Consider the following 72,089-nt stretch of genomic DNA (forward strand, 5'->3'; position numbering starts at 1 on the left):
AGGCGCGCCTTTCATTCTGTTGTATCACAGACCCCAGCCCTCGAGATTAGATGAGAACAACATAACCAGAGTCCTCAGCAAACCTGCCGTCTGAGGGGCCTCGTCACCTGCCCTCGCTGGGCCACACGCCTTGTCAGCACGAGGCCGCGGGCCCCGGCGGGTGGCTGCTGAATGGCTGCAGCCAGCGGGGGGACGGTGAGGCCGGGGCCACCTGCCGGCTAGGGTGGACGGAAGGAACCGTCTGCCGTTTCCCTCTGGGCAGCCGACGTTCTCACCTTTCTGCTTACAAAACCTGATAGAACAAAAAAGGTACTTTAGGAAAAGAATGAGCATCTTTTCCTCAATACAGTCTCCCGCCTGGAAACATACACCTGCGAGACATAACCGCGTCGTTCGGACGACACATTTACTTCCCGATCCTCGAGCAGGAAATACTCAGACCGCAGTTTGACTGCCACCCTGGGTTTTCTCAGGGCTGCGAGCATTCCTGTGAGGCGAAGACGCGGCAGCTCTGGGGGAAGAGGCGGCATCGGCCGGGCCCCTCGGGGCTCCAACGTGCAGAGGCTTGGGCGCCATCCACGTGCTCTTCTGCCCAACCTCACGGGAAAGGAGACACCGAACGTGACACCATTTACCTTCTCAGCCCCACCAATCACAAAGCCACACCCCGTCGGGGGTGCAGGCTGCCCCCAAAGCCGGAACCGGCCTTGCCCGTCCGAGAGGCCTGTCTGCCACCAAAGTCCTCTGGCCACACGCACGCCGACCCCGGCGGGAGGGACACTGCAGGGCGGTGGCGAGAGAAGGGACGTGCTGGCCATTACAGCCCAGACGCCAGAGCAGCCAAGACAGTTGAACGTGGTCCCCTCTTCCGTCCTCCCCTCTCTAAGGGGTCTGTGAGGCGCCCGGGCCGCAAGACTGCAGGACTGGCCCCACGCCTGGCGCACTTTCAGTCAACGGTGAAAGTGCTTTGTGTCTTAGTGAAATGCAAAATGTCGCCCACTTAAATCTAGACTCCAACTCGGAAACTGCTGGGAAGCTTTACGTTCAGTTCTTAAAATCCAAAGAGAGAGAGAGGGAGAGACGGGCGAGGGGAGGGAGGGAGGGAGGGAAAAGAAGGATGGTGCGGGGGCCGGCGGGAGCTCTAACACAGCCACACCAGAGGGCACCTTCCACAGTGAGGACGCCTTCTCTCCTGCACCGTCCAGGACGGAAGCCACGGGCCACGTGGCTTCCGAGCACCTGAGCTGTGGCCAGTGCAACTGAGGAAGTGAATCTTAGTTCATTTATATTTAAATAGACACGTGCGGCTCGGAGGGACCATGCTGAACACAGTGGGGCTCCACAGTAGAAAGCCCAATTTAACAGGATTCACAACTTACAGCTTAACTCCGGAACTAAAACGCGGATCTCAACAATTGGGCTTCAGGAAATCTTACTTTTGTTTTCTAAGTTTCAACAGAGGTGAATAAACAAGTGTGATTTTCTCTCACGTGACTCATTTTTGATCAACAACTTGATTTTTAGGTAATAAAGAGAGTATATTGTTTTGCTCTTGTGTTTTAGCCCACTGACATTCTGTGCTTGAATCTCCCCTCAGAGGAAGGAGTCACAAGGCCAGCTGATGATGGTCACCACAGGAGACTTCCAAACTCTCTTTCACAGCAAATACTCTGCTCTATAAATCTAGGGTAATTGCTTCCTCTTTTTGGTATTTCCTCTTTGCTTTTTTCCTTTTTCTCTAATGTAGTAGTTACATTCTAAAACAAAAAGTATGCTTCAGAAAAACTCTTCAATCCTAATATATGTCTTGATCAAACCAAACCACATCAAAGCAAACTGTTGGCTAATGGTAAGTGTGTGTGCATACACACGTATGTGACACGTATGCGTGTGTGGGCAGATGTATAATGGAGAGAAGTGCCATAGAAACGGTTTTATTTCTTGAAGTCTGAACACACAACGTACAAAACCTGCCTGACACAGAGCATGACTGTGACGAAATGAGATTCTCCAAGTGATACCTGCTCTTTCACAGCAGACTGTTTCTCCCCGTGATCATCGTCCCAGAATAAAGCTGGAGGGCCCCCAGCTTTAAATGGGGGTGCCTCCTTCCACTCCCGTAACTACACTTCAGGGCAGACTGCTGTTTGCTGGGCCGTTTCTTCCACTGTGCAACTTCAGGATCATTCACTCCCACCCCCGATTTTAAGCTACGTGGAGTCCAGGGGAGTCAGGCGGCCTGGGTGCATCTTCATCCTCGCGAGGCAGCTTCCACGGAGGCGTCCGTCACTTCAGCCAGATCCATTTGTCCCCCACGTCCTTGTTGTACCCAGGGCTGTACCTGCGGCCCGGCAGCTGCGGGAGGGAAAGCCGTGGTCACCAGCAGTTTACAACGTACGTCCGTCCCCCCAGCTCACCTAACGGCTTCCTCCACTCCATCCTTCCCCTCCCCGCGCCGGCGGGGCCTGCTTCAGGCAGTCCCGCTGTAAGGGTGAGAGGTCCCTCAAAATGAAGCACAACACGACCCTGCCCTTGGGAGCTTACATGCTGCTGGGGGTGCTACACACGCCGGTGGCCAATCCAAGTGTCCGTGCTGCTGTCGGGAGGGTGGCCATGGAGCCTCGGGCAGAAGTGGCACTGACCTAGGGGAGCCACAGCTTTGGGGGGGGGGAGGGCGGGAGGGGAGATGTCTCAGCCCCTCTCTCTGCCCCACGTGCCCGTCTCCTACCAGCACCTCCTGCCATGGGTCCCACCACAAATCAGGGGCAGGGGTCCCAGGGGCGCAGGGCACACACAGGGTGGACCTGGAGGGGCACAAAGGCTCCCTCACATAGCCAGGAGGGCTCCCAGGGGAAGGGAGCCTCCGGCGAGGGCGAGGGGTCCACAGGCTGGGATGGAGCGTCACGGGGTCGGCCTCCACCGTGGAGCGTGGAAGCCTGGCTCTGAAGGCGAGGCTAGAAGGAGTCTTGCGTAGGCCAGGCAGGGAACAGGCAAGCACAATGAGATTCATCCAGTTACACAGTGGGGACAAAATACGGAGTTTTCTTTTTCCCACCTTCCAGTTAATGTGGTCCAACAGTAGATATGTACACACTACATACTACACACGAAAATCTTCCACACTTTGCCCTTAAGAACAAGTGCTAAAGCAGTTTAAAAAACAAATCAGCCTCTCCTTGATTCTCATCAGCAGAGGGCATTCATTACCAGCCACACCGAGGTGGAGGCAGAGGCTGCAGTGCAAGGAGGCGGGGTCACAGTCACACCCGAGGCCAGACACAGCCCTGCCTGGACACTCCCCGCGGCCACACTACCCATCCCGGCCCTGAGCCTGCGCCCCCTCTGGCAGGTGCACAGGCCTGCAGTGGGCGTGAACGGCTGCAGGACGCTGAGAGAAGCGGGGACCTGTAAGTGGGGAGGACAGAAGTGCAGGCTGACCGCAGCTTCCTGCCCTGGGAGCCTCTGTGCACGAGGTTTCGTCCAGGTGCCAGGAGCATCCTGGGTATACAACAGGGCAAACAAGAAAACACCCGGCTCCCCCCCAGGAGTCATCCTCTTGGGCGGAGACTGGGAAGGGATCCAGTGGCACACAAGGCCAGGGTGCACGCCAAGGGGGAGCCAGCGGGGGGCGCACATGGAGCAGCAGAGCCCGGGGGCAGGGCGAGAGGGGACACCTGGCGTGGCCACCGGAGGAGCAGGGGACAGGAGTGGCAGGAGGACCCGGGAGTGAGAGCGGAAGCCCTGCTCTCCAGCTCCGACAGGCACTCCGGCAGAAGGTGGTCGCTGGGCCGGAAGAGCTGCAGGTGCCGCCCTGTGTGAGGGTCTCAACGACCTCCATGGGCCTTAAGGGCTCAGGAGAGCCTGGGCAGCACAGCGGAGGCGGGCACCCAGGTTGGCTCCCAAGCAGAATGGGAGCAGCGCGTGGGCTGCCGCGGGGAGACCACCAACAGGCAGGTGGGGAACTGGGTCGGTGGCCGAGAAGGCGGGGCTGTGCTGGAGACCCAGCTGCACAGCCGCCACCTGGCAGCTCGAGGGAGGGGGTGCCATCCCAGCGAGGACAGCGCGGGGAAGAACCCGAGGAGAGGAGACGCCCCGGAGCCTGCGAGCAGGGGGCGCTGTGTGCGGAGACGGGGTGTGAGCAGAGCCTCTGTGTCAAGGGGGTACTGAGATCGCAAAATCCCCCCCCAGACTCCCACGTCCTCACCCCCAGACCCTGTGCCTGTGCAGACATGATTAAGCCGGGACCTCGAGGCGGGGAGACCGCCCTAGACTGACAGGTGGGCCCAGGGTCATCATGAGGGTCCTGGGAGAGGGTCAGATCAGGAGATGCGGTGGCAGAAGCAGAGGTCGGCCTGACCGGGGACGGGAACCAAGGCACGAGGGGCCTCCAGAAGCTGGAAGGGAAAGAAGCAGAGGCTCCCCAGAGCCCCAGTGAGAGCACATCCCCACGCCTGGGTTTGTGCTCTGACCCCCAGAACTGGAAAATGACACGGGCACCTTCTCACCCGCTCAGCCTGTGGCCGTTTGTTACAGCTGCTACAGAAAACTCATGCAGCGTGTTCTGCGTTTTATGACGGAGACACTGGGCGTGTCTGTACAACGAGAGAGAGGCCGCGCTGAGGCCGTGGGAGAGCGGCCACCCCCTGGGAACAAGAACCAGGACGGGGGCAGAGTGGCCACAAAGCAGGAGCCACGGGTGCATCTCCCTGCGTGGTCTCTCCCTGTCCACAAAGACGTTCCCAGCCAACTGCTATGAATACACAACTGCTGTAGCAAGAAAAGAACAATCTTAATTTTTATCACTCCGTAATTTTTATCACACCAGAAAGTGGTATCTTTTCATCGGAAAGGTTTTCAAGCTTCACCGACACCAGCAAACCGGCACCAGGCCAGCCCCCAGCACCTGCTGAGGAAGGGCCGGGGAGGCCATAGTTTGGCTCTGCTGTCTTCTTTGCAAATCAAATTTTAAACCATAGAGCAGAGAATAAAACCTCGCAGAATGTGGAACCGCTGAGTGCAGCCAGCGTCTATCAACTGCGTCACAAAATCTGCTCTCTGGACCTCCTGGAGCAGCACCTAACTGGCCTTTGATACCCAGACAAGGGTCCCCAGACCCTCAGGGTTCCCTTTCAGTGCAGTTAAGCCAACAGAGAACCCCAGGAGGGTTCCCATTTGGGATGTTTCACAACGAGAATGCAAAACAAAGCTTCTTCCTTTTCATCACTCGTATCTGCATCTGCTTCTTTAAGTCCACCTTCAAACCTCCCAGCCCCAGTCCAGCACATTCATCGCCGGAGGGAACACGCCCTGTGGCCCTGTGAGGACGGAGTGGCCCAGGACCTCCTGGCGGGAGCATCTCTCAGAAGCCGACGCGGGCACCTCGTCCGACCGTCAGCACAAGAATGTGACTCCTGGACGCGGGCCCGCAGTCAGTGTTGTCCTGGGTCAGGCCGGGGAGCCACAGGCACGGCAGGTCTGAGCTCAGGGTGGTGCAGCTGAAACAAAGTGATGCCGCTGAGTTTGACTGTGAGGACATTTTAAACCTTGGGTGAGGTCTGATTTTAGAAAAAGGCGCCCATCTCTACATGCTACAGGCCGGGACGGCACGGGTGTCATGAGGTGGCTCAAGAGGTCCGAGCTCACAGAGGCTGCTCCTCCCAGGCACTCTGTCACACGCAGCTTAGAGATGCTGGCACAGGCTTAAACTGCCAGCTGCCTGGACAAAAGCCAGTTGAGAAGAGAAATACATATGCACTCATCCTCCTGGAGGGAACTGTGAATTCCTTTTACATTTGATACACTGTGTGCTGGCTGCTTTGAGACACGAATAAAAGTCCCATCTTCTCTAACCTCATAAAATACACAGAGTATATAAACCAGTTGGGAAGTGGAATGGTAGCAGGTGGAAAGTGCTGGACGAGTGGAGGGGATGCAGAAGTCCTCCCTGACCGACCCGGACAGCGGAGAAGAGGACACGGTCAGGAGGAAGGGGGGGCAAGGGTGACAGGATGGGGTGGAGTGCGTCCTGCTGGAGCCGCCGGGCGTGGAAAGCTGCTCCCTGACGGCCGCGACTTCAGTCACCTTGGCCTCTAGCGGCGCCTCGGCCGGCCTCCGGTTCCACCACTAGGGACAGCCCAAGTGAGGGGTCAACCCATGCCAGGTAACGCCTGCAGCTTCCCGCCACGAGGGAGTAAGAGGGCCTGGACTCAACCCCTGGCCACACGCATCTGGAAACTGGACCAACTGAGTGTGCTGGCGGCCCTGAGCAGACATGTGCTAGCGGGAAGGACCTAGGCAGAAAAGAGCCCCGTCCACCCAGCGCGTTCGGTCTCTGGCTGAGCAGCAGGCAGCGTGCGTGGGGCGGTGCCCCCGAGGCGGGTGGAGAGCACCCCAGGCAAAGGACGTCCCAGGGTGTCTCCGGGCGAGCAGTCCAAGAGCTGCCCTGGGGCTGAGCCAGCCAGAGCAGAGGGACCGCTCACTGCACACACGGGCACTGAGACCCCCGGGACACACCGGGGACGGGGCTAACCCTTCCCTAGAAGACAGGCTGCTCTAGACCCACCAAAACGGTTAAACATCAAGCCCCCAAAGCTTAAACTGACTTGCAAGTATCTTAACTGCCTGCCAGAAAGAATTCTAACACTCTTCAAAAGAATGAAACAAAATCTAGTGCTCGTAAACATAAAAATTCATGATTTATGGCAACCGATGAAAAATGTCTAGACACGTGAAAAGAGAAAAATGTAACTTGTAACCAGGGGAAAAAAATCAAGCAGACTAAGGACATGACAAAGATGATGGATTAGGAAACAAGGACATTAAAACAGCTATAAAAATATTCAACGTAATCAAGAAATTAAATGGAAAAGGAAAATAATGAAAGAACTGGAAAATGTAAAAAGAACTTCTAGAGTTTAAAAAAACCCAGGATTCCCGAAATAAAAATTCCACTGGGTAGGTGTGGCAGCCACGCAAATGTGCTGCTCAGATGTCCTGCTGAGAGGAGGCACAAGTGGCCGAGGGCCCAGGTGCTGACCCTCTGGGCCCGCTACGCTGTTCACGCCGAGGCCACGCTTCCCACATAAGGGGCTCTGCCCACGACCAAGAGCAGCAGAGGTTCCATGGCAGCCTATCCGTGGGCCGTGGGCCTCTGCAGCAGGAGCCTTTGGCTCTAGGACACCCCGTCGGCCTGGCCAAACCCTTCCTGGACTGTTCCTCCCCAGTCTCTTCCCCTCCCCTCCCCTGTCACAGGGCCAGACTCCTTCCACCTCAGGTCTGGTCCCTTTATCCTTCACAGGGGCTTCCCTCCAAAACCTCATCAGCATTTAATCCCATCTTGGTTTCTGTTTCTCGGAGTACCCAAACTAACACAATGAATTAACAGCGTATTACATGTAACCGCAGAAGAAAACAGCAGTGAACTTGAAGACGGAGCAACAGAAACTATCCCAAACAAAACACACAGAGAAAAAGGCCAAGGACAAATGGACAGACTCTTAGTGACCTGTGGGACAGGATCAAGTCATCCAGCATACGTGCACTCAGAGTCCTCGATGGGGGAGGAAAACAATCTGAAGAAATAACAACCAAACATTTTCCAAATGATAGGAAAACTAGAAACCCTCGCATCCAAGAAACTCAACAAACCCCAAGCAGGACAAACAGAGAGAAAACCACAGAAGCACATAATACTTAAATTACTGAAAACCAGTGATAAAGAGAGTAAAGGAAAGTCTTAAAAGCAGCCAGAGAAAAAAGTTCCGTTAGGTACGAGGGCCAAAGATAAGAATAACTTCGTACTTCTCCTCAGAAACTGTGCAAGCCAGGAATCTATGGAGCATCTTTAGTGTTGGCAGAAAACAACTGTCAACCCAGAATTCTATGATGAATGAAAAATCTATCAAAATGAAATGGAAATAAATATATTTCTAAACAACAGCTAATAGAAGCCATCACTAGCAGGCCTGTACTATGAGGTCAGCTATTAAAGGGGGCTACTCGGCCAGATGAAACCTGGACCTACACGAAGGAACGGAGCACAGCAGAAACGACAGCTGCAGGAGGAAGGACAGGGAGGAGGAAAGACTGAATAGAAAGCTCGAATGAACTGTTTAAAGCCAAAGTAGTAACAGTATATCCTGAGGTTCCTAACATGTGTGGAAGTGAAATACACAAGCGTAACAGCACAGAGGACAGAGGGGGGAGAGAAGCCGGCTGCCAGGGGCTCACGTCGTGTGTGACGTGGCCCGATGCTGGCTTTCTGGGGCACCGTGACAAGGTAAAGGTGTGCACTGCACACCTCACAGCAGTCACTAACGATGAGATAAAGAGGTGCAGCTGACAGGTCAACGGAGGGAATGAAACAGAACCACGGAAAACAATCAACTAGCCCACAGAAGCCAGGGACAGAGGGAGCAAGACGCTGCTGCAGGGCTGAAATGTGAGCAAGTCAGGAGCAGCAGGTCCCTCCGCTGAAGCCCCTCCCCGGAGGCGGGTGACAGCACGAAGGTCACGGGCGCGCCCCCTTTGATGGATGACCTCTGTGCCGGTACTCCGGTTTCTGCTCAGAGAACGTCTAACTCTCCAGCCCCAGCTGCTACTGCACGCAGTTATCTACCAGTTAGAGAATCACTCTCAGGAAAGAAGTCCCGTAAGAAAACTGCCGCTTTATGAACACTGACGATTCGGTAGGAAAGAACACCCAGTGAGTCTGATGACCCGATGCCCCTGGAAACACCATTCGGGAGAAAGCCGACCAAACCCCCGCCGCTCAGCCCCCATCAGACAAATCGAGGGTCCTCCCGGGCCCACAAGCGACCCTCCTGGATGGGCGGCTGACCCGCTCTCCCCGGAACTTGCTGCCCGAGCTGGCTGCCCTCCCTGGAGCGCCCTCCTGGGCATCTATCTCTTCCTCCTGAACGCCTGCCCTAAACGACGCCCGCTCCTCCACGACGCCTCTCCTCGAGCTGAGGGAGCCAGCACCACTCCTGGGAGCTCCCGAGTCCACTGTCCCATCCTCTGGGTACCCACCCTGGTGACGCCCGCCGCACTCAAGATGGACTGGGATCCTAGAGGGCGGCCTGCCTACCAGTCCCATTCCCAGCACCGCCTTGGGATCGGACACGTGAGGTCAGCAGGCAGGCACTGTCTCGGAGGTAAAAGATGTTAAGTGACGCGCGCGAGGTCACCGGGCGAGAAGGGGCAGGCTGACACCCGAGCCCAGATGCTCTGACCCTTGAATCCCGGAACGTCTTGCCCACCACCCCCTGCAGATATCCGCTGCGTTAAACGGCACGTCTCCGTGCGCTGTTAGCGCGTGAAGTCCCTGCACCACGTGGAGCTTTCCCCTCCCGTCAGCCGGTACACACTGAGCTCTGCCGCTATGAGACTGCAGAACGCATGTCAGGGTCCAGTCCACAACCACCCTGCCCTGGGAAGGCCGGCTGCCCTGCTTTTCCTGCCCTTTTACGGGTGCCTCAAATAACTACCCGGGGAGTGGGGGGCACTTTTATTTCTTAGCATCACCTCAGGGATAGTCAGTGATGCTCGGGGTTTCCTGGTTGGAAGAGTTTTCCTGGAGGACTAAATATATGTAGTAATTCTAGCATCAAATCCTGTGCTGTTTTACTGTAAAAAGGTGAATTTTTTAAAAAAGGATGGAATACGCCTTGGCTCTTCGGGATCTGCTTTACTCCACTGGAGCGATAAATTGTAATATTAGGTACTATTGACTGTGCTCTCTCTAGATGCACCAAGGAGCTGAAAACTACTAAATAACTGTGGGGTGGCTCGGGGATTCCAATTTCCCACCCCTGTTACTCACTATTACATACAAATGCTGATGAGCCCGGCTAAGAATTCCTCATTAATTTTAAGAAGAGCACCAGAGAAATTATTTATTAAAGTCACTTCTGTGATATGCAATGTCCCCAATTTTCCATTACCGTTAAACACAAATCAAGTACAAAGAAAATGAAATCAACTTCCAAAAAATGTTATTTTATCAAAGGCCATTTTCAAAAACAATCTTTTTATTTTAAAAATAAGTGCCTCCTATTTTTAGCACACAAACACCACAGCCTATTACAAATACTCCACATTGAGGTCCTATCTGCACACCACAAGCGTCACAACATCATATACTTTAAATGTCTTAATCCCATTTAACTCATATTAACTGTGAAAAAGAAAAGCTCCTAACTCAAGCACTCGTTCAAATACCTGAAAGCGGGATGTGTCCTAAAAATTCTAAAACCAAAGTAATGACTGGACACACGCGAAGTCCAGGCACCCCTGGTGGGTCAGGGTGCGTGTGAAACACTACCCTATCATTTCGCACCAGCAGGTTCCTGTGAAAACCTGCAACTGCACACAAATCAGTGCACCTGGTAAAAAGTCTACCTTTTATATACTAACTTTCTTCTCCAAGGGACATATGTTATTTTCTGTACGCAGAAATATAAATAATGGGACATGGAGACAAACACTGAACTTCAATCATGGGCTTTCCACGGAGCACACAGTGAGGGCAGAGGGGTGCATGCCTCTTCCAGCCACAACTAATGAAGGACAGACTGAAGACATTTAGCACCTACTTTCACGTTAAACGACTTCTAAACTGAGAATCGGTATTTTAACATAAAAGATAGATACCAAATTAAGTTCTAACTAAGGTTTGAACATCGAGAGGAAACATGAAACGACCAAGTCTGTACCCTTCTTCTACAGCAGGTTTAGATACATTGATCCTAAGGCTTTTCTGTTTATTGCAAGTTTGTCTTTATTAAGGTGAACTTCGTAAAGGCAAGAACATACAGTGTTAACATATTAAAGTTATTAAACATCTCTATTTTAAAAAATGGTAAAGAAGAACTTGATACGGAAAATGAAAATAGTAACCTGAGATAGTAAAGAAATAAAAATAGCAGGAGAGAAAACCGAAGATCCTGTTGTCCTAGCAACTGTCTTGGACAAGATCGGATTCATGGAAGGAACACAGTATCTTAATAGCATCTGGCCTCCTTAAATTGGAAAGAGATGGAATCGGTAAAGTGGAGACCGACTCACAGTTTGTCTACCCCAAGGGAGGGCTGCTCAGTAATAAAAAGTGACCTGGCACAGTGTCTGAAAAATGACTTAAAAAAATTAGCAGGCGCTCATGCACACGTTAGGTATTTATATGAATTTGTCTATAGGGTCACTTCCAAACAGAAAATCGGAGGGGCTGTGTGAATGAAAAATGCGTTGACACATGCTTCTCAGGCTCTGGGTACGCACGCCCCTCTGAGATCCCCGGGCAGTCCCTGGAGGCCAGCAGGACCCCAGCCAGTCCAGCCACAGGACTGAGCCAAACGCCCAGGCCACCGAATCAACCAAACAAAACCAAACCGACGTTACAAGTCCTTCTGTTCTATGAAAACCCGAGATCCTTTCTCTCCTAAAAAGGTCACTCCGCACCAGTGGAGGCCCCAGGGCCACAACACAGCTGAAGGGGCAGTGCTGACACGTGAACTATGCCGCAAGCCACTGGCCCGGTCTGCACGGGAGGCCCCGCGGCCCCAGCCGGGACCTGGGCGTGAGGGGCTGCCTGCCATGGATGGCAGACGCCGTGGCCTCACCTGCCCTCCCGGAGCCGTAGGGCCTCACCTACAAGCGGCGACGAGAACCGTCGTGCCTTCCTGTGGGCACAGCGCGGGGCCCGCCCCCACAGATGTTCAAAGCCGGCCGGTGAGGCCACTTCCCCGTCAGCCTCGTCCCCCTCCCGTCCCGAGCCCTCAGGCCCGCTCCCAGCAGGACACTCCGGCCTCACCCTCAGGCCGGCCTCCCCAACTCCCGCTGCTCCCGCCGCCCCGGGTGCCCCAGGGGGAGACACCTTCCTGACCCGACCTCCACCCACTTCTGCCCGCACACCTCCTCCTACCAGTGTCGCCCTGAGCTGGCCCCCGAGCCTCACGCTCTTCCCTTGTCTCTCAGGTTCTCCTCACAGGGCTTCTTGCAGTCAGTGATTCTGAACAAAGCCCACAGCTCATCCCAGGGGGCCCACGAAAGCCCTTTCCCCACAGCGAGACTCAGGATCCCCAAGCAGCCGGGAGGCCCCGGGCCCTGCCTCGGTTCTCAGTCCTCACCGCTCCCCCTTCCCTTCACAAACACGCGCCCCTGCCCGCGGCAGCCCCGTCCCAGCGGCCTCCGGCCCTCACGATGCTGCTCCTCCTCTTGGAGAAGACCCAGGCCCCCAGGCCCCCGACGACTGGGCTCACCCCCTCGTCCTGTAATCCCAACACCCGGGCCACCACCGTGAAGCCCTCTCCCCCGTCAGCCCCCAGCGGGAACCACGTCGCATCCTACATCGGCGTGTCTGGGGTTCCCACTGGTCGGTGACTCTCCAGAGCTCTGTGTCCTTAGAGCAGCGTCTGGCACTGAGAGTGCAATGAATGGGAACCGGATGAATACACAGGCCAGGGGAGCTCCCAGGGCCTCTTCCTGGCTCTGCAATGTGACAAGCGTGGCCACCACGGAAACATATCACGCTGCACGCTGCGGAGCCAGAAAGCAGGCGCCCAACTCCGGGGCTGCAAGAGCTGAGAGGCCCCATGAAGAAGTTCCCGGAAAAACAGCCCCCTTCCCAGGATATGGGCCACCTGTCGGGGCCTAAGTCATGCAGACCGCATGCCCAAATGTCAGCATGGACCTCAAACTACACAAGGACAAGCAAAAGAAAAAATTACAAAAGCCCAAGAAGCAAAATGAGTTGTCTGGACCCTGTGACCTGGACACTTCCCAGCTCAGGCCCCAGTGCCCCCGAGTCTATCCAGCCTCTAAAGGAAAGATATCCATAAACCAGTGTGCCTGACGGTCTACAACGAAAGGCCACTGTTGCCACAAGCAACTCCCCCTCTTAGGAATCCCCTGTGCCCCCACATCGTCCCCACTGCCACCAGCATCCAGTTCAGAACACACCCAGGTGTGGTTTACACTGCTCCCCACTCTCTTCCTAGGACCATACACGTGAGTCTGAAAGTCATAGGACCAATAGCCACGTCCATCGCAGGGACCTCAGGCGCCTGCTCTCCTGTCTCGCAGTCACAGCCCTTCCCCTGTGGACCCTCTTTCATTTGAATCCTTCAATGATAGTTTAGTTTAGAAAACCTAGGGAGTAAGAACAAATCTGGCTGCACAGGGAACGGCGAGGTTGCCCCGGGAGACAGCGGCTGCGGGGAAGGAAGGTGAGCTTGTCCTGGTCACAGCCATGCCCCCGTCGTCTCTCAGCCATTCCCTGAAGCTCTGCTTCCCCGCCTCCACCTGTGCCCCAGTCGACATCCAACACGGCACGCAGAGCCATCCTCCTAACACGTGGTTCAGATTCTATCACTCAGAGCGCGCCAACGGGCCACAGCTTCGCTACGACTCCAACCAAAGCCCTCACACCGCAGCCCACGGGCCCTTGCTGCGCGCCCTGCTGCCTTCTCACCTCACCTGCGCTGGGCCTGCCCCTCCACTTCACCACGTGGACTCTTCCTTTCCTAGAACGTGCCGAGCCTGCCTCTACCTCCCAACCCCGCCCCCTCCCTGCAAGTGTAGCCGGGACACCCACGTCTTCTGGTACCCAAGGCCTCTCTCCACAAAACAGCTCCCACCCAGGACGGCTTTGCTCCCACCCCACAGCACTCAGAGGCCTCCCTATGTACTGGTGATCGCTGGTCCACTCCTCCCCCAACTCTGTCTTATTCCCCAATATCCCCAGTGCTCAGAACAGCGCCTGCAACAGAAAGTAAGTATTTGCTGCGTGGTAAGTGACTCGATGTAGAACACGGCTGAGATGACCCCGCTGGGGCGTGTCTGCAACGTCAGGCTCAGCACCACGTGCGCGGGGTGAGCCACCTTCCCTCGTACTGCTCAGTGCTCTGAGATGCCCGAATAGCTCTCCCGGACACAATCCTCCCATCACCGCACAAGCCTTTTATCCTCTGCGTTTCCCTCCTACGCCTTCAACGCTGGGGACTGAAAGATTTCTCCATCCCGGGGGTTCACTGAGCAAATACATTCTGAACAAAGGGAGACACAGAGCTCCCCACTTGGACCCTCTGTGGAAGGGACATGGGAAGAACCAGCACCAAATCAGCTTTCGGGTCACACAGAGAAACAGACGCCTTCCGTTTCCGGCAAAACAACAGCCCGGTACCCTGAAAAACCTCTTGATATAAAACCTCTACAAATGCTTTTAAATGCACTGATGAGCTCTACGAGAAATCACAAGGGGCTAAAATGAAGAGCGAGCTGGAAACCAGAGGGAGAGTTGCAGCCTCCGCCACCCCGGGGCATCTTCAGAGCCGCTGGGAGGCAAGACAAAGCGGTGCCAGAACAGGTGGACACCTGTGATGCACCTGTGCACATATGCGCAGCTCCGAGGGCGCACCCTCAGGGAAAGGCGGGAGGGAAGAAAGCGCCCTGACGGCAAGGGTGTCTCAGCGGGCGTCTTAAGAATTCACAGCCTCAGCCTGTCCTCACACAAGTGTGGGGTTCCAAGCCTCACCATCCGGGGCCTGGAATCCCACAAGCAGCAAAGGAAGCTTACAACCCGGCTCCTCCTGAATCTCAGGGCCTGGAGGCGGCAACAGTCCTTCCAGGAGCAGGGCTGTCACCGTTAGCAAACAAACAACACAGGATGCCCCATGAACGAAATATTTGGGGCGTGCTTATACCGAGAGAGTCTGGGTTCACCTGAAATCAAACGTCCCTGGGGCCCAGGGATAAATACCCATGAAGCATGAGCTCAGTGTCCAAAGTCTCCAAAATGCAGAAGGAAATAAGCCACCATGGGTAAGAATCAGAGGAAACAATAAACGACAGAGTCAGAGACAGGCCTCCAAACCTGAGATCACACACAGAAGGTAGTGACTACATTTAAGATGTTTAAAGCAAGGGAAGAAACTGAGAACAGAAGCAAGGAATAAGATCCTACCAACAAATCAGAAAGTACCCACGTAACAAAAAAGAAATTTAAATCTAGACCTATCTTGGTTAAACTCTAAAACACCAAAGACAGAAAGAGTAGAAAGTTCCTGAAAGAGAAAAGGAGACCATAATATTTCATTAAAAAAAAACAAAAGGAAGCAGACACTTCTGGGGAAGAAACTGTCATAAAGGGACTTCCCCGGTGGTGCAGTGGTTAAGAATCCACCTGCCAATGCATGGGACACAGGTTCAAGCCCTGGTCCAGGAGGATCCCACATGCCGCGGAGCAACTAAGCCCGTGTGCCACAACTACTGAGCCTGCGCTCTAGGGCCCACAAGCCACAACTACAGAGCCCAAGTGCTGCAACTACTGAAGCCCGCACACCTAGAGCCTGCGCTCCACAACAACAAGCCCACGCACCGCAACGAAGAGTAGCCCCTGCTCACCACAACTAGAGAAAGCCCGTGCGCAGCAACAAAGACCCAATACAGCCATTAATTAATTAATTAATTATTTTTTTAAAGAAAGAAGAAACTGTCATAAATTCCTATTGCTGGGGTGTTTATGGCCACGAACATATGGAAAATACCACTTGCACCTGCATAAACAATTAGTATCACAAATTTTCTTACTTCCCATTTGTTCCCCTAGAAACAAAATTGTTCTTCTGATGCAAGCTTCTTGTTGCCCCTCCCTTTCCCTTCTGAAGTTAACCGTGTAAGCGTCTAATTTTAGCCATTTACCACCTACTTATTTTGTAATTCCCCATATGCATATGAATAAATTTTGGGTTACTTTTTCTGTGTTTAAAGAAAAAAAAACACAAAAGGACACTGCATGACTTCTTTTTCCAAGAATTAGAAGTGTTAGCCAATAATTTCCAGCCACAAAGTATCAACAAGTTCCATATCCACTATAAAATATGCATACGATATAATGGATGTACTATGAGAACACCACCCTCCTCATGCTTCCCAAGTGTCTCCATAAGCACAGTGCAAGTGCACTTCAAGCTTCTTATGAAATCATGAAGTGTGTTTCTACTAAGTTTATTACCGTTATTATATTAATCAGGATGATACAGTTGACCCCGGAACAACGTGGGCTGAACTCTGTGGGTCCACTTATCTGCGGATATTTTTCGGTAGTGAACACTACCATGCTACCGGGGCCCTGGGTGGCTGAATCCACGGACAGGGGTGAACCACAAACCGTGGATACAGAGGCCCGCCTATAAGTTATATGCCCCCACGTTGTTCAAGGGTCAACTGTATAAACTTCTCACGTTGTCAGTGGAGTTTGGCTGAAACATACTTAACATTAAAATTTTTTTTCCTAGAAAATGAGGAAGCAGGGAAACTGATTTCTACAGACCACCGCCATAAAAAAGCACCCCACCAACCCCACCCCCTTATTCCAGGAAATGAATGGCCACAAAACACCCTCCACTCTAATACTGAACCAGTCCTTCTCTAAAAGAAACAATTCCTTAAAATGTTCCCAAACTGCTCGCTCCCTCCCTGCAGGGAACCAACCGGTGTCTCGGTGTCTCAGAGACACACAAGCCTCACGGCTGCTCGCCTGGGCGTTTCTAGAAATACGCTCTGCAGCCTGGCCAGGGAACCTTCTCTGAGGAGCAACAAACCTTTCCAGCTACAAACAGCTGCAAAAGACACTCACAGAAGGGCTTTATTCATTCGTCTTTATCCCTCATAACACACTTTCTAGAGGGAAATTTGGTAATAACTGTTGCTCATGTCTTTAACACTCAAAAGAAATTCTGTGAATGAAGAAATACAGTCACTATTATTTACATTCTAATTTCAATTTATCATTTTTTAAAATATCAAACAACTAAATTTCCTTTCAAAAAACAGCATTCCTCTAAATAGTCACACAATTTTTACCCCACAAATATAAAGGCTATGGCAGGCATGGTGACTTCTGGTAAGGGGGAAAGAGCAGACACACAGCGGAGAGAACTGACAGAGACGCCTCAGCCAGGTGTCCACACGTCAACACCAGCAGTGACGTGTCATGTTGATGGTACGTCAACCCTGTGGTCTTTCTCCCCCAAACACACACATCCAGGCTAGTTGTAAGAAAAACACCAGACAAACTCCAATTGATGGACATTCTCTAAAACACCTGCCCAGTACTCCTCAAAACGGTCAGAAATCACTAAAAACAAGGAAAGTCTGCGAAGTCATCACAGCCAGGAGGGGCCGATGGAGACGTGACAACTGAAAGCCACTCGCTGTTCTGCATGGGATCCTGGGACAGAAAAAGGACATTAGGGAAAAACGATGGAAATCTGAATAAGGTATGGACTTTAGTTAGTAATATGTATCAATATTGTTCAGTATTGGTAACAAGTATACCACACTAATATAAGATGTTAATATGGGAAACTGGGGTATATGAGAACTCTCCAGTACCTTCGTTTTTCTGTAACTCTAAAACCGTTCTAAAAAATGAAGTTATTTTTTAAAAACACTTAAGCATTTTAAAAATTAGATTTCCCCCATCATTTAAATATTGACTAAAAATTTCAACATTTCTAAACATTTAAATTGTAAGTCCAATATAGTATTAATCGATGCCCTTTAATGCTCACAGATTAAAAATAAGACAAAACTTAACAACGATGAAAAATTGCCAAATAGCCTCCCTGTGTCACTGGGTAAAATGACGAATATGTCCAGCTTCTGGTGGACTAGTGCAGATCAAGGCTCCTCCCAAGCCACCAAGAAAAACGGACAACATATGAAAAAACATCTGTGCCCGAGACATCAAAGGCAGGGCGGTTCCAAGGCCCCAGGAAAGGAAAGCAAGAAGGGTGGCTGCAAGGTGACTGCTTCCCCCTAGGGCCCCGCCCACTCTCACAGGCAGGAGCCTGGGGCTGAGCCAGCCCTCAGCAGGGAGGGGCCCTGGGGACAAAACTGCAGGTCAGGGCCCACCAAAGAGAAGGGGCTCTAGTAAAAGTGCTCCATCAGGAAGGTCAAACAGGAAATACACCAGACCTCACCAACCTAAGCACAGTGTCCCCTGGCTTGGTTTCTGACAGACTCGGGAGTCTGCCCTATTAAAACGCTGCCAGAAGACAGTAAGGACAGCAACAGCAGCCTCACGCTAGCTTTACAGTTCTTCCAAAATAATGACTGGCATTTTAAAAAATACCAGCATACCAAAAAAGATTAAATGTCCCCAAACGGAAAGGACAGAGGGAGAATCAGTTTAAACAGATGAAGCAGAGGTCCAGATATTACAGTTACCAGATAACTTTGTGATTAATATGTCAAAGAATTTGGATAACAAACTAATTTCAATGGACAACTCAAAATTATACAAAAATGGAAATTCTAAAATCAAAAAGGACTACAATTAAAGTTAAAACTTCAAATATAGAAAATACATGTCTAGGAGCAGATTGGGAAGAGCTGAAAGAGTAGTAACTTAGAAGACAGAGTGAAGAACATATCCGGGCTGAAGGTCATAGAGAAAACAGAATGAAAGATACAGAAAAGAGGGACACAGAACATGGTGAAAAGGTCCAACATGTGGTCAAGTGGAGCCCAAGGAGAGCAGAGAAAACGGGGTGCAAGCAATATTGAAGAGGTACTAGCAAGACTCTTCTAAAACTGACAACGAATATCAGCCAAAGAATGTTCTGAACTACAAGCAAAGCACACACAAAAGTACAGACGCACACACCCCAAGACAGTGTAAATGCTCAAAACCAAGTCAGAAACGCCACCTAAAAACAAAACAAGGGCTTCCCTGGTGGCGCAGTGGTTGAGAGTCCGCCTGCTGATGCAGGGGACGTGGGTTCGTGCCCCGGTCCGGGAGGATCCCGCATGCCGCGGAGCGGCTGGGCCCGTGAGCCATGGCCGCTGAGCCTGCGCGTCCGGAGCCTGTGCTCTGCAATGGGAGAGGCCACAACAGTGAGAGGCCCATGTACCACAAAAAAAATAAAAATAAAAAAAATAAAACAAAACAAAACAAAACAAAACAAAACCTTGCCAGAAACATAGGAAAACGGTCTTCAAAAGAGGTCTGCACCTACATGGGTGGGCAGCAGGACACAGCAGAGGCAGGAGAAACACCAGTGAAAACTGTGGAAGGAGCAGTGGTAGCAGTGGTGGGAACCTGGTGATACACTGGGGGGACGGATCCGGGAAGGAGATGCACTGACCTGAGGGAAGCCGGGTTTCTCACTATCTGAGAAGGACATGGGCTGGGGGACGATGAAAACAAGCCTCGCTGTGTCACTCTGGAATTGAAGGTACTGATGTGAATTCATAGCTGTCAATATACTGAGAGACAGAAACGAATATAGATGTATATGGATAAAACAGAAATCTGTGAGTCCATAGTGATATAAATAAATAAATGAATAAACAGAGAAGAGAGAGCATTTCTTTATAGTAGAATAGTAACTAATAATGTAGAAGGAATGACAGAATTAGGAAAATTACATAATCATTAATTTAGCCAAGAAAATCAACAGATGCTAACTACTGCGTCAAGGTTTGATGAGAAAATGGATATTTACCTAGTTTCAAAGTACTTCCCCTGAAAATACTTATTAATTACAAGGAGTAAAAGAATAACTTTACAGCGAGGACACTATCTCAGTCAAGTGATCAAAGTTAATAGAAACAGTGATGGGACAAAGAGGAATCACAGTGCTACCTGATAAGATATAATGAGTTCTGTGACCTTCCTACAAAAAACACATGAAACCTAAATCTAATCGTGGGAAAACATCAAACAAGACCAAATTGAGGGATATTAAAAAGTAACCATCCTGTAATCTTCAAAAGTGTCAAGGTCTTGAATATCAAGGAAAGCCTGAAGAACTGATCAGATTCAAAGATTCTAAAGAGACAAGATAATTAAATGCAATCCATTATCCTGGATTAGACCTTTTTGCTCTGAAGAACATTACTGGGACAACTGATTAGCCTTGAACAAGGTCTGTAGATTAGAGGTAGCAATGTATGAATGTTAATTTCCTGATTTTGATAGCTATATTGTGGTCATGTAGGAGAATGTCCTTGTTTACAAGCATTACACATTAAAGCAGTGGTTCCCAAACCTTACTGCATATCAGAATTGGCTGGAGGACTCCTTAAAATAGATTCCTGGGCCCCATCCCCAGAGAATCTCATCCAGTATGCCCGGGCTGGGGCCTGAGAACTTGCATTCCTCATGAATGCCCAGGTGATGCCGATACGGGGACCACACTCTGAGAATCTGTGCGTTAAGATGTTTGAAGATAATGGGGTATAATGATGACCACTTACAAAGGTTCAGAAGTTATTTTTCTATTCTTGCTATTTTTCTAAGTTTGAAAAATTCCAAAATAAAAACTAGAACAAATTAAAGACCATTTTAAATAATAAGGGTGAGAATTTGTTGTCAGCAAAGCTTCCTCAGTCAGAAGAATTATGATCCTGTGTGAAGGTATGGAGACCAGGGAGGGTAAGAGCAGCAGCAGGGCAGCCACGGGTCAATCTGCACGAACTGACCACATAAACAATAACCACAATGTCCCGAGGGCTTAAAATACACGAAGAATCACGACACGTGACAAAAACAACACAAAACACCAGAGGTGGGTAAATGGAGTTAGAAGTGTTATGAGGTCCTTACAGTGTTCTGGGACTAGAGGGCTACTAACTTATAACAGAAGTTAATAAATCAAGGATGAATATTGTAATTACCAGGTTAGCCACTAAAAACTATTAAAAGAATGATAACTAGTAAGCAAATAGAGGTGGAAATGGAATAAAAATGTTTAAAAAAAACCCTCTTAATCCAAAAGAAGGCAAGAAAAAAAAGACAACAAATACAAAGAACAGGTAAGAAAAATATAAAACATGTAGTAGGATAAGCTATTTAAACACAAATGTATCAGTAATTACACTAAATGTGAATGGACAAATATTCCCAATATTTAAACTGGACAAAAACTAAAGACATAACTGTTTTCAGGCTAAAAGGTGTCCACTGGAAATACAAAGATACAGAATGAATGAAATTAAAAGATGAAGAAAAAGCAACACCATGCAAATGCTAACCAAAGGAAAGTTGTAGACACTACATAAGTTTCAAATAAAGTAACCTTTAAGGTAAGAACCGTGACTAAAGTTAACGGGGAAAATTTCATAACATATAAAAGGGTGACTCTATTAGGAATGTAGAGCAAGTCTAAATTTGTGTATGTCTAATAATACAACCTCAAGATACACACAAAGCAGAACTTGACAGAAATAAAGGAGGCAGAAACCCACACAGAGTGACAGATTTCCAGACGCCTCTCACAGCAAACTGACAGAAGAAGGAAACAAAAATCAGTGAGAATAGAGACAATCTGAAGAATGTGATCAAGAGACTTCCTTTCAATGACGCTGCAAGAACCTTGCACACGACGGGGCAGAGTAAGCCTTCTTCTCAAGGACCGTGAAACATCACCAAAATGACCAATGCTCAGCCGAAAAGTCAGTCTCAGTCACGTTCCAAGAACAGGAATAAGACTGTTTCTGACTAGAGTGAAATTAAGCAAGAAATCAGTAACAAAAAGACAATTAGAAAGATTCCAACTGCTTTTAAATGATCCAATATCATTTGAATTCGCACACTGGTCAAAAAAGAAATCAGATTAAAATTAGAAAATATTTTGAATTGAAGGATAATGAAAACATAACATCAAGAATTATGAGATGAGGACTTCCCTGGTGGCGCAGTGGTTAAGAATCCGCCTGCCAATGCAGGGGACACGGGTTCGAGCCCTGGTCCGGGAAGATCCCACATGCCGTGGAGCAACTAAGCCCGTGCGCCACAACTACTGAGCCTGCACTCCAGGGCCTGCAAGCCACAACTACTGAGCCCACATGACACAACTACTGAAGCCCGCGCGCCTAGAGCCTGTGCTCTGCAACAAGAGAAGACACCACCATCAGAAGCCCACACACTGCAACGAAGAGTAGCCCCGCTCGACGCAACTAGAGAAAGCCCGCGTGCAGCAACGAAGACCCGATGCGGCCAAAATAAATAAAATTTTTTTAAAATTAAAAAAAAGAAAGAATTATGAGATCAAGTTAATTAAGACAAATTTGGAGGGCAATGTGACCAGCTTTACACGCATATATATTCAAAAGCAAGACAGGCTGAAAATCAATGATCCACCCACTCATACTAAGAAGATAGAAAAACAGCAAATGAAAAGGAAAAAATAAGGAGCAATAATCAGTGAATTCGAATGTACAACAAACAATACCAAGCAAGAAGCTAGTTCGCTAAATGACAAACTTCTTTCAAGAGTATAGAAGGAAGGGACACACCAGGACCAACAACAGGGATGGAGAAGGGGACAGCGGTCACCATCAGATGTGATCTAATTAAAACATTAAAAAAGGACACTTTAAACAACTTAGTGAAAGAAATTAGAAAATTAGAAATGAGGGCAACTTCCTCAACAAACACAACTTTCAAAACCTAAGAAGTAACAGAATATTGAACATTCCACATCAATTAAACAAATTTATAATTTAAAATATTTCAACATAGCTCCATCAGTCAATCCTTCTAAACACTGAAAGAAGCAGTAATAACAATCTTAGGCAAACTCTTCCAGAGAATAAAATGTGGGGGTCCCATCTCAACTTAGTGTTTGATCGCAGCATGATCCTGATAATAAATCTGACAAGGATATTACAAGAAAGAAAAATTACCATCCAATATAAATACAAAACTCCTAAACTAAATACGTGAATTAGGTTCAGCTACACATGAAGAGCATAAAGCACACGCAAGTGGGACTGATCCAGGAAATCAAGGTTGGCCTCACATTAGAAAATCAATCACTAAAATTTTTATGACCATATTAACATAAAGAAGAGAAAAACCACCCATGACAGACAAATGTGATAAAACTCAACACCCGTACTCAATAGAAGGTCCTTGGAAACTACTAATAAAATGGAACTTCCCTAATCTGAGAAAGAGTATCTACACCTAACCCAGAGCAAACATAATATTTGGTGAATTATTGAAAACTTGCTCCACGAGATCAGAAACAAGAGAAGGACGACCACGGTTACAATTTCTATCCAACCATGAACTAGAGACTCACCCAGTGTAGTAAGGCAAGGAAGAAACACAGGTATAAAGATTAGAAAGAAACAAAACTGTCATTATTTGCTGGCATGCATTTTCCTTTTTATATGGGACTTTCAAATGCCCATTTTCCATACAGATTTAATTTTTTTTTTTTTTTTTTTTTTTTGCGGTATGCGGGCCTCTCACTGTTGTGGCCTCTCCCATTGCGGAACACGGGCTCCGGACGCGCAGGCTCAGCGGCCATGGCTCACGGGCCCAGCCGCTCCGCGGCATGTGGGATCTTCCCGGACTGGGGCACGAACCCCTGTCCCCTGCATCAGCAGGCAGACTCTCAACCACCGCGCCACCAGGGAAGCCCCAGATTTAATTTTTGAAACTTGTAGTGTTTCCCGTAATTGTCATGACGATGGCCTGGGCTGTTGGTTCGTTGGAATTTATTTGCTCTGAGAGGCGTCTCCTCCCAGCAGTAAGCAGGGCCACCTGGGGCCCTCACCCACTCCACGAGGGACGACATTGGTGCAACTGGGTCTCCTCCATGACACATCAGGCCACTCCGTCCCCGGGAGCCCTGCTGGACCTCCTGAGCCCCTCATCTGCCCACCCATGCTCGACCACAGTGCATGCCCCCCTACCTGGCTAACACGAGGGTCCCGCCTGTTCTGGGTACCATTCAACTTCTCTGGAGTCATTTGGCTCAATCTTCCTTGCTTACAGAGATAGAGATAAACACAACCTGTTTATAAAGAGACATACATCAACAGAAAAGACGCAATGCCTATGAACAGTCCCCCACTTGTAAAGATAACTGACAAAGTAATAAACACACAAAAGCGTAAGCTCCCTGAAGACAGTGACTTGGGTCCCCTGCCGTCTCCCGCCCCCCTGAACCTCGTGCTCCCCTTCTCTCCTCACTGCAAAGCCATCCCAACCAGGACCACAGCTTCACACGACCGTCACACGCTGACGACCTTCAGACCCCAAACCCGTTACGGGCAGGCCTCGGAGGCAGGTTCAGGTCCAAACAACACAATAATGCAAGTCACGTGAATTTCTGGCTTCCCAGCGCGTATAAAAGTTACGTTTATGCTATACTGTAGTCTATCAGGTGTGCAGTAGCATTATGTCTGCAAAAACCACTGTGCATGCCTTACTGCAAACCTTCAATCAGTAAGAAACACAGTATCCACACAGTGCGATGAAACGAGGGCGACCACCCACTCCGCACCTCCTCTGGGGAATAACGAGCATCTCGGACCTGCCGTGGCCACTGAAAAGTTCTTGATCCTTCCTGGAAACATGGACCTCTGCGCCTCCCCAAAGTCTGCCGGTTCCAGCTCCAGAGTTCTAGTTCCTGAGGCCAGAAACCTAGAAATCAGCTTCCTTTTCTCACTTCCCAATACAAAAGCTCAATAGCCTCTGTCGGTTCTATCCACAGCCTGAGCACTGTCCCAAACGCCCACAAGGACCACCCTGGCCCCTGTTGACACGCCTCTCGGCCCGTACGCCGTTACCAGCCTCCCAGCTTATCTCCCTGCTTCTGCCTGCACCCCTACTCATCCATCCTTTAATCAGAAACCAGAACGTTCCCACTACCAAGTGCATCACACAAATCCTTCTCCTGCCCCGTATCCTGCAGAGGACAAGCCAGAGCCCTCACACCAGCCCGGGGGGCTTCCGCAACCTCTTACTGCTTGTCCCTGCCCGCCCGCCCGCCCTCCCTCCCCCTCCACGCTCCAGCCACAGTGGCCTCCTGCCTGTGTCTCTGATGTCCCAGACACGCAGAGCTGCGCTGCCTCGGTTCTCCTCCCCATGTGGCCACCTCCCCCAGGACACCCACCCCCTCCCCTCGCCCCTGCAGCCTCTGCTCACCCATCAGCTTCTCGGTGAGGCCTTCCTGGACCATGACCAGGACTTCAAATCCAACTCCCCCAGCCCACAACAGCTCAGCCCTGCCCTCCTCTGGGAATTTAATTTTCTCCACAGCACTTGCCACCGTCACTTAATGAATTCTTTGCTTCACCTTCCGTTTATTTTCTGTTTCCTCCCACTCTGATGTAAGTGCCTGGGAGGTCGGGGATTCTTCTCCAGGTCACGCGCTGCTTTGTTCCCAGGGCCTAGGACAGGTCTGGCACCTAGTACACACTCAATAAATATTTAGTGGAATAAATAACTGAACTAATGAACAAATGGAGTAAATGCATGAAAGAACAAGACGAAAGCTCCTGATGCCTGAAGAACCTGAAATGAGCAGAGGCGGCTACTCAAGTCATCCAAAGGCACCTTGCCCATCAGGTCACAGCTGCATACCAAGTGCACTGTTTCTTACATTAAAAAATGCAATGCCTCTTTTTATTACATAAATTCATTTTAAAAGGAAACTTTATATCAGTAATACAAGTGAAAAGCCAGTATCACTCAACACAAACAGTAGCAAGCATAAGGAAAACTACCAAAACAAAGCCACGTCCCTAAATCCCACTCACATGTGGGTGACTGCACAATCTCTGAACCCTCTGCCCGTTGCTTCCTTGTTTAAAAGTGAGGTCACAGAACGTTACAGAGGCGTTAAAGACACATTATCAGTAAATCACTACTCTGGTGTAATCAGAAGAATTTACAAGTTAAAAGGGCAATTTATTTATCTGTTTCAAAATTCTCTGTGCACCACCTCCAAGCCCCCAGGGCCCGTATATGGACTAACGGACACCACCAGTGAGACCACAGGCGCTCGCAGGGCTGTGATGAGGGAGGGGACTCTGCAGGGGCCAGGGCACCCACCCTGCAGGACCGGATTCATCAGAGGTCACAGAAGGGCTGCAGGCATGGGACAGACTCTTCCGCTTTGGCATTTCAGCTCAGGCGCTTCTGCACTGCAGAGGAGGGCTGCAGGGAGAGACCCGACACGGAGGAGGCCAGACAGGAAGCTGCAGGACAAATTTAAGTAGGACGGTGGAGGCCGGCACAAGGTAGCAGCCCTGATGACAGGACCCAGCCGCCTGTAAGACGGCCTCATCAAGGCCCAGTGGGTCATCACGTGTAGGGTGGGGACAGTGACGGGGGTGGGTCTCCCGGCCTCAGCAGGAGCGGCATTGAGGCACCAGCAGCCGAGAGGAGCCGGCTCAGCCTCTGGCCTGCCAGCTCCCCTCAAAAAGAGAAAGAGACACCACGCACGCACTCACATCCCCGCAAACGTCAGGAAGAAAGAAACATGCCAAAGTACTAACTGTAGGTCCCTCTGAGTGACACCTTTACAGTTTTACGTACTTCCCCGAAAGTCTACATTTAATAAAACCACTTCCAAGGCCACCAAAAGAACTTACTTAAAAGAAAAGGCCAAGTATCTCAGGTAAGAAAGAGAGCAACGGGGTATCCCTGGACATTTGATCAAGCATCAAATCAGAGAATCACAGTCATGCAAAGATATCTAACCAAGATTTCAACTCACCTAAGTATTGACTGCTCAGCTTGAAGTTCTGACCTAAGTACAATCATTTCTCGCCTTTGCCGATAACCAAACACAACCACCACTGACGGGGAAACGGGTCACGTTCTCACTACCCCACTGATGCCACGATTCTCAGAGGAGGTGCTCACTCACCGGCCAGGTTGCAAGGCAGAACTTACAGTGTTCTCTAAGTTCACCATTCACCATGCTGAAAACAGGTAATTCACTAAAAAGCTACGGAAATTAGAAAGAAGACCAACAAACACTCGGCCCCGCCCAGCTCCCGCCTCACTCCTGCCCCTCGCCCTCCCAAGGGCTCCCGTCCAACTGAGGACCTTCTGCAGAAACACACACCTTCCCTCCTTATGGAGGATGTACCGTGAAGAGGAAGGCGACGCCAGAAGTGAAATCTGACATGAAAGGACGTAGAGGAAAGCTGAGGAAGAGAGAAGGTCCTGACGTCAAGACAACACGCTGACCCGGAAGGCTGCCCGCGGCATACACAGCCCAGACGGGCAGCGCCCTGCACGCGGCCCTGCCTTTCGAGGAGCTGCGTCAATACACTGATGAAGGGGGAAAGGAGAATTACTGCAGTGAAAACGGAGCTCTCTCACTAAAACAAACAAACAGAAAGCATTCTTCAGAGAAGTGACTTTGTGCCAGTCGTCTGAGACCCGGCACTCGAGCGCCTCACCTCCATGAACTCATGGAAGACCCGGTCACTCTGGTGAGAGCCGATGGTGACCTCTGGGAGGTAGACAGGGATGGTTGTGTAATTCAGCACCTCCAACTTGTTCTGAACCCTAGAAGATAAGGCAGATACAGTCACACTAAACATCAAAGTAAATATAATAAAATAAGCTATCAGGCTGATTTTTAAAAACATCCGTATTAAAAAAATTCAACCATGCATTCCCAAGCAGTCATCTCAGAAGCCAAACTTTCCCCCAAAGACCATCTGGGCTGTGGGAGCTGCTCTTCTGAAACCACTTCCAGAGCCGGAGACGGGGTCTTTCAAGAGTCTCATGGCCACAGGTGACTCCCTTTGGGGACAGACACAGTTTTGAAAAATAAAAAAGGAGCCGCAGTGTGTTTTAAACATAGGACTACCAGGAATACAAATCTAAACACAAACACCACATGTCACAGTGCCGCGCGCGTGGTCTGCTCTCATGAAAAATGTGCACATTTAATGACTCTTGGGGGAAAGAGACGAGCAACTCTCCTGCATCTCCCCCCCCACCCCACCCTCCACGCCCCGCACGATGCCCACGCCGCCTGGGGGACCGATTCCAGGAGCCGAGGCTGACGAGGCCTTCGTGGAACCGGAGGGCGGGGCTGGGGTGAACTGCCCCGCAGGACAGCCTGCTGCACCCCTGCTTATAAACGTCTGCTTCCCTGCTTTTCTTGGCACCGAGAAACACACATGAGAGGACACACTCCATGCTTCACCATTTTATTTTGAATGCTAAAATATTTATACTTTGTTATAACTTGCTTATTTTAAATTAAATTTAGTCTGAATATAACCACTATACTTGAAGATAAAAAGCATTTTGAGTGCTTTTAGGAAAAAATGTTAAAATAAAGTTTCCTTTCTTACGGGCTCAAAACAAAGAAAATGATTATTTTAAATGGCCCCTTTCCCATTAATGACTTATAATGGCAGAAGACGTTTCTGTCTGTAATGGCCCAAACGGAAGCTCTTTAAATGGATCTGGCTCTCAGCCGCTTTGTGAGGACAAGCCCAGGACTGTCCCCTGCACCCTGGGCAGACTCAGCCGCAGTCAGAACCGCCTGGTCCCAGCCCAAGCCCAGGCGACGCCCGGCCCCTCTCGCCCATAGAGGACCACACAGCACTGAGAACCTGTGACAGGCTGAATGTGACTGAACAGGAGGCACAGGCACATCCCAGGGTCACCGTAAACACTGTGTCAGTGTCACTCGCATGACAACTAGTAATCCAATAACCAAACATCACTCCAAGCAAACACTGCTGTGACATCTTGCATATGGCTATAACGTACACGCCCAAACATGAGAATTTTTTTCTCAGTTTTAACCGTAAGTTGGTTATAGAATACCTTTCATCAGCATGTATCAATAAAGTACATATTTATTTTTAACACAAATAGAATTATTCTATACTTATTACAGCAAGGATAATTTTTAAAGTGATCTCAACATACACAATTTCAACTAAAACTGAAGTTTATATTTTTAAATGTTAATAAATATCAAAGTGGGGTATGATTTGATTTTCTCTGTGGTTTGAAAAACCTAAAACAACCCTGAAGAACTGGAAAGAACAGACTGGCCTGGGGGCTTGTGTGTAATATACAGAGCAACAGCGCCATCTGTGCTTAATTTGGCAGAATTACAGTTTACACACAACCCCGCTTTCAAAATGGGTGTATCTTTGAACAAATATCTTCAAACTGCCTTTGAAGATTAAAAAAATAACCTACAGTGACTGTTCTCCCACTTACTCAAACTTGGATAAACTGCTCCTTCACTTTCTCACTACCAGCTTAAACGATGACCAAGAAGAGCCCGTGTGTCTCGTCTCCAGTAAACCCCAAATCTCAGCCTCCAAAAACTACAGACACATTCCAGATTGAAGATAAGCGAGGAACGAAGACAACAGGAAGCCTTTTATGACTCAGGAGCAAAAAGCGGTGAAAGGAAACATTCTGTTCACAGAGCACTTCGTTTAATTAAGGAGATTCAAACCCTGAGCACACGCTCTTCACATCACAGGCCGAAGTGCCCCCCCCGTAAGAAGACAGAGCATCCTACAGTGTGGTTCACGAAACGACACGCTCTGCCACGGAATTCCAAAACAAAAGAGCGAGGCCAAGAAGAGAAAGAAAAAGAAATAGTGAACTATGACTTATGACTCAAACTGTTTCCCAATTAACAGAATGCTTATACTTTCTCCTAAAACATGTCCAGAGCAGTCTTTAGTTTCTCCTGGATTGCAAAGTTCTGCTTGAAACCCTATACTTCTGATACCAAACTCATCCCTTGCAGTGTTTGTAGCACTGGAATTTCCTGTTAGAGAGCCATCCTCCAGGAGTCTTAGAAACACAAGTCGCAGTGATGAAGCAGCAAGGGCGAGAGGGGAGCCCAGGCTCTGGAGGGCGCGAGGAAGGTGGGCGCAGTGGAGGCCTCACTGGTAACAAGTCTCCAGCATGAGGATGAAACCACCAGGGCGGCGCCAGTCAGTTATGGATTACGGATACGAACACAAAATGCTATCAAGGTTGGGAAATAAGCCCTCACACGCACATAATTATATACCACACCCGTTCGGAGATGGTACAAAAGTGTCCTAAACCAATAATTTGGTCAGGTTCTAGACAAAATGAGTATAACTGGTAAATGACGGGTTTACCATAATTATCTTAGAAAATGGTCATAATTTTCACTTGAGTCTCCCAAATTACAAAATGGTACTTAAATGAAAGTAAGCACAATGACCGTTGTAAACCATTATGCAATGTCCTTGGGAGGCAGAGGTGCAAAAAACTGGGAGAAGGAAGAACAATACCATTTATTTCAAAAATAATTAAAACGACTGAATGCTGTGATTTGTAAACTGTGAGGGAATGCCAGGCTCCCTCTCCATGCTCTGTTATCAACATAACTGAAGAACTAATAAGATGATCATCTCAAGACGTGAACGTGGGACATGGCCTAGCATCTAACTGATGCACATTCCAGAGCACCTGTAGGAATTACACTGTGCTTACTACCCGTGGAAGCAGGGGCAAAGGCATCCCACATTGCCCAGTCTCGGCAAGGTGTCAGGGTGCCAGGACAGTCACCTTTTTGTATGTTTTTCACGTACTCTGCCCCGCAGTAGCTAATACTAACAAGAATCACATAGAAATCCACATAAAACGACAGCCGGGAAAGTTAAGAGAAGGGTGCAAGTAGAAAAGAAGGTGACTAGAGCGAGGCTTAGGAGAATGCTCAGATCTTTGGGTAATTACTGGGCAGAGGGGGAGGTAATGGATTCAGGAGACTGTCTGTATCCTGATGGAAGAGGTAGAACGAGATGATTAGGACTGAATTAATTCTAGGAAATGAAACTTGGATTTATGCCTAAACCAAGAGATGCCACTGAAGGATTCTGAGTAAAGAAAGAACAGGGTCACTGTGACATTTTATGAAAATTAACCTGGCGGGCGTACGCACAGGGGATGGGTGGGATGAAGAAATAACTAACCAAGGAGCGGAGATCAAACCCCAAAGAAGAAGAGTCACCGGAGACCAGCACCACCTTGAGGGCAGGACCCAGGGGAAGGGGAGGGGTCAGTAGGGAAAAGGAGGGTTCAAGCAGATGACCCCAGGGGAGGAAGCAACGACCCCACCCGGACTCCAACCGAGGCCGAGATAGGAGGGGAGACCGAGGAGGGCGCGGCGAGCTGCGGGCTGCGTGGCCCACCACAGCTCCAGGACCTCAGCGGGGCAGTGCTCTTGGAGGCCCAGTCCCCCACCTGCAAGAGGACGGGAGCCTCCACCAGGCGGAGCGCTGTGGACTCAGGAAACGTTTCTCAGACACCTCCCAGACACGGCGTCGACGCTGATTGTGTGCCTGTGATCAGGCTGACACCTCGAGACCTCAGCAGCGGGGGAACGCCAGGCAGCAGTGCAGGCAGGCCGCGTCTCACGTGCTCTGCTTTACCTCACTGTGCAGACGCTGCGTCTCTTACAAGTCGGAGGTTTGGGGCAACCCTGCGTTGTCAGATGGTGGTTACGATTTTTTAGCAATGAAGTATTTTTAAATTAAGGTATGTACATTTTTCTAGACATAATGCTACTGCACACCTAACAGACTACGGTTTGGTGTAAACATAACTTTTATATGTGCTGGGAAACCAAAAAGTTCATGTGACTTGCTTTACTGTGAGACGTGCTTTACTGTGGTGGTCTGGAACCAACCTGCATTCTCTCTCAAGTCTGCCTGTAAAGATTATTTTTTTTAAACAAGGTTCAGAATGAAATAGTACATAATGTCATTTAGGTAAATCTACAAACACATATACATATGTAAGTATCTGACAAAAAACAAAGTCAACCACTAAGCTTTAAAAAACAAAGAGGGACTCCAGGTTCAGCTCCAACAAGGAAATAGCCTGGAAACCATCCCTCTAGTCCTTACAACAAAGGAAGCTGAGAAAAATGAAAATCAATTGCTTGTCCTGGAATAACAGTAACAACAACATATGGGTGATTAGAGCACACAGAGAGTGGAATGAGTGACAGCGACGCCACGAGGGATGGAGGGAGGAACCTGCCCCTGAAAGCAGGCAGACGTGAACTGGAAACTACAACAACGATAACGAATTGTTACAGAGTACAACAGAGGTGCTAAGAGAAAAGATAAAATGGAATCGTACAGAATGCCCAATTAAAACCAGAAAAGGTAGGAAAAAGGGGCAGGGGAAGGAAACAAAGAACAAATGCAACAAATAGAAAATGATGACAAACATGGTAAAAATTAATCCAAGTATATCAATAGCCACTTTAAATGTGAACTATCCAAATACACCAATTAAAAGATGGAGACTGACAGAGTTGATTAAAAACAGAAGACCCACTATATGCCGTCTATAAGAAACCCACCTGAAATCAATCCAAAGACAGGCTAAAAGTAAAGGGAAGGAAAAAGATACACCATTCCTAGACTAAGTGAAAGCTGGAACAGATACATTAATTTCAGACAAAGCAGACTTCAGAGCAAGAAAAGGATCAGGAATAAAGAGGGGCACTGCGTAAGGATAAAGAGGTCAGTTGTCCAAGAAGACTTAACAATCCTAAACACGTATGCAACTTACAGAGCTCCAAAATACAACGAGGCAAAAACGAATAAAACTCAAAGGAGAAACAGACAAATCTGCCATGTAGGTAAAGATTTCCACACTCTCCTTCAGGAGCGGACAGATCCAGCAAACAGAAAAGCAGTAAGGGCACGGATGACCTGAACATCACCATCAGTCAGCTCAATCTCGCTGACATTTGTAGAACACACCATTTGACGACAGCAGAATACACACTCTTCTCACGCTCAGCCAGAACATTATTCAAGACAGAAAACACTGCTGACCATATGAAACGTCTTAACAAAGGTAAAAGAGCAGAAATCATACAAAGTATGTTCTAAGACCACAATGGAATTAAACTAGAGGGAAATTCATAGCATCGAATGCATATACTAGAAAAGAAGAAAGATCCAAAATCAATCATCTAAGCTTCTACCTTAGGAAACTAGAGAAAGAAGAGCAATTGAAGCCTAAAGGAAACAGGTTAAAAAAAATAGCAATAAAAATTGGAGTAGATGTCAATGAAACTGAAAATAAGAAAACAACAGGGAAAATCAATAAAACAAAGAGCTGGTGCTTTAAAAAGATCAATAAACACGAAGAAAAAATTCACAAAGGACAAATAAATAGCCAATAAAAATAAACCTGTTTGAAGTTCAGTGTTTATGAAATGCAAAAATAAAGCAAATGCTTTTCTTTGATATCAAAATCACAAGTTTTTGTTTGCTTCTTATTTTAACTATTCTGTCTTAACAAGGGCTTTCAGAAGACCAGTTCAAGTGTGCAAGCTGGTACACATCTTCTGGAGAACAATTTCACAACACACCAATAGTTGCAAAATGTGTTCATATAATCTGACCCGGTAACTCCACTTTTATACCTTCAGAAAGTAACCTGAAATGGAACAAAAATAAATACACTATGCTCATTACTGTTATTACGATTACGAAGAAATGGAAATAACCCAAAAGACTGATATTAAAGAAACGGTAAATGGATTATGCCTGTATCTCAGAGGTCAACAACTTTTTCTGTAAAGGGCCAGATAGTAAATATTTCAGCCTGAGAGAGCTACGTACGGCTTCATATATGTACTTTTTCCTTTTAAAAATGTAAGGACCATTCTTAGCAGCTGAGGCCTGGGTGGGCCCACAGACCACAGTTTGCCAACCCCTGACGGGCATCAGTCAGTGGATTTATGCAGCGTGAGCAGCCATTAAGGAATCGAGTTTTAAACGTTTGTCAAGATAGGGACACGCTCGTATTAGAAGTTACAATACAAAGACATAATACACGGTAATTTTTATTTAGAAATATATGAACACACCCACACTTTACAGAAGACTGGAAGAGCCTGCATGAAACTCCGACACTGGCCCCTGTGGTGGCAGAACCGCAGGTGACCTGGCTCCGTCCTGGACTTCCGTTTCCTAACTTTCTTCTACGAGTGGCTGTGACTCTGACCTCTGACCCTCTTGACCCCAGTCTGTTTCCAGTGCTCCTCCCCAGGTTCAGTTCTCCCTCCTCACACGCACTCTCAGCTCCCCTGCGCGCTCCCATCCACCGGGCAAACCCCAACCTGTTCGCATGCGGAGCTCCGCCTCGCCCCCACCGCACCTCCGTGACCACGGACCCCCGTCCCCGGCAGCCGTCCACAGCTCCTTCCCCTTCCGGTCCTCCCCACGGGCCTGGGCAGCGTTCTGGACCTTCTCCTCCCTCCTCAAACGGCGCCGCCCGCCCTCAAGGCCTCTCGGGGCTGAGGACCCGTCTCTCATTTCACTATGAAGACAGAAGCCAGCTGAAGAGAAGCTCCAGGCGCGCCTGGCACAGACCCACTTCCCTAAGCCCCGCCCTGTCCCCGCCTGCCCCGCACCGGCGTGGGAAGCAGGGACTGCCCACCAGTGCACCAGCCCACGCCCTCCTCTGGGGCCCCTCCTGTCCTCTCGGCATCCATACCCCCAGCCCAGCCACAGGACCTCTCTCACTGGTACAAAACACGCGACTTCTTCCACCTTAAAACACACACACAACAAAAACCGTGAAAAATGAATAAAATTTTAAGTCTTAGTTTTAACAACTAAATCATTAGGTTCAAAAGGAACAATTATTCACTTTCAAGCACAGGGCATGGAAAACTAATGGCAGTCCATTTTCCATACATGCTCATATTAGGATGCGTCCAAGTGGAAAAAAACAAGTGCGTCCGCTAGTGAGAGAAAAACGGACCTAGCCAAGTGCCCTGCACCGCGGAAGGCCAGCGGACCAGCTCCGCGGCGCTCACCCGATGGGCTGACGGCAGAGCGGTCAGCCAGGCAGAAGGCCACACGAGGGTCACACAGACGTGTGTTCCCCAACACTGACCCAGCCCCGCCACCGCCTGAGCCCGGGCGCCAGCAGTGCAGGCCGATGCGAGCCTCCGCCAGGCCCCCGCCCCGGGGCACAGCGGGGGCCGGCTCCCCGGGTCCCTCCAGCACAGGGGCAGTCACCTACGTTCCCAGGAAAGGGACGTTTCCTGTGTTGGAGCTGTCTTCTCGGCCTGGAACGCTTCTGCAGAAGCACAGCTCGCACGCCTACAGAACCTGCCCATTGCTGCGAGCAGAGTAGGCCTGCACCGCCGTCTCCCTGGGCTGGAGCACCAAGCCCCACGCACCAGGGACAGCGTGACCACGGTGAGCACCTGCCTCCTTGCTGGGAGGCTGGGACCCAAGTAGGTACTAAAGCAGAGGGCGCTGTGTGACCAGCACAGTTCTGCGCACTGAGTGTCTAATGGGCTTTCTGGGCAAAATACTGCCCACATGTTACTGCATCTCTCATGAACAAAGTAGCTCATTCAGCATGTCCCCTTCTGCCGTGGCCTCCCCTCCGTGGCCTCCCCGCCCCTTCTCTCCCGGCTCCAGCCCCAGCGGCTCCTGTCTCAGGACCTCTCCACCCGCCGGCATCCCTGCCCCGCGCTCACCCCAGACACTGCGGGGCCCAGTCCTCGCACACCCGGGTCTCCTCAGGAGCGAGGCCTTAGGGCCTTCCCCAGAGCGCCCTCTGTCACTCGCCCCAGCCACTCGCTGCCCCATTACTCAGGGTCACCTTTCTCCCCGGCCTTTAGCACCCGTATGGCTCCACTGATTCAGTGACAGCAGGACTTTTACTTGACACTATATTCCCTAAATCTGGAACACTGCCTGGCACAGGGTGCAAGCAAAATATCTGTTGAATTAATAATGGCAGTCTATCAATTCAACGTCAGATCAGAGAGAGCAAGAGCCTGTTCGGAAGGGAACAGGAAGTACGCCTCAGTATCGGGCAACCTGCAACACAGTTACTCCAAAATTCCGTAAGTTCCCACAGCGGGCAACGCGCCACACTGGAAGCCAGCCCTGCCCCATCCCAGCAACGCCCAGCTCCGGCAGACTCACCGCATCCTCAGACTGTGGAAAGTGCGGTCGTCCTGGTCCAGCCACGGGCCTTTCTCGTACTTCAGATACTCAATATCCTCGATCACCTGGACAGAGGGATTTAATGAGACAACATTCAGTGCACGACAAACCACAAATACCTGGCAGGGAGAATCACACCGTGCAAGTCAAAATGAAAGGAAGTTGGGCAGACAGCCTTCTGTGAAGTGGGGGCCGAGTGACGACGCCCAGTGTGGGCACCTGGGGTGCTGTGGCAACTCCCTGGCAGGCTGGGAGAAAAGGAGCAGGTGCAGAAAGAATCAAGATGACGGAGGAAAATCAGCACTCCTCACAGACTCCTCATTTCCTCCCTAACTTTATCCCAGAAGGCAAGATTCAGCCACTCAAAACAACAACAGGACAAGAAAATGAATACATTTCCTAGAGAGCTCCAATAATCCAAGTTCCTCAGCCCCAAAGCCTGTGGTCTGTACAGCCTGACCTCCCAGTGGGGCGGCCTTTCCAGACGCATTCTCCCCCAAAACACACCGAACTTGGGGACCTCTCTTTAGCTTTCAAGAACTGGAGCACGTTCAGTTATAAACACAAATAATAACCCAGTCTCAGAGAAAATGTATTACTCTTCTGCTCAGGCACATGCCATGGAAACAGTCTGTCAAAGGAATAAAAATTACCTAAAGATAAACAAAAATCAACACCACAGAAAAAGAAGGCTGGAAGGAAATGAAATGCAACTTAACTGGTCCAAGTAGAAAGAACCAAGCCTAAAAGAACTGCCAGTGCTGGGCCCAGAGCCGGACTTGACTGTGGGTCTCCCGTCCTGGAGGAGAGAGGCCTATTCCCTCTAACTCTCTCCTCCCCTCTCCCCAAGCCAGGAGGCAGCTGAGGGCTGTGCTATCATTAGAGCAGCCAACTGCTTTGCAAAGCTTTCTGTTTGCTGTCACCACCTACACCCCAACCCCAGATCATAAAACCTGTATTTTCTTCTAGATTTTTTACACCTTTTGTTTTGTGTTTTTAGTAATTTATGCTTAATATATAATATAAAATACGGGCCTTTTTTCTTTAGCGTAACGGATGGTCATTTGCCTCAATACCATTTAAGAAATAATCTATTTTCCTCTACTTTGTTTTTTATCAACATTTAAGGTACTGGCTTTTCCAAGCTAAAGTCACAAACACACATGAACACACATATGCACCTGTTTCTGGACTCTGTTCTGTTCCATTAAGCTATTTATTAATCCTTGTATTAATACCACAGTGCCTTAATTAACATAATTTTGTAATATGTTTTCATACTTGGGCAGGAAAATGGTATTCTTTCTCAAAATTTTTGGTTATTACTAAGTTCTGCAAATTGCAGAGGCTGACTTGATGTCACAAATGCACCTGCGAATCTGGGGGAAGCTGGTATCTTTACACAGTTGGCTGCTGCACAACACACTCCACGCAGTCAAAAACCTGAGTACAACTTGGAGGCGGCCCTCCTTGTGCGTGGATAGTGGTCCCTGCACATCCACGGTGCCGTGTAGCACCAGGATGTTTATTACTGAAAACTGAAGACCGTGCAGTGCTGTAGGATTTACTACTGAAAAAAATCCACGTATGAGCAGACACGCACGGTTCAAACCCATGTAGTTCAAGGGTCAACCGTCTTAATAAGTCTTTCCTCTTAACTAATCCAACTTTCAGTTTTACCATCTGTTTAACAAAAATATTGGTGCAGATAACCTAAGGTTCTTTGTATCTTCACCATTCCATAATTTTAAGATTCTAGGAGCTGAATAATTTAAAAGAAAATCAAAATCTCATGACCAGGGGAATGTGATGGGTTGGCTCCGTACTTCTTTTAGATTATAAAACATAGACGCCTCTAAGACCAGTAGGAGCTGAACTCATTACCTGATTTGTAAAAACCTTATACACGAATTAAATTTAAGAATAATTATAAATTTTTCAGCCATCTTCTTACCTTTTCTGCATCTTGAGCTTCCCTTGCACTGTACTGTAAAACCTCACATTTTTCACTGTAAGAGAAAACAAGATGACATTCATGTAAATTTTCCACGTGGATGTTCCTGTACAAATGAATACATGACATCAAGGCTCCCACTCTAAATATCAGCACTCTACATTCTCTGAACTGGCTCACAGGGCATGACCAGCTAAGGAGAACAAGTCAGAAGCAGGGACATGCTCGAGGCTGGACGGTGACAGCCGCAGGTCTGTTTCTGACTTCCCCTCTGACTGGACCGCCCCCCACTGCATGCGCATGAGGCCAGCGTCTACAGGGGGCAGGGACACGAGTCATCTCTGCTGCCACACAAACCATCTCCAGCTGCAGCACTCGCTAGAGGAAGGTACAGGGGAGCCCAGGGCCTGAGCAGGACGGACGCACAGAGAGCAGCTGAGTGGTGTTTGGGGGGTGGGGGTCGCGGAGCCAGAGGAGGGATGGGAGGGGCACATTACTTGAGCTGCTGGAATTTTGGAGACAAATGAAACCCTCAAAATAACCTGTTTCAACCAAACTATGCAACAGGACAGTAGCAACTCGGTTCCCTTAGTCCAGGTCCTTAGTCTGGACACTGAAAAGTCACGCCGGGTCCCAAAAAGGGGGACAGTGGAGTGAGCTTCCTGCACTTCTACCCATTTCCTCACCACATCTACTGCTGTGCGGAGACCTGGCTGCCCAGCCAGGCGAAGACTGAAACCCGCCTCCTAGTCAGCGTGCCCTTGCCTCTGCCACCACCTCCAGACCAACCCGAGGGACGCCTCAGAGAGGCCCACTGGAGAGCCTGTCTCTGCAGAAGTGTTTGACACCCCCCCGCCCCCCGCTTCCAGGAGGGTACAGCAGAAAGGCAAGGCTGGACCACCGCTCCCATGAACACCACTCCACATCTTCTCATTCAGGCGTCTTTACACCAGAGTGCCCCCTACTGACGGGAGCTACATCTACACCAGGGTCAATACTCCAAGAACACACGGCCCCCCACGCATATGCCCACATACAGCTCCTTCGATACAAACTACTGGAAGCAGGGCTCCACCCAACCTTCCTGCAAAGCGGTTCCAGGCGGGAAGCCCGGCCCCTGTGCAGTGTCGGGCAGCAGCGCACAGGACGGCCTGTAACACCATCATAAACAGAGTGGAGTTTCCTCTTTTCAGGTGAATAAATGCATCATCTTAAAATAAACATATTCTGTAGTCACAGTCCCGCGCTACATGTGTTGCGTGAAAAGCAAACAAACATCAACAAAAAACCCCTCTTTTTTATTTCATCTGGTTTGCTCACTGCTCATCAAAGTAGAAGCCAGCGTTAGGGCCTGAGGTGCCCGACTGGTGGTGAGTCTGCAAGGAGAGAGACGGAAACAAAAGGACAGCAGCGCAGCCTCTCGGAGTGGAAGCCTGACTCCATGCCCCAACAGGTTCGGCTCCACAGACAGAGCCAGACCCTTGGCTGCACTTTCCCCTTTCAGGTGGCTGAGGCTAGGGACAAAGAGAGAAAGAAACCAACCTGGGAATCTGGGAAGTCCACACGGCAGAAACAGAGGTCCGTTTCACAACGCACAGTAGGTCTAACACTCCTGAGCGACTCTGAACTAACTAAGCCCGTGGCACTTAAAAACATCCAGACTCAGCCCAACCTGCGAAGACGCCAGAGAAGCCTCTCCCTCCAAAGTGCGACCTGCTTCTTAGGAGAGTGAGGGGCCCTGGCACGAGGAACCAGCAGAGGTGGCAAAGGCCCCGCTGTAAATGACCAGCGCACCTCACGTCCTCAGGGGCGTCTCCCAACAAGGGCCCCGCACACCACAACGCAGGAAGCTCACCCCGCCCGCAAGGTTTCTCAGAATGAGGTGCAGGTAATGACACTGCAGAGAAAGCTGCTGTTTCAAGCCCAGGAATCAGCTGGAAGGCACAACATCTGCGCTGTTACAGTGAAACCACCAAGCTCCCCAGACTGACCCCGGCAGGGTGACCCAGCGTGCGCCACCACCGCCCAGCAGAGACCAAGAGCCAGTAAACATCCATCCTTAGGAACTACCAGTCCATCACCAGCGAGCCACGGCTTCCAAATTGTGCGGCGACCCACAAGGCCCGCAGCTGACCACCGAGGCGGGGATGTGAAAACGGAGCATCTGCCCTGATGGGTGAGGGCGCGAAAAACCGTCCGCTCCACGCTGGGGTTCACCAATCACCAGAGAGCGGCGTGCGGGGCTGGTTCACCAGCTGAGGAGGAGGCTGTCTGATCCCCAGCACAACGCAAAGTGGCCCCTCGGGAGCGCTGAACCGTGGAGAAGCCACGAGCTGACTCTCAACACAGCTCAAGGATGGAGCGCCAAATGAAGCAATGGACACTCAGAATCACTGCTAAACATTTCATGATCAGGAAGCCCTGAGGATAAGTTCTGGAAGATAACTGTCAGGTACAAGAAAAATCCCACCCCATCTGTAAGTTCAATCTAGCCTTTACTTTCCTGATGTTACAGCTGAAAGTCCTATTTGAGAACTTGCTGGGCAGCCTTGTCTCGGTGGTGATTTTGTAGCCAGAAGATCTCCAAGAGGAAATTTGGAACTGAAATCCTAGGGTCAACTATCTCTGTTTATTCTTATAGCTCTATATATTCCCCTTGACAAGATTTACAAAACTGACTTTTTCTCTGCACTTCTGGCCTTGAAAATAGAGCAGTACGACTTACAGTCCACCCTGTTGTTTCTACTGCCTATGAGAGAAAAGCTTATCACAAGCAAACAGAGATACTATAAGCCTCAATGCTCACAGCTAAAAAAATTACATTCCAATTTAAAATCAAACTTTTCTTCCAAAACTGCTAGACATTACTTTGTTTTTATTCACAATTTTACAGTACTTTGAAATTTTAAACAACAAGAGCATAATATTTTAAGGTATCGAGAGAGGCTTACGTTTTCTAAAAGTCTGAGAAATACTACTAGAGACCTTCAGTAACAGCATTATCCAAACATCCTAATTTTACTTGGACTTGAGTGACAGTAGGAGATGACCCCTTCCACATGATACACACGCAGACCACACAATGACCATCTAGAGCGAGTGGATGAAACCACGAATCCCTCAGTGCTTTCAATAAAGAAAGAGGGACAGAAGAAACCAAATGGAAAAAAGGTCTGGTGGTGTTTTCATTTAACCCAGACCTCACTTAAGAACGTCTTTCAAAAGTATGTACAGGGCTTCCCTGGTGGCACAGTGGTTGAGAGTCCGCCTGCTGATGCAGGGGACGCGGGTTCGTGCCCCGGGCCGGGAAGATCCCACATGCCGCGGAGCGGCTGGGCCCGTGAGCCATGGCCGCTGAGCCTGCGCGTCCAGAGCCTGTGCTCTGCAACGGGAGAGGCCTCAACAGTGAGGGGCCCGTGTACCGCAAAAAAAAAAAAAAAAAAAAGTATGTACAGACGTTGCTGACCTTTCACAAATTTTGTGTGGACTCACTGAGCACCTTCAGGCAAGCCTTCCAGGTAATAAACATGACCATTCAGTTGCCACCTAGAGTGAATACATGAGTTCTCTAACCCTAAAACCTGTCACAGAATACAGCTTCAGCTCACTTCTAACATCAAAATATTCTAAAAACACAACAAAAAATGTCTTGGCAAAATAAGCAAATCAAAAAGCAAAAATCAACCCCAAACTGAACTACTAACTCAAACTGAAATATCTGCTGTCATTGTTGCTTATAAACGTCAGATTAAAACTCCCCAGACGACATCCACTGAAATCAACAAGAGTGCGCCCCTGGGCTGGTGGGGCCTAAGGAACTGCACGTGTGGAGATCTGTCGGATAAATCCTTGCGACTTCCCTGGCGGCCCAGTGGTTAAGACCTCCTCTACCAGTGCAGGGGGTGCAGGTCTGACTCCTGGTCAGGGAGCTAAGGTCCCACATGCCTTGAGGCCATAAAACAGAAGCAATACTGTAGCAAATTTAATAAAGACTTTAAAAATGGTCCACATCAAAAATATCTAGAAAAATAAAATTAAATTAAAATAAATAAATAAATCCACCGTGCCCTGGGCTCACCTCATCTCGGGAAGGAAGGTCCTCTTATAGGCATTCTCGATGCCCTGAAGGTAGGCGGAGGTGATCTTCATCTCATGTGGCTAAACAAAAGCAGAGAAGTGCGATACGTTTGGACTTTTCTTTTTCCCGGGCTTATGGAAAATGTGAGACAATCAACGAACAGCTTTCCTAGAGCGAGTCATGCTGGGCGCTCTAGGAACTGTCAGGTGATGGGAGGGGCTTTGGTACCGGTTAGAACAGTTCTCATTCCGCCGCAGAGAGCACGGAAGCCTGCCCAGGTGAACGTATGGCATGACCTTTCTTTCACAGATTCTAAGAGGTGGACTTAGAACAGGATCAGGAAGAACCCCCTTTACAGTTACGGACCCGCCTCCCGTTCTGGGCCGTGCCCGAGTGCGGGCGATGCAAGACGACATGCCGCACAAGGGGACTGGGAGGGGGACTGGCCCACTTCCCCCCCAACCCGCAGAACCCGCCCCCGTGGCCAACTCTCTGCCCACCCCGCTTTTCTACCACTCACCCCAACCTCTCCCGCTTTTTCCATCTCCACTTCCCTTTCATACGACGTCTGCCAATTTCAGAAACGTAAAGCTCCAATTATGAGTGGCAAGTTTCCATACTGAAAACCTCTCACGGTTTAGCAATGCTAAAGGCTAAGTTATCTGTCACCCTGTTTAATTTTCTTCGTGGCATTTGCCTTTATTTCCCGTACTTATTTATTTCCTTGTTTACTATTAGTCTCCCCGCTAGAATATAGGAACACACATCTATTAATGACATAATGTTTCTTTGATAAAATGTCTCCTTTACTTAGACACGGTGGTAATTTTAGCTGGTGACAGTATTCATGGAATACTGGAAAAATAAAAATGTTCATAGCTCTAAGTTGTTCCTCAAGATGGTTTCTAAAATATTGCTATCCAGGTATCAAAAGAGTTATCTAGAGAATTCTCAATATATATCTTCATATTTCTCAATAAACGTCACTCTAATAAGCAAAAGTGTTCAAAATTATTCCACTGAATGATAATTAAATACTTTTGACTTGTAGTTCCCTCCTTCCGCCACTTGATGGAATATTCTCCAAAGTCTACATTACACGTCACACTTAGGCGTAAACTCTTACACAGGTGCAGACTGCTAATCAACAGGGAGACACGGGTGTCACGTGCGTTCACTGCCAAATGAGCGAGCAGGGTGGCCCACGGCCTCTTTCAGTTGCAGCGAAGACGCCCAGAGGGGCTCTGCCACCCTGGCAAGGACCTGCCATCAGAGAGGCACTCACGGAACACCCACAAGACTCCCAGCGCTGAGGACGGGCCCTGGGATGACAGATATCCAGGCAAGCCTACCTTTTCATCAAGATGTCAAAAAGAGCATTTCCTCCCAGGAAAAAATACTCTAAGTAGGAGGGATCTTTCCAAATAAGAACTAGTCAAAAGGGCAAAGACGGGCCTTGTTAACCTGCATCCTGCATCACACCTGCAGAGCCAACTTCAAATCGCAGGGTTTCTAGGCACCTGACTGTCTCAATGCCCCTAAGAGTAAATGAACGTGTGTGGAGATCACTGCTCTACTGTTTACTGAGTAGGAAAAAGAGGAAGACAGGCCCAACATTTGGGAGTGGTAAACTGAAAGGGTATTAGAAATTATTTTCAACTTGTAGGAAACAACAGGGCATGAAAAGCCCGTTAGAAAACAGAAAGGGAAGTCCTGTCAGGAGATGCACCCATCCTCAGAGTGGTTCAGGTGACCCAGGGTCAGGGGACAATGGCAGGATGGCACCAGGGACGGAGAGCACTGGAGGAGAGCAGTGAGTGACCGGGGCCTCCTTCAGTCGTCCATCTCACAAGTGCCTGCCCTCCCGGGGGGACCCATGTGCGTGCCCCCGTCCCTGTAGGGGCCACCAGGAATTCACAGTATCCCACTATAAGTATCAGTGGGAAGCACTGATCTATGTTAAACGTAACGAGGACACATAAAGAGACAGTGGTCTCGGAGTTAAAGGCTGAGTTACGTTTCCCTTCTTCTGGATCCGGCTCTGGATCTCGGGAACGGGCACGTCGACGTAGATGACCACGTGAGGGGGCAGGTACTCGCAAATGGTGACCTTCTTCACCTCGTTGTAGTGGTCCACACCTGGCACGAGAGAGGCACCATCTGTCAGCCGACGGTCCACGGACAGCCCTCAGATGCACACTTCTCTTCAAATAAAAGGCCAAAGGTACACGCGGTTCTCAGAGCCACGTGTCAACCTGCGAACCACGTAACAGTCACGGCCGTTACCGCCAGCTGCACACACGTGAGGCTGGCACACGGCGACCGCAGCACTCACAGCCACCCTGCAGGGCAGTGCTTCTCATCTCTACAGACCAAAAGAGTCATTATTCATCTATTTAACGGATGTTCACAAAATGCACACTAACTGCAGGGTGAGTCTAGCAGGGCCTTTACCAAGTTACCCCACGTGCCCGGGAAGGCCAGCCTGCCGGCCGGACTCACACTGCTTCCGGATGAAGCCTTGTCGGTACATCGCTTCCAGGAAGACAAAGTCACTGTAGATGGAGCGTTCCAACACCACACCTTGCCCTGTTTAAAAACATGGAAACAAAAATCAAAACTCAGATAGTAATTAAAGCAATGAAAACTAGCCCTTTCATTTTAGAAAGGGAAAAAATTATTTACAGTTCCATTTCCAAACCAAATATTTTCAAAAGAACATACTTGCACTTCTAAGTGGGAAATCATTTTCAAAACTACAATACTTTTTTGGTTTTGGCAATATAACGTTCTGTTTCATTCTTTCAGCCCTGACGAAAGCATCTGGCTACTAGAGAAAGAGATTTCGTTTTGGAACCATAGGTCCTGCCCCACGCCCCCCCGCCCCTGTTCACTGCAACCCTGCCCCCATCCCAGATGCTCAGTAAGACCCCCGGGGCGTCCACCCCACGCCCACCACCATGGATCTCAGAGGATCCATGATCTTATTGGAAAGCCAGAGCTTGCCTCATCAAATACCCTTTAAAAAAAGCTCTAACGAGCAGCAATCTAAAACGACTGCATTTCAGAAAAGGGTTCAAGTGCAGCACATGCCTGACAGCTACCCGACCACAGATACTGCACCTGTGCTCAGCATGTGCTCCAAGGCGTCCGCGTACTGCAGGAGGCGACTGGCGTACAACCAGGACTGCAGGCGGTAGCTGTTGCCGTCGTTACTTTTCGGGTCATCGTAAAACTTCTCCAAACTGCAGTTGCTGCTGAGCTGTATGTCCAGGGGTTTCCCATCCCCAGTGGTGCTGGCTGCATAATGGATCCCTGCCTCGGGAAAGTGCTTCAGGCCTGAGGAGAGAAACAACCGGACAAAACATGCTATGGGCACGGTGCATCCCACCAGCGAGTGGCAGAGATGCATCTGAACACCATCGCTGAGGCCGGTCGGCGAAGACCGGGGGAAAGTTACCCTGACACCCGTGTTCTTGGTGCGCGAAAGGGAGCACACGAGACACGGAAGACGACATGTCTGAAGCACGTGTGTAAGGGCAGCATGAAGCTCCAGGGCTATATGGCAGCATTTCTCACTGTACCATTCGTATGAACTCCTCCTGAGGAGAGCTGCCTCTGAGCGTGCGTGCCCGCTGCATGGAACTGGGCTTCGGCTTGTCAAATACTAGAGAAAGGCACGGGGACGACACCGGCTCCAGAGTCGGGAAACGGGGTGGACGCCTGGCCCTACACAAAGCAGCCTGTGACCCAGCTTCTTACTGAGGTTGCCCGTCCGTAAGTGAGAGCAGAATGTCAGCCCTGTTTCACGGGCTGTTACACAGTTCAAATGAGACTGCTCCTGTGAACGTGCTCTGCTTACGTGGTCAAGATAAAATCCCAATTCAAACTGACAATCAGCATGGACTTCTAAAATTTTCCAAATCTGAAAGACTAAAAACAGCTTTTTCAGTAAATATTTCAAAAGCGTAAAAAACCTACCTTAGGCGCAATTCTACCTACTCAATATTAAAGTAAAATCCAACTCAGATAAGTAACTGTATATCTGAGTAAATAGTGTTACTCTGCAGGACACAAGTTCATACCTAGCTTCTCTGCTATTTCTTTTGCAAGCTTGCCTTTCCCCGAACATATGTTGCCATCTACAGTTATCACTTTGCTCTTTTCTGTCAGCTTTTTGGTCGTTCTTTCACCAAGCAGGTATGCCAGCGGGCCGTACTGCAGCTTGCTCTGGACACTTGTATGAATTCCTCCCTGAAAAACACACATCATACAACAGCACCACGTGAGCATTCTGGTCACCGCAGGCATCAGCAGCTATTAGGTAAATATAAATGCCAGGAAGACCCTCGGTGACAAAACAGCCAACATCGACATCTGTATAACCTATTTGTTGAATGACTGCCTCTCAGCCCCACCCCCAACGCAAGTTCATAAAGGCAGGGGTTGCCTGTTTTGATCACTGCTAAATCCTCAGGGCCTGGAACAGGACACACTTACCACGTTCAATAAAAATTGGATGGATGGATGGATGGACGGATGACAGAAAGGCAGGAAGGAGGGGGAGGGGGAGACAGGGCGGAAGGGGATAAAGAACATTTCTCTAGTGCAGGCTCCTGTCCTGAGCTCTGGAACGGGTTATCTCATGCCTTTAAACAGCTCCTGATGTCCTAGATGTCCTGAAAGTACCTGAAAGCTAAGAGACCTAAAACTGAAATTCAGCATCCACGCCCCAAGCCCCAATCTGCTCCCCTCACAAGCTCCCCATCCACCATCCACCAAGCAGAACAGAGCAAAGCCAAGGGTCACCTTTGATACCCTCCTCCTCCCTCCAACTCCATAATCACTCACAAAACCCTACTGATCCTAATCTTAAGTCTCTCTGGCCAGCGGCCCCCCCACCCCCAGTGCACCAATTCTGCGGACATCCTCATGCCTCTCGTCTGCAACGCAAATGCCTGCTCTGACTCCTGTCTCCAGTGTCCCAATCTACTCTCCACACTGAAACTCAAACAACCTCTATCCCTGAAAAACAAAACAAAACAAAAAAACCCACAGATCAGCAAGGGGAGGAGCTGGAATGACCCATGCAGTACCGCATTAGAGCTACAGACACAGTATGAACTCGTGTTTAGTGGACTGCAGATGCAGACAGTCACACAGAGAAATACTTATAGATATGGGTATATACACAGGTTAGTATAGTACATTTCCTTGCTCTGTCTGCTGAGAGGACCTAGAAGCAACAACACTCCAAGATCAATTACACGGAGTACCTAGGTCTTGGTTTCTAATGCCATTCTCCAGTAAAAGGAACAAGGGCTCCTCAGAGAAATGGCTGATTCTATGACTACCATCTTGCCAGGCCAGGTAGTAAGGAAGTGCTCCAACACACACCACGAGGAGCAGGTTACAGGGATACAGGAGCCCCCTGAAAGGGCTCCCAATGGCCACAGCTGGAACGGTCTGAGCAACAAAGTAGAGCTGTACTGAATTTTACCCCAAAATATAAAATAAATATACACAAGTCCATACTGGTATAAATAAATAAATGCGGAGAAGAGACAAACCTCCCATAAAGAAGAATTCCAAACAATTTATGTGGCTACTCTGCCTTCGAGGAAGGGAGCATAATCCCCCCACTCCCTGTGTGCACGCAGTGACTCCCCTCCAAAGAGGACACGATGGAAAGGGGGAAGCAAGAGTAACTTCACAGCAGAGACACTACCACTACCTCAGCCAGGTGATGAAGGTCATCAGTGATAAGTCACGCTCACAGTGTACCTTTCATATTATGTGATGAGAACAGCACTTTGCCTCTGCGCTCTTCCTCCTAAGAACACACAGCCCCAGTCAGGTCACCAGAAAATATCAGACGAGTCCCACTGAGGGACTAACTACCCACCCAGTACTGCTCAAAACTGCCAAGGTCATCAGAAACAAGGAGAATCTCAGAAAGCACCGCAACCAAGAGAAGCAAACAGGAGGAATGAGACATATCAAAATGCTCATAGAAGTAACACCTGCAATAACAAACAACTGGAACCAACCAAAGGTCCATCGACAGGAGACCAGGATGGTACATGGCAGGACGTTCTCTATATATTCCAAAACTCTCAAATCCCAACAACTGTGAACACCTAATTTACTCAGTTGCAACTGTGTGTCATTCACTCATTCATTCATTCATTCAGCAACTGTTTATTAGATTCCCATACTATGCAGTCTTTTTTCTAGACAATGGGGATACAGCAGTGAGGCAAAAGATTCCACAGGAAAACAAAACAAGTAACTATACAGCACATTAAGTGCGTGCTGTGAAGGGGAGGACGGTGTACGGGGTGGGAGGTACGTTAAAACGGGTGGTCACGGAGCCCTCGCAGAAAGAGTGACATTTGAACCAAGACTGGACGGCAGTGAGGGAACTGGCCACGTGGCTATCTGGAAGAGGGTCTCCCTCTCGGGCAGGGGGATCAGTAAGCGCCAACGCCCTGAGGCAAGAGCACTGCAAGGATCAGCAAGGCCAGTGTGGCTGGTGCCAAGTGGACTGGATGGGGGAAGAGTAGCAGATGAGATAAGTGACGAGGTGTTAATCATATTGGTACCCTGCACCCCAGAAATTAATCACTCTCTCCTCCAGGCTACCTCTGAGCCATGTGCAAACTGTTTCCCATCTGTGTCTCCAACTTGAATATACCTCAGATGTGGCACACAGCAGGTGCACAGTGATATGTGAATAAAGCAATCAACTATTCCCTGACTTCAAATCTTTAGAAAGTGCTTTTTTATGGTTATGATAGGCTTTCTATTATTTCCCATCCTCAGTCCCATTTTTCGGCTCTCTGGAATCACAGGGAATAAGTATCTTTCACGACACATTTCCAACTCCTTCAGTTATTCCAAGTAACAAGCTGTATACCCTTTTCATCTTATTCATTTTTCTCTGGACCTACTGAAGTCCATCTACATCCCCTGTAGGGAGTAGGGTCCAGAGGTGAACACAGTTTTACAGGTGGGTCCATCTAGTGTGTGCCCGGCAGCCCCCTCTGCCCTGGGGCCCTCACTTTCACTAATGCAGGGAAGTACGCTGGGTGTTATAAAGACAATCACCTTTCCCTCTTTCATTCTTTCACTCTTTCTTCTATTTTGCAGCCCAAGTTATCTCCTGAAAACATTTATATGACTTTTTAATAAGGCTATTGTACTGTTCAAAATCCTTTGCTCATCAAAATCCTGAGCACAGAGGTCAAGTCCCTTTACAGTTCGACACCAACGTTGCTCCAGCCACTAGTATCCAAAGGAGCTATGATACAGTCACTGTCATAAAATCGTTTTCCTAAGGTTTCCAGCCACAGTTCATTTGCTTGTCTTGTTGAATCTGCGTACAATGTCATTCCACTGTCTCTACCATAGGAAGTCCTCCTAATCCTTCCAGATCTAACCTGAACGCCTTCTGTCGTTTCTGCTCAACGTCACATCGCCCCTTACCTGGCCCTTGACAGCGCTGCCACATGAATTAATGAATGAATGAGCGCCCCCAGGCTCTCGGGGCTCGCCCACACCAGCTCATCCGTCTATCGCACAATCGCACTGGGTAATGATATCTGCAACCTGGCCTCCCCAAGCAGGGCGGCCCCTCCGGGCCCCACGTTCTGCTCGGAGCTGAGAGAAAACGACCTGGAGAAGCTCGCGGCGGCCCTTCCGAGGCCTGCCCTCGCGACTCAGGACCAAACACTCCAGGGGACAGTGGGATCCTCCCCGAGAATGACGCCGGGAGGCCCGGGGAGGTGAGGAAGGGGCGGCGCCAGGAGGACAAGCCAGGTCCCACCCGCGGCCCCCGCCCGCCGCCGCCTCACCACGCGCTGGACGACCGCCGCGAGGCCCCGAGAGGTCGCGGACACGGGGACCAGTCTCAGCAGCCTCAAGGCCATGGCTCCGCGGTCAGCACCGGCTCAAGGACCCGAGGGGACGCAGTCGCGACAGGGCGCCTCCCGCGACCGGCGCGCCACAGTGACGTCACGGCCGGGATGCCCGCGCCGCGCCTGTCGGGAACTTCCGGGCGGCGGACGCAGGCGCGCAGAGCGCAGCTGGGGGCTGATCTACCTCGGGTCTCCCTTGGCGCCCGCCACCTCTGGACCTTGTAGTGCCCGCCTGCCGCCCGGGCTCCAAGAGGAGGGCCTCTCGCCGCCCAGGCTCTAAGATGAGGCCTGCCCACTGCCCGGTCTTGAGGCCGCGCAGTGCCGGGAGCCGAGGCCGCCCCAGACAGACCTCGTGGTTACTGCTGCAGCACATCCCGCGCCCAGGACGCTCCCCACCCTCCCAAACTCCCTAGACCGGCAGGTGCGGACTTCAAAACCACCTCCTTGAAAGTGTCTCCATAGTTCACAAGCCACCCGAGGCTAGGAAGGCGGCCTGGGGCTGGGGCGGGGGGCGGAAGGAGCGCCGGTGTGAGAGCGACCCAGGACGAGCGCGGGCGTCCAAGAGGCTCTGAAGAAGGACCGTAGACTGACCTTCCCGACCCACGGCGCTTGTCCAGCAGGGCCGGCCGCGCATCCTCCACCTCCCCAGGGCCCATCTCCCCGCCTGGCTCACGACTCCAGGTCTAAGAGGTCTCATACCCCTTGGCGGGCCTGGTGGTGTTGACACCTTGAGTAACATGCAAACAAACGCTGTCCTCATTCCGCCGTTAAAACCGCAATCAATCGATCCAATGACCTGGGGCCTCAGTTCCTTTCAGGTTAGTAGGTGACTTTCATGTGAGATTTCTTACCTACTAGCTGCCGTTTGAAAAGGTTTTATGATCCTCACTCTCCTCCTCGGGCTTATTTTTAACGCCCTAACTTTTCTTTTGTTTAAATTTCATTTGGTTTTCAACTTTTCAGAATGATCATGGAGTTGTAAAAACGAAGGTCCTTTCAATGGATGTTTCTCTAATAAGAGAATCCCTGCTTGTCCAGAATACAGATTCCTAGTCCCCAGTGCCAGAGGGTCTGATTTAGAAGATCTGGGATGGGCCCTAAAATGTGTTTAACAAGCTTCCAGCTAATTCTGATGTAAATGAGCCACATTGAGAGAATAGGGTTCTGCACCCTGCGTTGTCTGAGAGCGTGGGCCACTTCCAGATCCTACACCACTGTGCCCCCAGCCCCAAGCAAAGCTCCTAACACATCACAGGTGCACCTCAAAAACAGTTGGATGAGCAGGTGTGACCAGGTAGCCCTAAGTCATCCAGCCCTGTGGAGTCACCGCTTATTACCCAAGGCTTGGCTCCACATTCTGATATGTCTGAGAAGCTCCGTGTCCTTGCCAGCGCGCCTGAGAAGTCCGGGAGGGTGAGGGTGGGGACACTTCCCTGTCAGATTCTCTGGCCTTGTGTCACTGTCCACCCCATTCACATCTTCCCTCCAGCACTCGGGTTGTCTTTCCTGCTTCACCCCAAGCAAACACACATCCTTCATCTCACTTCCCAAGACAAAGTTCTGTGTTCAACAACTTTTACTGATGGCCTAGCAAAAAAGGGAGAGCGATCCCAGTAGGAAACAAAATAACCTTAAATTAAATATCGGACATCACTGTCCTAGGACTAGGGAAAGAATTCTTCGGCTTGACACCAAGTGCATAATACAAAAAAGGAAAAATTGGTAAATTGGACCTCATCAAAATTTTAAAAACGTTTTGCTCTGTGAGAAACGCTTAGAGGATGAAAAGGCAACTGTGGGGGTGGGGGTGGGGGTGGGGGTGGACACCTGCAAACCACAGGTGTGACCAGGCACACGCATCTAGAACACATAAAGAAATCCCAAAACTGAACAGTGAGAAACAAGTAATCCAATTAAAAAGTGGGCAAAAGACATGAACAGACATTTCATTGAAGAGGTAATACACATAGCCAATAAGCACATGAAAAGATGTTCAACGTCATCGGCCATTAGAAAAATGTATATTAAATCCACAATGAGCTACCACTTTGCACTTATCAGAAAGGCCAAATTAAAAAAACAGTGATAACACCAAATGGTGGAGAAAATGAAGAGAAGCTAGTTCACTCATACACTGCTAGTAAGAATGTAAAAAGGTACAGCTGCTCTGCTAAAGAGCAGTTCAGCAGTTTCCAAATTGGAAAAGTTGTAAAACTAAAAATGAACTGTAATACAACCTAGCAATTATAGTCTTAAACATTAACCCCAGAGAAATGAAAATTTAGGTTCACAGAGAAACTCGAATGAATGTTCGTAGCAGCTTCATTCCTAGCAGCTAAAAACTGAGAACCACCCACCTGTTCTTCAGAGGTGAACAGCTAAACAAAGTGTGGTAGATCCATACCATGGAACACTGCTCGGCTAGAAAAAACAATGGACTGTTGATATAGGCAACAGCCTGGACTCCTGGAGAGAATTATGTTGAGTGAAGAAAGTCCATCTCAGAAGATTACATACAATATAATTCTGCTTAAATAACATCCCTGAAATAACAAAATTATATAGAGATGGAGAACAGATTAGTGGTCACCAGAGGCTAGTGAATGGGGGGGTTGTGATGGAAACGTTCCATATCTTGATGGTGATGGTCCACGAAGCTACACAGCTGGCAAAATAGCATAGAGCTACAAGCGTATCTGCACATGCATGCGCACGCACGCACACACACACGCAGGTGCACGCACATAGGTGAATGCATGTATAACTGGTAGAATCTAAGTGCCATGGATTGCATCAAAGTCAGTGTCCCAGTGTGGAAGCTACCGTCATGTAGGACAGTGTCATCGGGGAAGACAGGGTGAAGGGTGCACAGAACCTCCCTCCATCTTTCTTTGAAACTTCCTGTAAATCTGTAATTGTTTCAAGAAGAAAGTTTAAAAAATTGTGTTCTATGTACCAGCAACAAGAGAGATAAAAATTTTTAATTTTAACTTTAAAAATTTAAAAGAAAGGATGCCATTTGTGTTAGAATTTAAAAAAAAAAAAAACTCAAATCCCCAGAAACATGTGAAAGAGTCCTACACTGAAAACCACAAAAGTGTATCGAGAAATTGAAGGACTTGTAAATGAAGAGAGGATTTGCCTTATTCTTGGATTAAAAGTCTCAAAATTGTAAAGAGCACAGTTACCTCCAAATTGATCTATAGATTTAATACACTCCCAATAAAAAGCCCCCCAAGTTTTCTTTTGTTGAAATTGACAAGCTGATTCTAAAATGTATCTCCCCCAACCCCCATTTGGGAAGGACTAAGAATAACCAAGGCGATCTTGAAGAAAAAGAACAAGGACAGAGGATTTACTACCAGGTATCAAGATATATGAAACAGCTGTAGTAATTACAACAGCATGGTATTAGTGCAGGAATAGACAAACAGACCAATGGGACAGAATGAGGAGTACAAAAAGAGGTAAGGGTAGATAGATAGACAGATAGATAGATAGATAGATAGATAGACAGATAGATAGACAGATAGATAGGTATTTGGTTTATGAAAAGGGTGACATTGCAGAGGGGAAAGCATGGTCTTTTCAATAAATAGTGGGTTCTTGTCAATTTCATATCCCTATAGAAAAGAATTAATGTTGACCCATATCTCATACATAAATAAAAATCAGTTTCAGATGGACTGAATCTAAACATGAAAGGTAAAACAACAAAGCTTCTGGAATTAAACAGGAGAATATCTTCATGATCTTGAATAGGCAAACAAACGGAAAATAAAGAACTAACTATAAATGGGGAAAATGAACAAATTGGACATCAAAATAAAGAACTTCTCTTCATCAAAAGACACCATTAAGGGCTTCCCTGGTGGCACAGTGGTTGAGAGTCCGCCTGCCAATGCAGGAGACACGGGTTCGTGCCCCGGTTCGGGAAGATCCCACATGCTGCAGAGCGGCTAGGCCCATGAGCCATGGCCACTGAGCCTGAGCTCCGCAAAGGGAGAGGCCACAACAGTGAGAGAGGCCCACGTACCCAAAAAAAAAAAAAAAAAAAAAAAAAAAGACACCATTAAGAGAATGAAAGGCAAGCCCAGACACTAGGGCATTTTTGCAGTGAATATAACCAACAGAGGCCATGGACCCAGAATATGTAAGAACTCCTGCATGTTAAAAAGAAAAAGTGACTCAATATAAAAATAGGCAAAAGACCTGATGGCAAGGGCCCTTCAGAAAGGGCACATCTGGAAGGACATTAAACCACTAAACTTACAAAAGTGCCTAGAAGACTTGGCCATTGGAAATGAGAGTTAAGGTTGCAGTGAGAACTTCTTCTGCAACCCCAGAAGAATGGCAAATAGAGAATGCTTAGAATGCCAAGTGTTGGTAAGGATATGGAGCTACTGGAATTCTCATGCACCCACTTGGGAAAACAGTCTTGCTGTTTCTATGAAGCCTGATCATACGTGAATCTTTTGTTGCAGGAATTGTAGGCATAGCCTTTATATACGTAGGTCTGGCCTAGCACACAGCTCACAAAACTGTATGTACATTGAAGAAAAGACACAAACCAGTTATTTATAGCAGCACTATCCATAATAGGCAGTATCCATAATTCTATCCCCAACAGTAAAATGCATAAATGTATTGTGATGTATTTGTACTGTGGGATATTACACATTATATGCATGTATTATTGCTACATGCAGAAACATTGAGGATTCACTCAAACATCATAATGAATGCAAGAAGTCAAATGTAAAATCATCCTTCATGGTTTTATTCATAAAAACCTCAAAAACGTCAAAAGTAGTATCTGGTGTTAGAAGTCCAGATAGTGGAAATCTTGGGGATGGGGGCGTGAGGGTAGCTTCTGACTCTTGATCTGGGTGCTGGTGACATAAGTGTGGTTCTTTTGTGAAACCAAATCCAGATGAAGCCTTATTATTTATTCACAGTTCTGTAGGTTTGCTAAATTACATTTAAAAATTTTCTTTAAAAAACGTAAAGTGGGAATTCCCTAGTGATCCAGTGGTTAGGACTCTGCACTTTCACTGCTGAGGGTGCGGGTTCGATTCCTGGTGGGGGAACTAACATCCTGCAAGCTGCATGGCACAGCCAAAAAGAAATTAATTAATTACATAAAGTGTCACTATTAAAGAAAGTAAAGTGTCCTATAAGATGTTTTTATTATCACCACAGATTAGATTATAGGACATTTAATTGTGCTACTGTGAAAGTTGACCTAAGTCCAGAGCCTTTTTCAGAGCATCCTTGAATTCTTTGTTCCTCAGATAGTAGATCAAGGGGTTGATGATCGGGGTGAGGACAGTGTAAACAGCAGAGATGAGCTTGTTGGAGCTCCGGGAATCAATGGCCTGGGGCCAGACGTACATGAAGATTAAGGCCGTGTAGAAGATGGTGACCACGGTGAGGTAGGAGGCGCAGGTGGAGAAGGCTAGCCGACGGCCCGTGGCCGAGGGGATGCGCAGGACGGCCAGGGTGATGTGTCCGTAGGAAAGCATGGTGGCCACGAGCGGGAACACCAGGACGATGAAGGCCAGGACAAAGTCGACCAGCTCGGTGGTCAAGAGGTCCGTGCAGGCCAGTTTGAGGATGGGGGAGATGTCACAGAAGACGTGCTTCAGGACATTGGAGCCACAGAACGTGGTGCTGGAGATAGAGTAGACCTTGATCACAGAGATGGTGAAGCCACTCACGAAGGAGAAGGCCACCAGCTGGACGCACAGCCCCATGGTCATGATGGCTTGGTAGCAGTCGCAGGCCATGGGGGCCAGGAGCACGCACTCGGTGCACACCAGGGAGCTGAAGAAGTAGAGCTGAGTCATGCAGCCGATGAAGGAGATGCGTCCCCGCTGCATGAGGAAGCCGTCCAGCATCTTAGGGATGATGTCAGACACGTACCAGATCTCCAGGGACGACATGATGCCCAGAAAGTAGTGCATGGGCCTGTGGAGGGAGGAGCTGCCCCAGATGGTGAGGATGACGGCCAGATTCTTCACCAGCACGAAGAGGGAGGTGAGAAGGAAGAGGAGGGAGAGCAGGTGCTGCAGCCAGGGGGCCGGGGGGAAGCCCACCAGGATGAAGGCGCCGACCTTGGTCACGCTCTCCCCCTCATCCTTCCGTGTGGGGAGCCCAGGGTTGCAAACGAGCTTCGTGACATATGAGGGCTGAGGACGGCTGGGGAAGAAAGCAGAGCTCAGCCTGGGGGTGAGTTCTGGCCCAAGGAGGGCAGCGGGCTCCTGGAGCAGCAGGGGAGCAGAAAGTGTCTCCAAGTTAGGCCTTTACCACTGAACGTGGCGGCTCTAGGTCTCCTGGCGACCCGTGGGGCTCTGGAATACGCTGCCCTTTTCCTCCCCCTGGCAATCTTGAAACCGTCTAATTGCTCTTATAACCCAGACTTTCCCAAGGAATCTAACAACAATAACGATGCACAGCCCTTCGCCACCAGGGTCACCTATATTAGTAGATGCTTGGTCTTTCACCTGGTTTCAGAGATGATTGTACAAGAGGAAGGAACACCAGGAGGGCTCATGGGACGGTGGGGTGTATGGCAGCCAGCTTAACCAGACCCCAGACCCATGGGGTCTCTCCATAGGGCTGGGGGTCTGCAGGAGCAGAAGCAGCCTCCCAGGCCAAGAGGGGAGAGTGGTCACGTGTCTATCTTTGCACCATGTCAAGGCCCCCTTAAAATATGGTAAAGGAATAAAAAGATAAAATCCCATAATATCAAAAAGATCCAGAGGGGAGTATCAGCAAGGGGAGGTGTCAACCCGATTCTGGAGGAGAGAAAACAGAAGGCAGAGGGTGGCTGGGCAGCAGAGAGGAGGAGTCCAGAACATTCTCGAGGGGCCTGTCGCTGAGGGAGAGGCCACCTGTCCAGCACGTGACAGGGGTGATGGGGGAGTGAAAGGGGCATGAAAACAGTGCTCCTACACGCAGTGTTTCCAGAACAGTCCAGTGGCTGCTCCGGCACGCTTTCTCCATCCTGCAGGTGGGTCCCCCAGAGCCAGCCTCAACGCCATAAAGGGGCACCTAGCCCATAACAAGTGTCAGGTGTATCCACATAAATCCCCCCCTGTAATCCTCACCACGGCCCTGGGAGAACAAGGCTCACATTCTTCAGATGAAAATCTGAGGCTCACAGTGGAAAGTTCATGGACTTACCCTAGGTCGTGGCAGCACCAGGACACATGGGTCCTCAAACACCAAGGCTGTGGCTCTTCCTGAGGGATGTCAACAAGAGAAAAATGTGAACCCATTTGGGTGTGGGCTAGAAATTTGGAATTGTTAAGTTGGACAGTTAGAGTTTCTGGTTGCCCCCTGACACTATTCTAACAGGCTATAAAATGAAAGTTCACAAAATAAACAGTATTAGCCAGAAGAAAAGGCAGAGATTTACGCAGTGGTTCTTTTTATAGCTTCATTTTACAGATGAGGAAAATGACACACCAAGAGCTTAGACAATTCCTAAAGGCAGTCAGTCATGCAATGGTCAATGTTAGTCTCAAAGTCACCACTTTCCGAGAAAACTGACAAGTGAAGACAGAAAGCTCAACATGGCGACAATATAAACACAAGAATTGTTAGGGTTGCTTCAGAGAAAGCCAGTGGCCTCAGGTGCTTCACCAGCACGAATCTTCCCTTTATACCAGGAGCAGAGCTTCCTCATGTTTTGTAAACTGTCCCAGGGCATGGGAATTTCTTCCCAATTCATCTCACAAAGTGGCAAATTCCTTTGCACAAAAGGAGAACTGTATGCCAATTATCTTTTTGTTTTACTATAGTTACAAAAGTCAAATAAAAAGCCAGCAAATAGCACCCAGCAGCACATTAGGAAGGCAGACACTGCAGATAAGCAAGCGTGCCACCGCTTGGAGTGCACGGAGGCTGCCAGGCTGGCAAAGCGACTAAAATGATCACACGAGAGCCCAGCTGATGTGGAAAGGCTTAGATTAAAAACGATTCCAAACTTTTTATACATTTGTCATCCCCAAATAAGTGGTTTATTTTAATAGATAAATAATCTCTGACTCAACATAGAAAACAAACTTATGGTTACCAACGGGGAAAGGGAGGGGGATAAATTAGGAGTTTTGGATGAACAGATACACACTACTCTATATAAAACAGGTAAACAACAAGGACCTACTGTATAGCACAGGGAACTCTACTCAATATCTTGTAATAGCCTATAATGGAAAAGAGTCTGAAAAAGAATAGATATATGTATATACACATTATATATATATTTATCTCAATCACTTTGCTGTACACCTGAAACTAACACAACATTGTAAATCAACTAGACTCCAATAAAAATTTAGAACTAAAATAATGTCAATACCATTTGTTGTAGATTCTTTTAGCAATGGCTTCCGATAAATCATGACTTCAGGTAAAAAAATAATAATAATCTCTTAACCAATAGCCTGTAACATCCCTGTGGTTGACACCAGAATCACTCCCATCCTGCTGAGATCAGGATGAAGATGAGTCTTCTTCATAACCACCACTACACAACAACACTGCCCTCTGCTACCTACTACGAAAAGGAGAAAGTAGACAAAATTATCATTATTTCCAGATAACATGGCTTTTATTTATTTTCTTTTTTTAACATCTCTTTATTGGAATATAACTGCTTTACAATGGTGTGTTAGTTTCTGCTGTATAACGAAGGGAATCAGCTATACATATACATATATCCCCATATCCCCTCCCTCTTGCGTCTCCCTCCCACCCTCCCTATCCGATAACATGGCTTTTAACTTAGAAAATCCAGAACCTTATTATAATTAAGGGATTTCAAAACCGATATTATAACTGTCTTCCTATATTCCAGCAATTAATAACGAAAACGTTCCTTGATGAGAAAAATATATTGTAAAGCTACCAATATTTCCAAATGGATTTTAAAATTTAATTCGATTATAGTTGAAAGCTCACCAAATTTTATTTTTCTTAAAACAGAATGAAGGGCTTCCCTGGTGGCACAGTGGTTAAGAATCCGCCCCCCAATGCAGGGGACACGGGTTCGAGCCCTGGTCCGGGAAGATCCCACATGCCGCAGAGCAACTAAGCCCGTGCACCACAACTACTGAGCCTGCGCTCTAGAGCCAGCAAGCTACAACTACTGAGCCCGCATGCCACAACTACTGAGCCCGTGTGCCTGGAGCCCACGCTCTGCAACAAGAGAAGCCACTGCAATGAGAAGCCCGCACACCGTAACAAAGAGTAGCCCCGCTCGCCCCAACTAGAGAAAACCCATGCACAGCAACAAAGACCCAATACAGCCAAAAATAAAAACAAATTAATTAATTTAAAAAACAGAATGAAATAATTCTTAAAATCATCTGCAAGTATGAACAGATGAGAATAGCAAATAAAGTTCATGAAAAAGAAAGGAGAGGATTAATGAAGAGGACTTGCTATTGTGGAGATAAGAAAATACAATAAAATGGAACTAATAGTTTAATAAAATAAATGTTAAAAGTAATGAGTACTGCCATTTAGTCAATGGGACAGTGTGGAAACTGTAGAAAGTCCTAAATCAGAGCTCATGGGATATAATTAGTGAGGAAAGGGTGGATTGCTTAATAAGTGATGCCAAGGTTGTAGGTTAAATATTTGTTAAAAAACTAAATGACTCTTTTCTCTATATGTTACATCAGAAAACAAACTTCCGCTGGATAAAGCATCAGTACTTGCAGGTCCACCAGTCCCATCCTCCTTGTCCACCAGTGGAGCAGAGAGCACGGCCGGCAAGCATGGAGGCATAATCCACTCGCCAGGGGCCTGCCGGCTCCTTGGTTTCCTTTGGGCTTTGGGTGTTAGAGAATAAGTCAAAGATTTAGATGAGCAACATTTTAAGAATACTTGGGGGGCAGGTTTCATGGCGGGGCAGAGGGAGCATTTAAATGAAGCCTGAGCAACGCTGCAGGTCCCTCCCAGACACCACTGTGTTATTACGTCCCCTTCTTATCCTACACGTTTTATAACAGAAAACTCTTTACACCCTCACTTTGATCATCGTTTTGGAAAATCAGCACATTCCACACAGAAGCACAGATTTCTGGCTTCTCCTGAACAGTTGGAAGGGCTGGGGCGGCTTCCGTGTCCCTGTGCACCCCGAAGGGCTGGACCCTCCTCCGAGCTCTCCTGTTTGCCGCTGTCTCCGCTGAGCCCCCAGTCGTCCCCACGACTTGGCACCTCTGTCACGCCTGGCCCCCTCTCGTCCATCAGTGCTCACCGGCAGCCATGGTCTGGGTTCCTGCCCCCTCGGCCCGCGGCCACCTGGCTTCTGTCCCCACGCGCCGTGGGCCGGTGGCCCCCCAGATGCCAGTGACCAGCCCTTCCCTAATTTCTGGGGGATGTTTCGTTCCGTCTCCACTCGCCTCGCCTCCGCATTTGGTGCTGTGGCCCCAGCCTTCTGCTCTCACTGTCCACACTCAGCAAAGCCACCCACCTCCAGTCTCCACCAGATGGCGCCCGCACCGCCCTGTCCCTCTGCAGATCCCACCCGTGCGTCCAGCCGACGACAGGAGGCCTCCACGGGCCCTGGAGTCCACGCCCTCCTTGTGTTCATCTCGGACCACGGCACCACCATCAACCCGGCTGCCCGGGCGGACACCAAGCTTCGGCTCTCCTTACCCCCGTGGCTAAGACAAGGCTGGTCCCACCCCTCCCACAGCCTCGCGTCTCTCCAGCAGGCTGCCTTGTCTCCACCCTCGTGGGCTTCCTCCAGCCACCGCGAGTTCAGGCTCCATCACCACACCCGGAATGATCGTCACCGAAACTCTGCCTGGTCCTCCCCCACGGCCCCTGACTCCATCTGGTCCACATCCCTCTCCCAGCCGCATCCGTCCAGCGTTCTCCGCACAAACGTCGCTCTCCTGAGCAAAGCCCTCTGCTGCCCCCTCGCTCCTGTCTGTCCCTGTCGAACGACAGGATCCTGCCTGAGGAATCACGTTCAGTCCCTGAGAGCACCTTGCTGACCTCAGGTACCCCTGCCGCCCCGTCACCAGCGGAACTTGGGCATCCGTCAGGTCTCGGCTGTGATCTCCTCCCGAGGGCCCCCTGGGCTCCCAGCACTGCTATGAGATGCCCCCAAAGGGAGAGTTCAGGATTTGGGTGCAGAAGGGAGGTGCACACTTGTGAGAGAAAGGAGGAGGAAGACCTTGTTTTGGCATGTGTTGGATCTGAGGGACCACCATGTAGAGACACAGTTAGTAGGGCCGCGTTGTTCAGACCTCACGGAGGAAGCACGGGAGGGGCCCCATCCTTCTGATACTTACTGAGCGCCCACTACTGGGAAGTGATGGTTTCAAGGTACTTGGGGTCGATGGGGAGAGAAAACAGTCGGAAACTTCTGTCTCCATGAAATGTAAGTTCTAGGGAGGGCAGGGAAGCAGACAGAACAGTACACACCGCTCAGAACATGCAGATAAGCTGCTTAGGATGTACGGAGGTTGTGAGTGAGACTGGAAGGCAGGTCCGGGTTAGGGCCGTGGGGAGCAAGTGTCAGTGAGAAGGCGACACCGACCCAGGGGCAAAGTCCCCGCGGGGTGAGGACTGGCCAGGGGGCTACGGGTGGAGGGAGGGACACCGGGGCACCTCTGGGTGCGTGGAGGGCGTCAAGGACACAGCCTGGCTGGAGCAGAGTGACACAGAGCAGTGGTTGGGGGCTCTCTCACCAAGGAAGGGGGGGGACGTCAGCAGAACCTCGTGGGCCATGGGGAGGCCACTTGCTTTCACACTGAGATGGGCAGCAGCCCTTAGTGTGACGGGCCGGAGCAGAGTGTTTCAAGGAAGTGACTCTTAGGTTCCTCTTCATTTCTTGTTGCTCTCAAAGTTCCCAGTTATGAGGAAAATGTGTGGTCATTTCCAGCCTCATCAGAGAGGGGATCAGTGAAAGATTACATGAGGGCGAGACACAGTGGGATTGAGGGAGACAGTGGAAGGGAGCCTGAGCCGGGTGAGCAGGGGGGAGGATGCGGGTGCGCGGAGGGGAGGAGGCGGGGCCGGAGGGGAGGATGCGGGCTGGAGGGGAGGATGCGGGTTCGCAGAGGGGAGGAGGCGGGGCCGAAGGGGAGGATGCAGGGGCGGAGGGGAGGATGCGGGTGCGCAGAGGGGAGGATGCGGGGGCGGAGGGGAGGATGCGGGCTGGAGGGGAGGATGCGGGTTCGCGGAGGGGAGGAGGCGGGGCCGAAGGGGAGGATGCAGGGGCGGAGGGGAGGATGAGGGTGCGCAGAGGGGAGGATGCGGGGGCGGAGGGGAGGATGCGGGTGCACAGAGGGGAGGAGGCGGGGCCGGAGGGGAGGATGCGGGTGCGCGGAGGGGAGGAGGCGGGGCCGAAGGGGAGGATGCGGGTGCACAGAGGGGAGGATGCGGGGATCGGAGGGGAGGATGCAGGTGCACAGAGGGGAGGAGGCGGGGGCGGAGGAGAGGATGCATGTGCACAGAGGGGAGGAGGCGGGGGCGGAGGAGAGGAGGCGGGGCCGGAGGGGCGGCGGCGGGGGTAGCTCTCCCCCAAATCGGGGGTCCCTTGCACTGAGACTCAGAGCACCCCGATAGGGGACGTGAGCAAAGTGGTGACAGCACCAGCCTGTGCCCCCCTCTCCCACCAATACCCGCTCTGGCTTTGCAGCAAACGGGGAATAGACCCAAAGAGTGTTCCTGTCTGAAAACGTCCCTCCATGTCCAGTTTCAGCAGACTCCTTGTGAGGACAGGAGGGCACGGGAGGGGGAGCGGGCAGGCAGGCATGGGTCGGGGAGAGAGATGGAGAGCATCCTATCAGTAGCTTGGGGTGGAGGGCAGGGACAAGCAGACCTTCGGCAGGGCTTCCCCCATGTTCCTAGAGTGGGGGGCGTCTCCTGGGGGGCAGACAAAGTGGGCGGTGGCAAGAGTGCCCCTCGGTGGAGAACTTCAGAGCTCAGGGGGGAGGATGCTGGAGATGTGGGGTGCAGTGGGGTGAAGCACGCGGGGAGGAAGCCCCCACCTTGTGAGATCAGGGCCGGGGGCCGCTGGCGTTGAGGGACCTCTCAACCCCAGCCCCGCCCCAAACACTTCCCCCCGAGGGACCAGGTCCAGAGGCAGCCAGACCGGCCACTTCACCGAGGGGCAGGACCCCGCGGAAACCTACCTGGAGAGCCGCGGGTGTCCCTGGCCTCCCCCAACCCAGCGCAGGCCGGGTGTCGCTCCTCTCTGCCCACTGGCCCCTGAGTGGGCGGCCCCCAGCGTGGCCTGGCCCGTCCTGAAGCAGCCGGCCTGGCTCTGAGCATCTGCCAGTTCAAAGGCGGCGCCGGAAGAACGGCTGTTGGTCTCCTCCCCATCGCGTATAGATGTGGGGCTCCAGGGTCCAATTACCCCTCCGCGGAGATGTAACTGCCCACATCACCAGTTAGCGCGGAATCTCCCGTCCCGTCCCGGGCCTCCGGTCCCTGCTCGTGACGTCTGCTGGGGTCACAGCCCTACTGGGCCTCGCTGCTGACACTCCCTGTGCCCTGTCCAGGTGTCCAGGCCCTTGACCGAGCTTCCTCTCCTGTCCACTCAGTCTCCAGCCACACAGCACTGACCTTACCAAGACCTCTGCTACCCCTTCCTTTGGGGCTGGGGAGGGGTATGGCTCCTGCTTGGGGGCAGGGGCTGCTCCATGTGCCATGACCGTGGCGTGGTCCAGGGCGGTGGACTCGGTGGGGACCCTGCTCTATCTCGGGGTTCATGGATGTTATGCAAACATTTCCAAAAGATGGTTTTGTGTCGGCAGGAGAAACAGGAGTGACCTAGAGACCTGTGCTTGCCCAGAGAGTCTGGGGCTGCCCTTGTTGGAGAATCACTGAGCTTGGACATGGGGAGGAGGATGCAGAAGGGAGGTTGTCATTCTTATAAATAAATACCCCAACTTGCCAGTGACTTTCCTGCTCTCGGGAAAGCCAATGGAATGAAAAAAGGATGGCCGATTACAAAATGGGCAGACAGACGCTTCATCAAAGAGGATAAAAGGATGGCCAAAAGCACAGGAAAAAGTGTGCACCACCATTAGCCACAACCTCACTGCTGGCCAGGATGCAGGGAGACTGGAACTCCCAGACTCTGCTGGTGCAGCTGCAACTCTGGTCGTACTGCCACCCTGGGAAACAGCTCAGCAGTTTCTTATAAAGCTAAGTATATTCACACAAAAACCTACGCACGAACGTTTACAGCAGCTCTTTTCACAATCGTTAAAAGCTGGAAATAACTCGGATGTCCTTTAACAAGCAAATTATACTACGTCCACGCAATAAAAGCTAACCAACTAATGAAGAGTGTGGATGGAGCTCACATTTTTATAAGTTTTTGTCCATTTTGTTCATATCTTCTTATATTTTCCACGTGCATTTCCCTAGCTGCTGATAAAATTGGGCCCCTGCTCATACACTTAGCATCCAGTGACTTTCTTTCTTGAGAAACTATTTAAGTCTTTTACTTGTTTTGCTTTTTTTTTTTTTTTTTTTTTTTTTTTTTTTTTTTTTTATAAATTTATTTATTTATTTATTTTTGGCTGTGTTGGGTCTTCGTTTCTGTGCGAGGGCTTTCTCTAGTTGTGGCAAGCGGGGGCCACTCTTCATCGCGGTGCGCGGGCCTCTCACCGTTGCGGCCTCTCTTGTTGAGGAGCACAGGCTCCAGACGCGCAGGCTCAGTAGTTGTGGCTCACGGGCCTAGTTGCTCCGTGGCATGTGGGATCTTCCCAGACCAGGGCTCGAACCCGCGTCCCCTGCATTAGCAGGCAGACCCCCAACCACTGCGCCACCAGGGAAGCCCTGTTTTGCTTTTTTAAAAAATTTTATTGGAATATAGTTGCTTTACAATGTTGTGTTAGTTTCAGGTACACAGCAAAGTGAATCAGTTATACATATACATATATCCACTCTTTTCTAGATTCTTTTCCCATATAGGTCGTTACAGAGTATTGAGTAGAGTTCCCTGTGCTATGCAGTAGGTCCTTATTAGTTATCTATTTTATATATAGTAGTGTGTATATGTCAATGCCAGTCTCCCAATTAATCCCTCCCCTCCTTACCCCTTATCCTCTTACCCCCTGGTAAAAGACTTAAGTCTTTGACTTGTTTTTAATTGAACTCACTGTATTTCTTTCATTGATTTGAATTCTGTATTCATAACTTCAGGTGTTTTTGGTAATTTATTTGTATTACAAGTACATTCTCCACTCTGTATATTGGTATATTCTCCATTTTTCATCCTCTCACTAATATCTTCTGATGAACAGAAGTCCTGGGCACCAGTCTGTCTGGGTGCCCATCCCTTCCCTACTGAGTCCATGGGACTTGGGGCAAGACCACCTGTTCCTAACCCCTGGGAGAGTATTAATTAGTCTAAGCCTGTATACTAAGCGTGGTTGTTACATCCATTTGCCTTCAATAGATCCACAAGAACCCAGAATTCAGAAAACCAGCTCACAGTGTTGCCTTGGAAAGAGTTCAGCTTCAGGCAGACGTGTGACCTAAGTTGGCCCATGGTGCTGATAGAGGGAAGTTACTCCTTATTAATGGAGAGATGCCTTCTCCGTTATCAGTCTCATTGGTTCACGTTTTCTTTTAGATTGGCATTGTTCAAGAAATGTTTGTTCTCTCAAAGTCACAGGGGGTATCCCGTGTCCTATTTGGGAGGCTGTCTGGACTTCCCTCCTTGCAGACCACATTTATGCAGTCCTTTGCCCTCAGGTGTTATCTTTCCTTCTCTCCATTTGTCATCGATTTTAGCCCAAACTTTTCCACCTTTGCAAGGGACATTAGTTTCAGCCCCTGTGCTAGTCCAGAATCCTGGCAGCAATGCCAGTCCAGCAAGGGCCTCCCCCTCATCCGGCTCCCCCAACATGGTGGGGGGCACCCAAGGGCAGAGTCCATGGGCCTCCTCAACCAGTGACCACACCGCTGCATTCCCCGTCCGCTCCAATGTTTCCAGAGAGAATGGGGCACAATTCACCCCATTTCCCTCAGAAATTCTGGCCTAAAGGTTTAAAGCATCCTTATAGGTTCTTGCTGAGGGGCCTTCCCTGCTTCCAGTACCTGCACTGGCAGCCCTGGTCCCAGGACCACTGCACAGGAAAAGGAAAGTTGAGAACTGCATCTCCCCCCCTCCCCCTCCCCCAGCAAAGGAGGGGGCTACTGAGTAGGGACCCTCTCCTGGCCTCCCTCGTGCTGAGAGGGAGCCAGTGCTACGTACCCTTTAAACAAGCATTTCAACGACCCGTTCCAACTCCCTATCAAACCACTACTCTGAGGATGAAATGCTACATGATGTATCCAGCAGATACAGTGTCTCTTTGCCCACTATTGGACACCATGGGCTGTAAAGCGTGTTCCCTGGTTTGAAGAAATGTAGCTCCGTGGTCCAAATCGGTACAGTATATTATTTCCAGTCTTTTTACAGTATTTCAGCATTTTCATCTACCATCGGGTATGCAAAGCCTTGTCCGGAGTGTCTCTTCCCATCAGGACCCATTTACAGCCTTCTGGAGTGCCCGGAAAGGGTGCTGCCCGTCCACGTTGAGCTGCCCTCCCTAAACCAAGACTCTTACGGTTGGTCAATCAAGAGATGGTCATAGGACGTTGTCCACGCGGCAGCGGGATCTGGCCACTCCGCAGATGGCTCTAAAGCCAGCCACAGGCGAAGGGGCTCCCAGCTCGTGAATACAAGGGACCGGTCCTCCCACTCCCTGGCAGCATGCTCCTGGGTGTCCATTTCCATGTCGTCATGGAACTCCCTCCGTATCCCAGTGTTTCTCTGACATCGCCCAAGACATTATGGGTATCTCCGGCTTCAGGACTATTTTACATCCTCAGTCTTAGGGACACTCGCACTCAATGCCCAACAGCAACTGGTGATTGTCTCTCAGATGGTGTGTGCCATCACCACTGGGTCTGGAGCCGTCCTGGTCCAAAATCCCAGTGTTTGCCACTGGGCGGCACTCACGGGCTTTAGCCATGAGCTCCAGTCTGCAAAGTGTGACTTACAGATTCTTCCAGAGTCATAACTGAGTGGGGATCATCAGGGCCAAGGGCATGGTAGAGCTACTGCTTTTTGTGACTCAGATATAACCTGCTGTTGTTTAGTCCCCCATTCAAATATGGCCTTCTTTAGGGTGTGGACTGGAGCTAGCAGTATTCCCCAATGTGGCATTCGCGTCCTCCAAACAACCCAGCCATGCATGGTGTTTCTCCTAAGTTCCAGGGATAGGCAAGGACTGCAGTTTATTTTCAGTTGCCTGTGGGATGTCAAGAGTGGCTTCTCCCAAGAATTTCACTATCTGGTCTGGCCCTTCTGTCTTTGCTGGAAATATCAGCCAGCTTCTCTTAAACACATGTATCAGCATTGTACATGTCAGTCCCAGCTTGCTCTTCAGTATCTGATATTATTTTGGAAATACTTGTTCTTTCCAAACAACCCTGGCCATCCTACCCAGACACTTTTCGTGGGACTCTCTCGCTCAGGCTAGTGCCCTCTGGGGGACTGTTCTTGTCCCTCATCTCTCTGTAATCATTTGCCCTCCCTCAGTGAACTCCAAGACCACTATCTCCGTATGACTCCAATCTCCTCCATCCCCATTCGTAATGCACAAATACTAAGTGTGCAGCTCAGTGATTCTCATGGAAATCCCCGTGAAACTACCATTCATGTCAAGACTGAAAACACTTTCAGAACCAAAGAAGGCCCGCTTTTTTGTGCTCCTTTCCAATGAATACCTTGCTCCGAGGGTGACGACTATTCTGATCTCTAATAACATAAACTGCTTTTGTCTGCTTTTGAACATTATAAAAGTGGAATTACATAATGTATACTCTTTTGTCTGGCTTATTTGTCTCACCACAGTGCCCGTGAAAGGCATCCATGCTGTTGCATGTAGCAGTGCTTCCTTCTTTCCCACTGCTGCCTAGTATTCTATCACGTAGATACACAAAACTCATTTATCCTCTCTACTGTTGATAGCCATTTGAGTTGTTTCACTTTGGGAGCTATTATAACTCAAGCTGCTATGAGCAATCTTTTGTATATCTTTTGATGGTTGTAAGTACTGATTTATATTGCAAATATACCAAGTAAACTAAAATTGCTGGGTCACATGTTTAACTTTAGTAGATAATGCCAGTTAAGAAGACTTCATGATTGTTTATACAGAAAATTTCAAAGAATCTATAAAATATCTCTTAGAACAATACAAAGTAGGATACAAAGTAGGCATACAAAATATTTATATACTAGCAATAATATTTATATATACTAGCAATAAACAATTGGAATTGAAATTTTAAAAGTACCATTTACAGTAGCACCAAAGAAATGAAATGCTTCAGTGTGAATCTAACAAAATAAGCACAAAATATATTTGCACAAAATTATAAACACTAATTTTAAAATTAAAGAAAGCCCAAATAAATGGAGAGATAATTTTTGGTCACGAATTGGAATATTCTATACTGTTAAGATATCAATTCACCCAAATTTGATATATGGATTCAATCAATGCAAACCCAATCAAAATCCTCACAGATTTTCTTTTTTGGGGTACATATTTATGAGCTAAATCTAGAATTTACATGGAAATGCAAAGAAACTAGAATAGCTCTGTTATCTATTACCGATTAATAAATTACCCCAAAATTAGAGGCTAAAAAAACCAAAAACAAACAAAACAACAAAACACCTATCATCTTACAGTTTCTGTGGGTCAGGAATGTGGAAGCAGCTTAGCAGGGTTGTTCTGGCTCAAGGTCTCTCTTGAGGCAGAAATCAAATGTCATTCTGGGCTGTGGTCATCTAAAGGCTCAACTGGGGGAGTATCCACTCCCAAGATTACCTGTGTCCACAGACAAGACTCAAAAGTTCTACTTCCAAGCTCATTTATCCATCTTTTCGACAGCACTGACTAATGACATTGCAGTTGACTTCCTCCAGAATAAGCAATAAGAGACAGAAACAGAGAGAGAGGAGAGAGAGAGAGAGAGAGAGAGAGAGAGAGAGAGAGATGGGGAGAAGAAAACCCCAAGATGGAAGCCAGAGTTGTTTCATAATCTAATCTCAGAAATACATCCCATATTTTTGTGTATTCTATTCATTTGATTCATTTCTATCCCACACGAATAATACACTCCTCATTCCATCCCAGGGTTCCCAAAATCTCATCCCATTACTACATCAGTTCAAAGTCTAGAATCTTACAATTTATATTAGGCCCAAGTGTGGACGAGGCTCCTCAGGTGTAGTTGCTTAATTATGGCTCATTGAGTACAGTTTTTCTCCATCTGTAGACTTGTAAAACTAAAGAGAGAAGTTATTTGCATCCCCACACACCAAGATACAATGGTGATAATGTCTATAGACATTCCTGCACAAAAAGGAAGGAAATGGGAGGCACAAAGGTGTCACTGAACCATAGCAAGTTTAAAATCTAGCTGGGAAATTCTGGAAGTTCCTTAATTCTGTCTGGACTGCCTGGGAATAATTCTCTCTGGCTCTTTGCTCTGCCCTCTGGGTTTTCAGTTCTGCTATTTGACCCATCTTTCCTTTTACATGAAAGGTGTAAAATGTTTTTAGCTAAATAGCTCTCTCACCCTGACTTCTGCCAATACACACAATTCCGGGGACCAGAAGGCCTCTCCGCGTTCTGATTTATCACTGTCCTCCTCACAGCTAGCTGGTGGTGCTTCTGCATATTTAACTCTTTTAAGAACCTGGAAGGTATCCTGCAAATCTTAGGGCTCCTTGAGGCAATTCCTGCTATACTTTGGCATTCTGCTGGCAGACAATGTCCTTGTGCCACACAGAGGTACCATCGTGTGAGTAAAGGGGTCTTTGGGGCGTATCCTTATTCTCTTCTGAAAGAGTTTTTATGACTGAGGCACCACTTTAGATCCTTCTAAGATCTTAACAAAGGATCTCATGGTCACACCCTTGGCTTGATTTCTTTCCCCGTTTTCCTAGCAGTGCCCTGGATTTGAGTTCTTCTTAGAGCTCATCTCTTAATTGAAGCACCATTTGTCATCTGGAGAAAATGAGAATTTTCAAAACCAAGATTCCTGGCTCCTTTTTGTTTAATAGCATTTAATTTAGCTTATCTATATCCTCTTGTATTTTACTATAAGGATCAAAAAGAAAACAGGTGGCATCTCCAACACTTTGCTTGGAAATCTCCTTAGCAAAACATCTCAATTCATTAACCATAATTCCTACTTTCCTCATTAACGCAGGCAATAGCATTAACAAATTTTCTGCCACTACAAAACTGGTGTCCCCTTCTATACAGTTTCCAATAAAACTCCTCTCTTGTAAGCCCTTATCAAAGACCATGGGGCTTCTATAAATAGCTTCCTCAAGGCACCCTAGACTTTCACAAATACCTCATCAAAGCTCAGTGCCTGGTTCTAAAGCCACTCCTACATTTTAGCATTTTGTTATGGAAGCACCCACTTCCAGGTGCCAAAATCTGTGCTAGTTGTCTATTAATGCACAACAAATTATCCCAAAATTTAGTAGCTTAAAACAAACACATATATTACCTCAAAAAGTTACTGAGGGTCTCCCATCTGGGAACAGCTTAGCTGCAACACTTTGAATTCGTCAAAGTTTTGGCTGCAGCTGCAATCAGCTGAAAGATCCACTTCCAAGCTCACTCATGTGATTGTGAACAGATATCAGTTCCTCACTGGATAACTCACTTCCTTGCCAAGTGGATCTCTTTATATGGTGCCTGAGTGTCCTGACAATATGAAAGCTGTCTTACCTCAGGGAAAATGATGAGGGAGACAGAGAAGGAGAGAGAGATAAAGAAAGAGATCAAATGAGAAACCACAGTCTTTACATAACTAACCTATTCTTGGAAGAATCACATCATCACTTTTGCCACGTTCTACTCATTAGAAGGAAGTAACAAAGTTCTCAAGGGAAGGGAACTAAACAAAAGCATGAAACCAGGAGGCAAGAGATCTTCTGGGGGCCATCTTGGAAGTCCCCTACCTACCACACAAATCATATCCTGGAAGAAAAAATATATATACACATATATATTTTGCTACCAGTCCTTATTTAAAATTATAAATATAAACATATATAAATATATATATGTTGAAAGAGAAGCATTACATAATGACAAAGGGGTCAATTCTCTAAGAAGATATAACAAACTTTAATGTGTATGCACCAAACAACAGAGCATCAAAATGCATGAGGTAAATGTTGTAGAACTGCCAGGAGAAATAGATGAATTCATTATTACAGTTGGAGATGTCAACACTCCTCTATCAGAAATGGGTGAATGTAGCTGGCAGAAAATTAGTAAGGACATAGTTGAAAACAACGCTATTAATCAATATAATGGACATCTATAGATTACTTCATCAACAACAGTAGAAGACACGTTAGTCTCAAACTTGCTTGGAACATTCACCAAGACAGATCACCTGCTGGTCTGTAAAACACCTTAACAAATTTAAAATAAAAGAAATCTTACAGTTTCTACCCTCATCCCACAGTGGAATAAACTAGAAATCAGAAAGATAGCTGGAAAATTTCAAAATATGTGGATATTAAACAACTTACTCCTAAATAACACATGGGTCAAAGAAGATATCTCAAGAGAAGTCTAAATATATTTTGAAAATGAAAATGAAAACATAATTCATCAGAGTCTGTGGAGTACCGTGAAAGCATATATTAGAATACAAGAAAGATCTACAATCAATCATCTAAGGCTCCACCTTAGGGAAACAGAAAAAGAAGAGAAAATTAAATCCAAAGTAAGCAGGAGGAAAGAAATAATAAAAGTGAGAGCAGAAATTAATGAAATTAAAAGCAGAAAAACGAGAGGAAAATAATGAAACCAAAAGTTGGCACTTTGAAAATATCAATAAAATTGATAAGCCTCTATCCAAGCTAACTAAGAAAAAGAGAAAGAGGAGAAAAATTACTAATATCAGAAATGACAAAGAGAAGAAAACTACAGATACCATGGACATTAAAAGGATAATAAAAGACTACTAAAACAACCCTATGCCAAACAATTTGACAACCTAGATGAAATGAAATGGACTGATTCCTTGACTCAGTCTTCCAAAACTCACACAAGAAGAAATTGACAACCTTGTTATGGCTGTATCTTTTAAAGAAATTAAAACAATAATTGATAACCTTCCAAAACACAAAGCACCAAACCCAGATGGGTTCACTGGTGAATTCTACCAAACATTCAAGATAGAAACTGTGCTAGGGCGCACCGCAAGGAACAATAGCCCCCATTCGCCACAACTAGAGAAAGCCCGCATGCAGCAACAGAGA

The 72,089-nt window shown here is 48.7% G+C and overlaps 2 protein-coding genes across 3 annotated transcripts; both read right to left on the bottom strand.

Annotated features, from left to right (window-relative positions):
* Positions 1-1,918: 1,918 nt before the first annotated feature.
* NDUFA10 (NADH:ubiquinone oxidoreductase subunit A10) lies at positions 1,919-49,834 on the bottom strand. Of its 2 annotated transcripts, XM_081241666.1 has the most exons (10): positions 49,676-49,834; positions 45,905-46,073; positions 44,943-45,158; positions 44,322-44,408; positions 43,837-43,958; positions 41,820-41,899; positions 37,742-37,796; positions 35,767-35,852; positions 27,220-27,328; positions 1,919-2,355 (listed from the first exon to the last, which is right to left on the bottom strand). In XM_081241666.1, exons 1-10 carry the CDS (start codon positions 49,748-49,750, stop codon positions 2,287-2,289), a joined length of 1,068 nt encoding a protein of 355 aa, XP_081097792.1. In that variant the 5' UTR covers positions 49,751-49,834; the 3' UTR covers positions 1,919-2,286. The 2 variants fall into 2 exon arrangements, with proteins under 2 accessions (XP_081097792.1, XP_081097793.1); XM_081241667.1 differs by lacking the exon at positions 27,220-27,328.
* A 5,132-nt stretch (positions 49,835-54,966) lies between these two features.
* On the bottom strand, positions 54,967-60,001 carry LOC308621781 (olfactory receptor 6B2-like; the record flags this gene model as incomplete). The annotated part of the gene is made up of 3 exons (XM_081242518.1): positions 54,967-56,001; positions 56,927-56,985; positions 59,905-60,001. 3 exons carry the CDS (start codon positions 59,999-60,001, stop codon positions 54,967-54,969), a joined length of 1,191 nt encoding a protein of 396 aa, XP_081098644.1.
* Between the last annotated feature and the right edge of the window lie 12,088 nt (positions 60,002-72,089).

Source organism: Mesoplodon bidens (genome assembly GCF_964165515.1).
Source record: "Mesoplodon bidens genome assembly, chromosome: 8".
Taxonomy (NCBI): Eukaryota; Metazoa; Chordata; class Mammalia; order Artiodactyla; family Ziphiidae; genus Mesoplodon; species Mesoplodon bidens.

Excerpts from the sequence above, each read along its gene's own strand:
- NDUFA10 (XM_081241666.1), bottom strand. The coding sequence starts at position 49,750 with ATGGCCTTGAGGCTGCTGAGACTGGTCCCCGTGTCCGCGACCTCTCGG. Across the intron at positions 44,409-44,942 it reads GGAGCACATGCTGAGCACAG|GGCAAGGTGTGGTGTTGGAA; the intron begins GTGCAGTATCTG and ends GTTTTTAAACAG. Across the intron at positions 37,797-41,819 it reads ACCTTCCTTCCCGAGATGAG|TGAAAAATGTGAGGTTTTAC; the intron begins GTGAGCCCAGGG and ends TTTCTCTTACAG.